Genomic DNA, 72,089 nt, shown 5'->3' on the forward strand with positions numbered 1-72,089 from the left:
TAGCCAACAGTCACATGTGGCTGCCAACTGAGTACTTGAAATGGGGTGAGTTTGGTGAAGGAACTGGCTTTAAATTTTATTTAATTTTAATTCATTTTAATTTAAAGAGTCATGTGTGGCCAGTCGTAACCCTATTGCACGGGACGCTAGAAGAGGAGCTCTTGGAAAGCCATGGGTCCTCCACTCACATTCTCTACCTTATTAAACCTCCATTCTGATTGGATTGTATATCCACCTTTGTTTACTTATTCAATAAATGCTCTTTCTACTTGGAGGTATTAGGTCTGTGTCAGAGACAGCACTTACCCCCTCAAGAGCAACATGGAGCGAGGTAGGACTGCACTGCATGATGGATAGGCCATGCATACAGTGGGGAATGCAAGGTCCTAGAGGAGCACAGGTCGATGTTAGGAATCCTAACTTGAATTTGGTGGGCAGAGAAGTGCTAAATCTTTTTTGTAGAGATTTAATTTATTTTTTTGAGAGAGAGAATGCACACGAGCTCAAGGACGCACAAGAGAGCACAGGCAATGGAGAGAGGTAGAGGGAGAAGGAGGGGCAGAGGGAGAGGAAGAAGCAGACTTCCCACTGAGCAGGGAGCCCGATGCAGGGCTTGATCCTAGGACCCCAGATTCATGACCTGAGCCAAAAGGCAGATGCTTACCGTGGGAGCCACTCCTCCCCTTTAAATATTTTATATATTTATTTGACAGAGAGAGAGAGAGACAGAGCAAGAGAGCAAGAGAGAGAGAGAGAGCAGGGAACAATTCTCAGAAGAGGAAACAGTGTGACCTATTCTGGGGATTCGAAGAAATTCGTTAGAACTAAGAATGCAGTGGCAGGGACTGTGAAAGATGCACCAGGATGAGACCGTGTGGGATGTCAGAACTGTGTTCACCTGACTTTAGACTTTGTCCTGATGACCGAAGAAAACCACTGAAAAATATTAAGCAGAGGTGTAGGTTCCTATCATATCTGCTGTTCAAAACAGACCCACAGGAATTAGCATATGATCCTGCAAGTCCATTTCTGGGCATCTACCCAAAAGAACTGAAAGTAGCACAGGGGCTTGACTAGATACTTGCTCACCCATGTTCACAGCGGCAGTATTCACGAAGGTCAAAAGGTGGAAACCACCCAATCCAATGACAATGGTGGATATCCATTGAATGGATAAATAAAATGTATAGACCTACAGTGGACTATTATTCAGCCTTTGTAAGGAAGGAAATCCTGACACATGCTACTACATGGATGAACCTTGAAGACATCACTAAATGAATAAGTCAGAGACAAGAAGATAAATATATGATTCTATTTATATTAGGTACCTAGAATGGTCAAATTCATAGAGATAGAAAGTAGAATGCTGGGGGAGGAGAGAGGTGGGAGATGCTGTTTAACAGGTATTCGTGAGTAATGAGTACTTCATGAGTTCCAGTTTGAGAAGATGCAAGCGTTCTGGAGCTGGGTGGTAGTCACACTGCTGAGTGTGAATGTATATAATGCCCCTCAATTGCATACTTAAAAATGGTTAAAACGTAAATTTTATGTTATGTTTATTCCCCCATAATAAAAAAATAATAAGTCCTCTAAAACTACACAACTGATCTCCTAACTGAGTTCTCTGTGACCATTCTCAATCCTTTACAGTTTATTTCCTACACAGCAGAGGGAATTTTGAAATGCAAGTGCAGACACATCACTCCCCTGTGGAAAAGCTTTTACTGGCCAGACAGGCCTCTAGTCATTGGTCCCTTGTCACCTCCAGGGCCTCACATCCACTCTACCCCTGTTTCCCTCCACTGTGACTCCACTGGCTTCCTTGCTGCTCTTCAGACCCACCAAGCAGGCCTCTCTTCTAGGGCTTTCTCTACCACCTTTCAAGTATCATCCTTGACCACCCTATCTAAAAACATTCCTACCTTGCTTTTCTTTATAGCACTTCCCCCCTCCATCATTTTAATATATATCCATTTGTTAATTTAATTATCTGCTTCTTCTGTAATGTAAGCTCCACAAAGGCAAGGACTTTATTGTGTACACTACTGAATCCCCAGTGACTGGAACAGGGCCAGTCATGTAGGGGACATTCAATAAATATTTGCTGAGTTAAATAATTATATTTGTGTTGGAATATTGTGGGCATGGGCTTGCAGTGCCAGGACAAAACAGCTGGTAATTGTTTTGGCTCCTGGGGCAATCACATGAGGGGTCAAGATGGCCAGGATGGTGGCAGTGGGGGCACAGAGAGGTTCAGGGACACAGATATTTAGAAGAAAGAATCAAGAGGTTGGATGGAGGGTTCGTTGGGGGAGCAGGTTTGCAAAAGAAGAAAGCTCTGTTTTAAACACTTGCAGTGGGCTATCCCCTTAGAGATATTCCGGGAGAAGTTAAGCATGTTCAGCAGAGAGATCTGAGCTAGAAATGTCATTTCAGCAATTCTTTTTTTTAATATTTTGTTTATTTATTCATAAGAGACACAGAGAGTGAGGTGGAGACATAGACAGAGGGAGAAGCAGGCTCCCCACGAAGAGGCCGATGTGGGACTCAATCCCAGGACTCTGGAATCACAAGCTGAGCCAAAGGCAGACGCTCAACCACTGAGCCATCAGGTGCCTCTCATTTCAGCAATTCCTAAATAAAATCTTGGGGAAACTTTGAGGACTGTTGAACAGTAGTTAGAGGCTATACTTTTTTGAATAATTACGTCAACGTACATGTGCAACGCTGCCAATTTCAGATTCATGTACTTCACTGTCAGCCAAGTTGGTCATATTTTTAAAAGTTCTGAGAAACTATTTTTAAAAAGTAAAATAATGCTACTCTTTTTCCATCTTTTTTTTTGCCACTGCAACTGGGTCAGTTTTCATTGATGATATCCAAACCGTAAGCCATATATTCTATAATCCATCTAACTAAATAATTAATGTTCAGCCTTTATGGGAACATCATTTTCTTTTCCATTTGTGAGAGACCTCCGAATCCAGCTTTATCATCGCACGTATGTGGACATAAAATCCCAAGACATTACTGATGTGTTTAAAGTCACACTGCTGGGCAGTAGCAAATTCAGAACTGGACTGGAACCTCCACTTCTATGTAAGTAGTTTATAATTATGCACAGTTGTTTTGATTTCTGTTTTGGTCTATCCTTGGAAGGACTCCTTTAAAATTGCTCATCATGGAAAGATGAATATCGTATGATTTCACGCATATGTGGAATTTAAGAAACAAAACAAATGAACAAAGAAAAGGAGACCAAAAAAAATAGACTCTTAACTACAGAGAACACACTGATGGTCACCAGCAAGGAGCTGGGTGGGAGGATAAATGAAATAGGTAGAGGGGATTAAGAAAACACTTGTTAGGATGAGCCCTGAGTAATGTCTAGAATTGCTGAATCATTATCTTTGTACGCCTGAAACTAATATAACTTTGTATGTTAATTATACTGGAATAAAATATATGTACATACATAACATACTTAAGTATATACATACATACATGCAGTGAAGAAGGTTCCTCATCATGACTGCACTGAAGTTGACCAAGAACAAAGCTATCTGGATATCTCAAGGCCATGCCCTATCCGCTCAGTGAAGCTATTGTCAGACACAGTTTGCTCTTTTTTTTTACTTTTTAGCACAGTTTACCTCGCTGCTAAACATGTAATGGAACTTCCTGAGAATAAAGATTTGACATTCAAGAGTTCCCATTCCTAAAAAGTATAGCCATTTGTGCCTCGAGGTTTAAGGCCCAAGCTTTGATATCACTCACAAACTCCTCTTGAATGAGTTTCTTATTTCATGGAAAAGCATTATTAGATGGTGTCCCTAAGGACCAAAATTTAACAACCCACTCCTACAATGAAAATTTTACATTAGAGGCAAAATAAAGTATCACCTCAATAGTGATAGTCAACCAGCCAGAGCTGGTAACTTTTCTTACCATCCCAGAAACTAATTGTGGCAGATTCATGGAATGGCTACTCCAAACGCTTCCCAATGTCTTCTTCTTGTCCTCTCTTGCTATATATCCTTCCTTGCAGCTGGAGGTGTTCAACTGACCCAGTTCAGACCCAAGAGACACAAGCAGAAGTCTTCCCAGGCAACTGCTTGAAAGCTGGCCTGTCCCTCTTCCCTGTCTGCTTTCCTACTGATGGGCAGGATGGCATGCCATAGCAATTACCTTGCATTTATGAAGGAAAAGGCCAAGGGAACCATACAGTGTAGGCCCTGTCATTGTCTAACTGCTGAAGTAAACCCACCAACTCCACATTTCTTATTGTGTGAGAAATTTATTCTCTTTTCGTTTAAGCCACTATAGATGTATTTCTGTTTCCCACATCTAAATGCAATTGTAGCCAAAATACCAATGAAATAATTCAAGTAAAAAAAGTTGGGGGATGGAACCTATCAGAATATCTGGGGGTAGGACCCAGTTATATATATATAACTTACACATTTATATATTTTATATATATAATATTTATGGTTGGGCCCAGTTGATAGATAGATAGATAGATAGATAGATAGATAGATAGATAGATAAGTCTTCAGCACCTCCTCTCCCATTTAGGAACTGCTTGTATAAGATTTTCTTAGTTCAGTTGTTATATAGCAACAATCAGCTATGAAAAAAAAAAACCCTCTAATCCATTCATGATAAAAACCTCCAACAAAGTAGGTTTAGAGGGAACATACTTTAACATAATAAAGGCCATATATGAAAACCCACAGTTAACATCATACTCAATGGGGAAAAATCTTTTCCCCCTGGTCAGGGAAGACAAGGATGTGCCCTCTCACTACTTTTACTCAACATAGTTTTGGAAGTCCTAGCCACAGCAATCAGACAAGAAAGAGAAATAACAACTGGGGGGTATTATGCAGAGCAAAATAAATCAATCATAGAAAGACAATTACCATATGGTTTCACTCATATATGGAATATAATAAGCAGTGCAGAGGATCATGGGGGAAGAGAGGGAAAACTGGGAAGAAATCAGAGAGGAAGCCAAGCTATGACAGACTCTTAATTATAAGAAACACACTGAGAGCTGCTGGAGGAGAAGTGGGTCGGGGGATGAGGTAACTGGGTGACAGGCATTAAGGAGGGCACGTGATGTGATGATAGCACTGGGTGTTATACACAAATTATGAATCACTGAACTCTACATTTACTGCAATCCTTATCAAAATATCAATAGGATTCTTCACAGAGTTAGAACAAATAATCTCAACATTTGTATGGAATCACAAAAGACCCTAAATAGCCAAAGTAATCTTGAAGAAGAACAAAGCTGGAAGTATCACAATCCCAGATACTAAGATATAGCAGTAGTCATCAAAACAGTATGGTACTGACACAAAAATTGACTCATTGATCAATAAAAGAGAAAAAAAAAACAAGAAATGAACCCAAATTTATATGGTCAATTAATCTTTGACAAAGCAGGGAAGAATATACAATGGGTAAAAGTCTCTTCAAAAATGGTATTGGGAAAACCAGGCAGCAATATGCAAGAGAATGAAATTGGACCGCTTTCTTATATGATACACAAAAATAAACTCAAAATGGATTGACGACCAAAACATGAGGCCTGAAACCATAAAAATCCTAAAAGAAAACACAGGCAGTAACTTCTTTGACATTAGCCATAGCAACATTTTTCTAGATATGTCTCCTGAGGCAGGGAAATGAAAGCAAAAATAAACTATTGGAACGACATCAAAATAAAAAGTTTGTACACAGTAAAGGAAGCCATCAACAAAACTGAAAGGCAACCTATGGAATGGGAGAAGATATTTGCGAATAGCATATCTGATAAAGGGTTAATATTCACAATATATAAATAAATCATAAAACTCATCGCCCCCAAAACCAAGTAACCCAATTTAAAAATGAGCATTAAATATGAATAGATATTGCTCCAAATAAGACATCCAGATGGCCAACAGACACATGAAAAGATGCCTAACAGCACTCATCATCAGGGAAATGCAAATCAAAACTACAATGAGATCTCTCCTCACACCTGTCAGAATGGCTAAAATCAACAACACAGGAAACAAGTGTTGGCAAGAATGTGGAGAAAAAGGAACCCTCATGCACGGTTGGTGGGAATGCAAACTGGGGCAGCCACTGTGGAGAGCAGTATGGAGGTTCCTCAAAAAGTTAAAAATAGAAATACCCTATGATCCAGTAATCCCACTACTAGGTATTTACCCAAAAAATATGAAAACACTAATTCAAAGAGATACATGCACCCCTATGTGTATGGCAGCATTATCTACAGCAGTCAAACTATGGAAACAGCTCCAGTGTCCAATGATAGATGAATGGACAACAAAGAATGGAATATTATTCAGCCATAAAAAAAGAATGAAATCTTGCCATTGACAACATGAATGGATCTAGAGAGTATAATGCTAAACGAAATAAGTGAGTCAGAGAAAGATAAATACCATATGATCTCGCACATATGTGGAATTTAAGAAACAAAACAAAAGAACAGAGACAAACCAAGGAACAGATTCTTAACTCTAGAGAACAGATTGGTAGTCAGTCAGTCACCAGAGGGGAGGTGGGGGGGGGGGGATGAGTGAAACAGGTGAAGGGGATTAAGAGCACACTTAGTATGATGAGCACTAAGTAATGTATAGAATTTTTGAATCACTCTATTATACACTCGTATCTAATATAACACTATGTTAAGTACACTGGAATTAAAAATAAAGAAGATCGATGTCAAAAAAAAAAAAAAAGGAAAAGAATCCTAAAACGTTGATATACAAAGAAAACTTCCAAACACATGAAAACTTTTCTAATTTGGTGAGCTCCGAATGTTACCAAAAGATTACAGAGAATATCCTAGGAGCATGAAATCCTACAAAGCGTTAGAGACACTCTTGGAGGACTTGTAAAGCTCTATAGGGCTGCACCCCCCGTGACTAAGTGCTGAGCAGATTAGGGGAAATCTGCTTAGTCCGGCCAGACTCAGGCTCGGCTCCTGTCCTCACACGACCCTGGAACAGCCCACTCCCTCGTCTGTGCGGTATGTTAAGGCCTCAGCTGACGAAGCAATTGCAGGCACTGGGCTCTGTTGCTATTAGCGCCTTGGCCACATCACTGTAAACCATCTGCTGGCTTTCCCTGCATCCGTCATTCTGCAGAGATCATGGTTCAGTCTGTGCTTCCACACTGAGGCCAAGCTCCCTGAGCGACAATGTTAGTCAACTCAGAAGTCAAGATCTTGCCAACCATGGGTTGTTTCTTAGAGCCTCTGTGGTTTTCCTCCTGGTCTTACAAATCATAGTGATAGTAGGGCCTCTGAAATCCGGAGCCGTTCCCTCGGTTCCCCAACTTTGCAGGCAACAGGGGGGCAGAAGTCTGAACACTGTTTTGTCATCCTTCTTGAATTTACCACCAGCCCAGGAAACACTGTGAAATGGTTGGAGTTGGCTTTTCCTGGCTCTGTTCGAACACCCCTTAGCACCCTCAGAGCTTCATCTTCTCCCAGCTGCCACGGGGTGACACTCTGCCTGCCTGGAACCACCCTCTGGAATGTCTATACCGCCCCCCCACCACCCCAGCCGATCATCTGCCACACCAGGGAAAGTGACACATCACCAATAAGCTAGGCTACACTTCAGGTTTTCTACTGCCTGGGCACCGGTCCTTTAATAACCAACCCGAACCCAGAGGAATGAGCCGTTGGTGGTACTATTTCAGGCACCAGTGCCCGGCTGCTGGGAGCCAGTCGGTGGCAACCCCAACCCCAAGCGTGCTGACGCCCAGCCTGCCTCTTTTAGGGAGGGAGCCTCTGCGTCCTCGCTCTTGAGAGACACTTTTGATTACTCTGGTGCTCGAAAATAACAAAATAAAAATACGCTCTGTCCATGTTTTATTGGGCCTCTTTCCACTATCTGCTATTTCTTAAATCAAGTCATCTTTCTCATTAATCATGTCAAGTCAGAAAATGATGTCAATGTTCTCTGTGGTAGGAAACCTGGACGCTCACTACACCAGTTGACTTGTAGCACGCCACTGTAACCACACACGGGCCAAACTTTTTGTCAAAACAAGCCAGAAAAGCAGCCCGGTGGGTCACTTTCCTTCAGAGCACTGGCTCTCTCCAGTGGTCACTCAGGGTCATCCAGCTGGTGTCCCAGGGCCTGCATTTTCTCTACCACGGCCTAGTCTGTATTTTTGTTTCATGAATGAATTTGTCTCTCTGGTCTAATACAAATGAAAGAACACCTGGTTCTTTTCTCATTGATCGCCTCATTAGACTCCCCCACCGATTCTGCAAATATTTTTTTCAGTCGTACGTAGAAGCTGGCCGAATGAGCAATCTGTTGCGTATTTGTCCTGTTGCGTTATGAAGAGAAAAGCGTGACAATGACAATAGCAACGTTTTGAGTACTTAAGACTGATGTCATAACTAATTTCAAAAAGTCCTTATAACGACAGTGTCCTCTCATACCTCCTGCTAGACGTTTTGGGTCCTTTAAAAGAGCCTCTAAAATCATGGGCAAGTGTATTCCAAGTAATTTAAGAAAATACACTTTACACCTTTGCAAAAATAGCCCGTTGGGAATTACTGGTGTCAATTTCCAACCCCCAGGGACTGCCTGGTGTGAATTTCACCTGTTGCTTGTTAGTGCCCCGCGGCTTGACTCAGGGCAGCCTAGGCAGTAAACAGGAGACTGGCAGAAATAGAATTAGAAGGGGACCCCTTGTCCCTCGAGTATTTTTTTTTTTTTCTATTTCTCCCTTACTCTCTGTAGAATGGACTTCTGGCCGAAAAATGCTTCCTTTTACAAGAAGCCTAACAAAGAATGGGCAAATGCCCTCCTGTCTGTGATGCAAAGCAAGCCCATGCTGTTCATTCTTATGGGATAGAAACAAACTGACATGAAGACAAAATGCATTACCAGACCCATGAAGTCATGGATGAAAGATTTCATCTTAGAGGCTCTTCTGTCACAAGATGGCAGGTGCACAAAGACTGTGGTCCTGCTGTGTGCCCTTCTCTCCCCCTGTACTCTCCTGGTGAGACTTGGGAGGAGGGCCCTGCTCTTCCAGGTGTGAAACGAGCACGGTGACAACCTCACACATCAGTTGTGCCAGCAAGGACTGGCCCCACAGCCGTGTCCCTATGTCTGTGTCACGTCACTCGCTTGTGCCTGCAAGACTCACTTGGAAATATGGGGTGGGGGGGGGGATTTCTGTTTCTTTCTCTGTCTTTATCACATCCTCTTTTCCTATTCTGCTGCTGACACTGTCTCTCTAGTTCTACTGACTTCCATCTGGCTGCCAATTCCTTCCCACAAAGCCAGATGGAATTACAACCCAACACTGTTTGAATGTGGGTACCTACTTGTCTTATGCATCCTATCTGTACTTTGATAAAATGAGAATCTTTGAACACCATAAAAAGATGATTACCTTTTAGTGTTACATGTTCAAGGGTCAAAAGAAATAGGGAGGGAGAAATCTGATCCAGTTTCCTTTTTAAACTTTATGCTTGCAATCAAACTGATGAGATTACATAGTGACTTTGTTTAAGGAGTAATTTTTGCATTTATTGCCCGCTAATCTGGAAAAAAAAATAGGGAGAATGCTAGAATGCAGCAAATTAGTTCAGGCTTAGCAGGTTCCTGCAATGACTGCTTTGTTAGGCAAATGATATCCCCAGATGCTTTAAGGATCAGGAAAACCTGGAGCTGGAAGGACAAAAATGGACCTGTCAAAAACTGTCAACCCCTGTCAGCAGTTTTCCTTCTACTTCTGAAGGGAACTGGACCCAGTGTTAATTTCATGACACTTTTTTTTTAAAGCTAGGATCAAATCATTGCTGCTCAAAGAATGTTTGAGAAGTAATACAATACATCTAACAATGTAATATTTAGAGGCAGTGTTGCCTGGTAGAAAGAGCAGAGCAGTTAGAGTGTAGACTGATGATGTGGATTCAAATCTTGCTTCTGCTATTCACCAGCCCTATGAACTTGGACAAATTATTAAGCCTCAGTTTCCTCATCTGCAAAAGGGAAACGAGAGGATTTTTTTGAGATTAAAATGACTGTATGTATATAAAAGAGGCATGACGTAAATAGTGGAGTCCCTCACCTGGGGGCTCGGCCGTTGAGCGTCTGCCTTCGGCTCAGGTCGTTATCCCGCAGTCCCTGGATCGAGTCCCACATCAGGCTCCCTGCATGGCGCCTGCTTCTCCCTCTGCCTGTGTCTCTGCCTCTCTCTGTGTGCGTGTCTCTCATGAATAAATAAAATCTTTAAAAAAAAAATAGTGGAGTCCCTGACTTGGGATCAGATCCTAGCATTGCTGTTTACTAGTTATGTGACTTTCAGCAGATTGTGTAACCTCCATGAGCTTAGATGCTATGATACATACCTCATAGAGCTGTTGTAGAATTAAATTAGTACAGGAATCAACAATCTTTTTTTAAAAAAAATTATGATTGTAAATAGTTTAGCCTTTGGAGGCCATATGGTCTTTATCACAACTGCTTTACCTTTGTGGCACAAATATTATTTTTTTATTTTTATTTTTTAAAGATTTTATTTATTTATTCATGAGAGACACAGAGAGAGGCAGAGACACAGGCAGAGGGAGATGCAGGCTCCCTGCGGGGAGCCCGAATGTAGTACTGGATCCCAGGACCCCAGGTTCACGACCTGAGACAAAGACAGATGCTCAACCACTGAGCTATCCAGGCATCCCATGTGGCATAAATGTTTAAATGAATGGGTATATCTGTGCTCCCCTAAAATGTTACAGAAACAAGTGATGAACCAGATTTTATCCATAAGCCATTATGGGTCAATTCCTGATGATAAATGATAAAACTCTAGTAAGAAACACAATCTTTTTAAAAATTTTTAAAGTAATCTCTACACCCAACGTGGGGCTTGAACTCATAACTCCAAGATCAAGAATCTCATGCTCTACCAATTAATTAAGTCAGGAGCCCCAGAAACACAATCTTTTTAATTAAGGTAATTGGCATTAAATGAGAGATAAAGGAAAAGAACTGAAGATTCCAATCTTGTCCTCAACATCTGTGTGTTTATACACAATTACTCCTGTTAGGTATCCATATAAATTCAATGAGCCATAGTCCAGGTCACCTGTTTCTGACAAAATCTTTAAAACACACAAACACATATGTAGTTATAATTTCTAGGGAAGAAAAGAAAAATATAGCAACAACAAAAACAAAAAAGACAAGCTTCCAAAACAATAAGCAAGTCTAAGTATTTTTTTAAGATTGTATTTATTTATTAATGAGAGAACACACAAAGAGATGCAGAGATATAGACAGAGGGAGAAGCAGGCCCTCTTCAGGGACCCAGATTCAGGACTCGATCCCAGATCCTGAACCAAAGATCAGGCACTCAACCACTGAGCCACCCAGGAGTTCCAAGTCTAAATATTCTAGTAATGAAAATTAAATAAAAAGAATTACTGAAAGGGAAAGCAAAATCACAGAAGACAAACTATACACAATGCTGGGATACTCCCCAAATACTCCCCAAAGATGGCAAGGTGAGAAGAAATTATCTGGTACTAACAGGCTATGAGAGATAAAGAAGAGAGTGGGACTATAAAATAAAGAATATGCAGCAATACAGAAAGATCTCAATAAATGTGTAAACACTGAAACAACAAAACAACTCTGGGAATTTGTAAAGAATAGAATTAATGGAGCATTGAGGGTCCACTTAGAAAACAAAAATCACAGCTAAATAGCACAACAATTGATAAGAATGAAAAATAAATGGCAAACCAAAAATAAAGAATAAGAAGATCCAACTAAAGGATAATTTAAAAAACTAGATAAGGCCATAATGGAAACCACTGTGTACCAGACACTGCTGGTTGCTAATTCAATATGTACTCTTGGGAGTCTTGAGGGAACTGTGAGAAAACCACATGCTGAGGATAGAAGGAAAATGGACAGAACCTGGGTACTTGCTGACAACCATGATTGATGACATCATAGAGTTGATAGACCAGCCCAGGACTGCCTGCCTTCATACTTCTTGACACATGAGAAAAATAAACTATATTTGAGTTTCCCAGTAGAGTACATTTTCTTCTATATGCAACTGAATATAATCCCTAACTGATGTTCATATATTGATAAATCTAGGATGCTGTAGACTGTAAGATGCACCATTATTTTGTGCACAACTTACTAAGAAAAAAATGTTGCCAGTTATACTATAACACGATGCCATAACAGCCCTATTAGATATGTGGGTTGGCCATGACACCTCTCTTTCTAGCTTTGAAATTTCTTTCACCTGTTCTGAAGGATTTTCCACTCATTCTAGCTATGCATTCCATTACAGAGGCATGATAAGCTATCCTTTTACACATATGTCAGTGATTAACCAAAATCTACTTGTGAGTATCTCCTTTTCTTAGGTCCCACAGAGCACTTGGTTGTTGCTTTAGAAGGCCATTGTGCATGGTTGTGTGTGGTCTGTGCTTTGCACAAAAATATCTGACCAAGCAGGGCAAAGGAAGGCCCAATGTAGCCCAAACTCTAATATTCTGGCATGTGCCTGCTACCAAAATGAAAGAAAAATCTGTTGCTTAGAGAAGAGCCTTTTCCTGATTGCCATAAAGGTTCAGTGTCTTTGCTGTAGCCTTTGCACTAGGAATATAGTGGACAAAAAGAGAGATGTGGTTCCTGACTTCCTAGTTCTTGAAGTCTTGTGAGGTAGAAGGATAGCAAACAATGATGTGTGGCAACGACGGTGAAGGAGAACATCCAGGCTCTGAGAGCACAAAACAAGAGTGTTTAAAATGGGTTCAACCACAAGCGATCATCAACTTAATACAGACTACTATATGCAGAAGAGGTTATATCCAAACCTAATGGTAACCATAAATCAAAAAATACTAATAAACATGCAAAGAATAAAGAGAAAGAAATCCAAATATACCACTAAAGAAAATCAACAAAACATGAAAGAGACAAAGACAAGAAAGGTTCAGAGAAAATCTCCGGAAACAACCAAAAAACAAGTAATAAAATGGCAATAAATACATATCTACCAATAATTACTGTGAATTTAAATGGAGTAAACACTCCAACCAAAAGACATAGGATGTCAGAATGTATTAAAAAAAAACACAAAACCAATCTATATGTTGCCTACAAGAGTCTCATTTTAGATCTAAAGATACCTGCAGATTCAAAGTGAGGGGATGAAGAAACTTTTCTCATGCAAATAGATGTCAAAAGAAAGCCAGAGTAGCAATACTTACATCAGACAAACTAGACTTTAACACAAAAACTGTAGCAAGATACAAAGAAGGGCACTATATAATAAAAAAGACGACAATCCAAAAAGAAGATAGAAGAATTGTAAATATTTATGCACCCAACCTGGGAGCACCCAAATATATAAAACAATAACAAACATAAAGAGACTAGTTGATAGTCTCTTAATACAATAATAGTAGGGGACTTTGACACCCCACTTACATCAATGGACAGATGATTTAAATACAAGATCAGCAAGGAAAGAGTGGCTTTGAATGACACACTGGACCAGATGGACTTAACAGATATGTTCAGAACATTCCATCCTAAAACAGAAAAATACATATTCTTTTCAAGTGCACATGGAACATTCTCCAGAACAGATCACATACTGGGTCACAAAACAGGCCTCAACAAATACAAGAAGACTGAAGTCATTCAATACACCTTTTCTGACCACACCACTATGACACTATAAATTAACTACAAGAAAAAATCAGGAAAGACCACAAACACATGGAGATTAAATAACACCCTACTAAACAGTGAATGAGTCAATCAGGAAATAAAATAAGAAATTAAAAAGGGGCCTCTTGGGATCCCTGGGTGGCTCAGCAGTTTGGCACCTGCCTTCAGCCCAGGGCATGCTCCTGGAGACCCGGGATTGAGTCCCACATCAGGCTCCCTGCATGGAGCCTGCTTCTCCCTCTGCCCGTGTCTCTGCCTCTCTCTCTCTCTCTCTCTCTCTCTCTCTCTCTTTCTCTGTGTGTCTCTCATGAATAAATAAATAAAATCTTTTTTTAAAAGGTGGGGGCCATCTGGCCGGCTCAATCAGTAGAGCATGTTGCTCTTGATCTTAGGGTTGTGGGTTCAAGCCCCACATGGGCATGAAACCTACTTAAAAAAAAAAAGGAATAAAAAATTCTCAACAAAATACTAGCAAACTAAATCCAGCAATACATTAAAGAAATTATTAATCATTACCAAGTGGGATTTATTTCCGGGTTGCAAGGGTGGTTCAATATTCACAAATCAATCAACATGATATGTGGCATTAATGAAAGAAAGGATAAGACTCATACGATCCTGCCAATAGATGCAGAAAAAGTATTTGACAAAGTATAGCAACCATTCATTGATAAAAACCCTCAACAAAGTAGGTTTAGGGGGAACATACCTCAACATAATAAAGCCTATATGAAAAATTCACAGCTAATATCATCCTCCACAAGGAAAAACTGAGCTTTTTCTCTACAGTCAGGAACAAGACATGGATATCTATTCTCACCACTGTTATTTAACATAGTACTAGGAGTCCAGTCTAGCAAACAGACAACAAAAAGAAAGAAAAGGCATCCATATGGGCAAGGAAGAACTAAAACTTCTACTATTTGCAGATAACATGGTACTCTATACAGAAAACCTCAAAGATTCCAAGAATGGGCAGCCCGGGTGGCTCAGAGGTTTAGCACCTGCCTTCAGCCCGGGGCCTGAGACTGGGGAACTAGGATCGAGTCCCGTGTCGGGCTCCCTGCATTTGTCTCTGACTCTCTCTCTGTATCTTTCTGTGTCTCTCATGAATAAATAAAAATAAAATCTTAAAATCTTAAAAAAAAAGATTCCACCAAGAAATGGCTAGAACTGATAAATGAATTAGTATAGTTGTAGGATACAAAATCAATGTAGAGAAATCTGTTACATTTTTATACACCAATAATGAAACAGAAGAAAGAGAGAATCAATTGATTAAAGAATCAATCCCATTTATAATTGCACCAAGAACAGTTAAGATACCTAGGAATGAACTCTAACCAAAAAGGTGAAAGTTCTGTACTCTAAAAACTATAAAATACTTATGAAGGAAGCTCAAGTGATGCAAGGAAATGGAAAGACATTCCATGCTCAAAGAATGGAAGAACAAATATTGTTAAAATATCTACACTACCCAGGATGCTTGAGTGGCTCAGCAGTTGAAGGTCTGCCTTTGGCTCAGGTCATGATCCCAGGGTCCTGGGATAGAGTCCCATATCGGGCTCCCTGCAGAAAGCCTGCTTCTCTCTCTGCCTATATCTCTTCCCCTCTCTCTGTGTCTGTCATAAATAAATAAATAAATAAATAAATAAATAAATAAATAAATAAATAAATAAAATCTTTTAAAAATATATCTATACTATCCAAAGCAATCTACACATTCAATGCAATCTCTACCAACACACCAACAGCATTTTTCACAATCTTACAACTTGTATGGAACAACCAAGACCCCAAATAGCTAAAGCAATCTTGAGAAAGAAAAGCAAAGCTAAAAGCATCACAATTGTGGACTTGAAGGTATATTACGTAGGTGTAGTAATCAAAACAGCATAGTACTGATATAAAAATAGACTCATAGATCAACAGAACAGAAATGAACCCACGTTTATATGGTCAACTAATTTTCAACAAAGCAGGAAAGAATATCCAATGGAAAAAATGCAGTCTCCTCAACAAATGGTGTTGGGAAAACTGGACAGCAATATGCAGAAGAATGAAACTGGACTACTTTCTTTCACCATACACAAAAATAAACTCAAAATAAGGACTTAAATGTTAGACCTGAAACCATACAAATCCTAGAAGAGAGCACAGACAGTATTGTCTCCAACATCAGCCATAGCAACATTTTTCAAGTGAAGTCTCCCGGAAGGGAAATAAAAAGCAAAGATAACTATTAGGACTACATCAAAAAAGCTTGTGCACAGTGAAAGAAACAATCAACCAAACCAAAAGGCAGCCAACAGAATGGGAGAAGATATTTGCAAATTGCATATCTGAAAAAGGGTTAGTATCCAAAACATATAAAGGACTGATAAAATTCAACACCCAAAGACAAACAATCCAATTTAAAAATGGGCAGAAGATCTGAATAGATACTTTTCCAAAGAAGACACCCAGATGACCAACAGCTCAAAATTACTCATCATCAGGGAAATACAAATCAAGGCCACAATGAAATATCACTTCACACCTGTCAGAATGACTAAAATCAACAACACAAGAAACAACAGGTATTGGCAAAGATGTGGAGAATGGAGAATCCTCTTGCACTATGGGTGGGAATGCAAACTAGTGCAGCTACTCTGGAAAATAGTATGGAGGTTCCTCAGAAAGTTAAACATAGAACTACCCTACAATCCAGAAATTGCCCCACTAGGAATTTGCCAGTAGTGTAAAAGATACAAAAATACTAATTCAAAGGGATACATGCACCACAATGTTTATAACATTATTTACAAAAGCCAAATTATGGAAGCAGCCCAAGTGTCCATCAACAGACGAATGGATAAAGAAGATGTGGTATACACATGCAATGTAAAGTTATCCAGCCATAAAAGAGAATGAAATCTTGCCAATTTGGATGAAACTAGAGAGTATAATACTAAGTGAAATAAGTCAGTCCAAGAAGACAAATATCACATGATCTCACTCATATGTGGAATTGAAGAAACAAAACAAATGAACAAAGGGAAAAAAAGACAGAGAGAGACAAATCAAGAAACAGACTCTTAACTCTAGAAAACAAACTGATGGTTGCCAGAGGGGAAGATGAGGGGGTAGGAGATGGCTAAAGTAGGTGATGGGGATGAAGGAGGGCACTTGAGATGTATGGAAGTGTTGAATCACCATACTGTGCACCTGAAACTAATATTACACTGTATGTTAACTAATCTGAATTTTGATAAAAACTTTAAAGCATAATTTTTTCAAAAGTGTGCCGAGCACAAGGGTGAGCAGGTGAAGTGTCGGGAGAAGCTGAAATCTGAATACTGAGTGGGAGGGAGTCAGCTGGGTGAAGAGCACAGGGTGTTGAGGGAGATTAAGTCATGAAAAAAAAAGACATGTTAACAGGCAGAGGCCAAGGGGAGTGGGGCCACTGGGTCCTGATAAGGGTTGTAGGCTCCATCCTGAGGCAAGTGGATAGCTCACAAAGAGCTTTCAGTCAGAGAAAGCACAAACAGATGTGTGTTTCAGAAGACACTGTGGCTACTGTGTGGGGACTGGATGGGCACCATTAGTCAGGAATCCATTGTACAACCCAGGTACGACGTGCCATGGTGTGGATAGGATTAGCAGCTGAGGGGAATGGAGAAAAGTGAATGTGTCTGAGAAATACTTAGAAAGTACAGTTGAGACAGTAATGTTAGGCTGTCTTTGGGGGAGAAAGGGCAGAGTGATAGTCTGACAAGAGAAGTGGGTAGAGTAGTAGTATGATTGAGGGACAAGATGTTTCCATGTCACACGTGTTGAGAGACCCATGGTGCTCAGGGGAGACAGAGCTTCCCACTTCTCCTCAGCTGCCCACCTCCCACCATGCTCCCACTTGTCTCCCTTCCTTGTTCCCTTTACTCCTGAGCCCAACACCTCCCAGCTTGGTCTTCCTTCAGAGGGAGCACATAAAATTTTTTTAAAAAACACATAAAAAACAAGAAGGATTAATATTGTAAGACTCTCCAGAGAAGACATTGAACAATTTAACATCAGAGTCTAAGGCATCTGCTTCCGATGGATTATGTCCCCTGGGCTGGAGGTTCTCCAGAGTGATAGTTGGTATTCCTCTTATAAAGGCTGATCAAAGTCCATCTCCAGTGGGATCTGTCTGAGAGGATGGCCAGAAAATCACTAAAAGATAGATTCTAACTTCTTTCCTTAGAACCACCAGGGGTCCCATTTACCCTGGTAGATACGTTACAACATATTAGGTCATATAATGAATTAGGTGCATGATTTTTACATTGTGTTTAGCGGTGGAACTATTTTGTCTAAGGAATCCTTTGGTCTAGAAACAGAACCTGAGATGGAGATTCTTGTGCAAATGATCTGTGGAAGAAATGCTCTTCGCGCAGAGACATGGGGGAAGCAGGATAGGACAAGATGGAAACAGTGAATAAGGATGTGGTCTCAGCTGGGCTCTAGCTTCAGCCTCATTCCCCCAGGGAGCCCAGGAGCCAATCTACACTTCAGAGTCCATGACCTGCCAGGCAAGGGGCCAGCCTTTTGTATCCCATCAGTTGGCCATTGGCCTCGGGCTGCTGAGTAGGGTTGTAATCTCCAAGAAGCCCCATGCTGAGGGCAATTCTTTGGACAAGGGGCAGCTGGGGGTCAGAAGCAGCCTATGCTTACAGCAGCTGGGGGATGGGTGCACCAGGCTTGGTAAAGGGATTCTAGACAAAGAACCGATCCATGTCTTTCCAAACAAAATCTTACCCAGAAGCCTGATAGATGTAAAGGAAAACACACACACACACACACACACACACACACACACAGCTGAGAGATGGCACCTTCACAGAAAACTTTTTGACTTCTTATCATCCCCAGGAGAGAAAGTTCACCAATTTGCATGAGAAACTTATAGAAGTAAATAAAAAACACTGTGTTAAAAAATTAATATTAAAAAATGTTATAAAAGTAACCAAATGAGATAAGATCATCACCATCATTACCATCATCATCTCAAGAAGATATAGCGTTCCAAGCACACTTTTTAAAACCCTATGACTGAAAGAAGAAAGAATAGTAAAAATAAAAATACATTGTACAAGGAGATGCAAAAAAAAAAAAAAAAGAGTATGACACTCAGTTTTTGGACCATTGTATTTGGAATACTTAATAAAGATTTGTTGAATTGAACAGAATTGAGCTGAGTAGTCCCCAAAACATCATAAACCAAATATTTCACTTCTTAAATTCATATATTGTAGTCCCAATGCCCAGGACCTCAGAATGGGACCTGAATTGGAGACAAGGGTCTTTACAGAAGTAATGGAGTTAAAATGGGGATTGAGATGAGCCCTAATCCAAGCTGACTGGTGTCCTTATAAAGAGGAGGAATTTGAACACAGAAACACACACACAGAATGAAGACAATAGGGAGAGACACAAGGAAGACAGATACCTACAAGCCAGAGAGAGAGGCATGAAACAGGTTCTCCACATAGCTCTCAGAAGAAACCAACCCCGCCAGCACTTTCACCACTTGACTTAGCCTCCAGAGCTGTGAGGTAATATATTTCTGTTGTTTAAGCCACACAGCCTGTGGTGTTTTGTTATGGCAGCCCTGAGCAAACCAATATGTATACCAAGGAACGTGCTTGGGGCAAACATCCTGGAAGGGGTCAACATGGTTTGCCTGTTTGATTTTTTTTTTTTTTTGCCTTTTTTTTTGCCTGTTTGATTTTAAGAAGAATAAGAGTAGTTCTCTCACTGTCTGATTTCAAAGTGAAATGAAGAAAGTCATTAGATAATAATAAAAGGTGCAATAAACAACAAAAGCTTGAGAACACCAGAACACCACGCAAGGAAAAAATAGGCAGGAATTAGAATTGTAATTTGAAATATCAACGTTCCACATGACAAATTGGTAGGAACCGGATTTAATGAAGAAAAGTATGGAGTTGATTAGTACAATAAATTAGGTGGAATTAACAGACATGTAGAATCAAAGAAGTAGTTAATACATTTTTTCCAGTGTAATGGGTCATCTCAAATATCGATCAAAGAAGGCACAAAAAATTCTTTACATGAAGAAAAAAAAGAGAGATTTCTACATACTAAATTCCCAAACTAAAAAGAAGTACAATTTGAAATAAAGAGCAATAGCAGAATTGATTAACATTTTAAAATATTTCCATAATTATGTAAATAATGTGCAAGTAAATGCATAAGAATAATCATAGTTGTCTTTGGTTTCTAGGACTGAGCCATAATTTTGCTTATTTTATAAATTTTCTAGATTATCTGCTTTTTATTTTATTTTATTTTATTGATTATCTGCTTTTTAAAGAGGAAGAAAGCATCAAGAGAAACTAAAGAAATAGAGAATAAACGAAGCATAAATAAAGTAGAAGAAAGCTGTAAAATCAATAACAGCAGGTCTGTCGGCAATGTTTATTTTATCTTATTTTAATTAATTAATTAAGCAGGCTCCACACCCAGTGAACAGCCTGACTCAGGGCTTGAACTCATAACCCTGAGATCAAGATCTGAGCTGAGATGTAGAGTTGAACTCTCTGTCGACTGAGCCACCCAGGTGCCCCTGTTGACAGTTTTTAAAAAGTATTAGTCATCGAAATAAGAGGAAAACCCAAACCATTCGTATTCAGAACAAGAAGAAAGCGATTACAACTTGAACCAAAGTGTTTCTGTTTTGTTGAAATGGAAAAATATTATTTTCAGTTACATGTTAAAACACTTGATAACCAAGATGAAATGGGTGAGTTTTCAAAAACATGAGATATATAAGCAAAGAGAAGTGACATAAATACAGGCCTCATTCCCACTGGTACAGTCTCCTGAAGAACATCTCACGAGGCTTCCAGGGAACCTCTAAGAAGTGGTCCACAGACACCAATTATCCCTGTTATTCCGCCTTGAGTGGAAAGATCAGCAAGAGGAGATGATTTATTATAATAGACTTATTATGGCTGAGGGGAAAAGAGCCAATTTGAAATAAAGAGCAATAGCAGAATTGATTAAAATTTTAAACTGGTCTCTTAAATAATAACCTACATCAGAGATGAAATCTACTACATAATTCCAATATACTTTAAACAATATATTCATACTGTATAAAAGACATACATGATGAACAATATGTAAAGTTGTATATTCAATTATTTACATAATTATGTAAATAACGCACAAGTAAATGCATAAAAATAATCATAGTTGTCTTTCCTTTCTGTGACTGAGCCATAATTTTTCTTATTTTGTGAATTTTCTAAATTATCTGCTTTTTAAAAAGGAAGAAAGCATCAAGAGAAACTAAAGAAATAGAGACTAAGTACAAAAAAATAGGCAAAACTATTACAACATAATGAAATAAAAGAGCAGAAGGAGAAAAGGCACCTGGCTCTGCAGATCTTTAAATAAGAAAGAATTCTATCACATGTTGTTTCAAAAAACTGGTAAAGACAATACATTTCTGAACTGACTTTATAAGTGAAACGTGCATTTGTTTCTCTAGCCAAAGGCCAGTATCAAAGGAAAAAAATTGTAATTATCAGCCCAAATGCAAAGGAAGAAAGGGAGAAAGGGAGGGAGGAAACCAGAGGGAAGTAGGAAGTGAGGAAGCAAAAGTAGGAAGGAAGAAAAAATGAGATCACTCCAAGCATCTAAAAATAAATTATCACTGATGATTTTCAGGAGAGCAAGTTTAAGGTAACACATAAAACAACATCAAGGTGTTTCAGTATATTCACAGGAAAGAATAAGGATCCCATAATGATATGAATAGATAGAAATAAAGCATTTGATTCAACACAAAATATTTTCTTGATTAAAAGGAATTTTTCTGAATTCGATAGAGGTACAGATTTAAAGCTGATAGTAACTATCACACCTAGTGCAGAACATCAGAAAAGTTTAGCTCAAAAGTAGGAACATGTCAAATTTCCCTGTCATTAATCGTAATTCTATACTAGAAAGTCTGTTCGTTGTTATTTTTTTAAAGATTTATTTATTTATTTGAGAGACAGTGACAGAGAGCACAAGCACAGTGGGGGAGGGGCAGTGGGCGAGGAAGAGAGAGAGAATCTTTAGCAGACTCCCTGCTGAGCCTGGACCCGGTGCTGAGCCTGGTGCCTGAGGTGGGACTTGATCCCATGACCCTGAGATCCTGACCTGAGCAGAAACCAAGAGTCAGACGCTTAACCAAATGAGCCACTCAGGCATCTCTGCCATTATTTCAAATAAAATTAAAAAAAGATGCAAATATCGAAAAAGGGAAAAGTAATATATCACTTTATACAAAATGTGAGTTTCATGAAGAAGCAGTTTATAAGGAAGATCCACACATTTTAACGAAATTGCCATGAATTAGTGACATAACTTAAAAACAACCAATGAAGTAGATATAGCAAAGGTTTGTTCTAGAGACCAGAAAACAATGACTGGCAATACTAGGAATTATATGAATTATCACCTCAGTTTTTAGTGAAAGAAAGGCTATTTTAAAAACTTAAAGTGAGAGTTCTCTAACCGTGGAGGTTTGGTAGTCCCTATTTTCAATCGAAGATAAGGTATCAAAAGAGATGAACAAGTAGCCTGAAAAAATACAGCAGAACAATACATACAAAAATCCACAGGCTTACCGTTCATTATGAAAATCAAAATTTAAATTAAATAATTCTACAAGCCACCTTTTAAATTAGCTAAAAATCCAGGGGCACCTATGTGGCTCAGTCGGTTAAGCGTCTGCCGTTAGCTCAGGTCATGATCTCAAGCCCCGGCTCGGGCTCCCCTGCTCCATGGGGAACCTGCTTCTCCCTCTGCTCCTCCTCCTGCTCCCTCTCTCTCCCTCTCTCTCCTCTCTCTCTCAAATAAATAAAATCTTTAGAAAAAAAAATACAACGCGTCAGAACTGTAGGCAGACAGGTGTACTAACAAGAGCTGGTAAGCTACAACGTGGTACATCTTTCCAGAAAGCAATCTGCCAATATTTAAAAGCATTATGACATTGTTCTGCACGTTGACAAAATAGTCATAACTTGGAGATACTGTCTCCTCAAATCTTCAAATTTAATTTAATTTAATTTATTTGAAAGCAAAACCTCCGAACTTTAAAAAATAAGAACTTATATAAGATAGTTCAAGGTACCCGGGTGGCTCAGTCCATTAAGCACCTGATTCTTGATTTTGGCTCAGGTCACGATCTCAGGGTTGTGGGATCCAGCCCTGAGTCCGGCTCTGCACCCATCAGGGAGGCTCCTTGAGATGCTGCCTCCCCCTCTGTCCCTCTCCGCACTTGTGTGCTCTCACTCTCTCTCAAATAAATAAATGTTTGGGTTTTTTTTTTTTTAAAGATGTTTATGGCCGCACTTTAATAGCAAGATATTCCAAACAGCCTGAATGCATGACAATAGGGAGATGTTTAAGCAGATGCTGGTACATGCCAAGTGGAGCGCCTCCTTTCTCTCGGAGCTCTTCTCTCTAAGAGAATGACAGCACCGCCCACACAACAGAGAAACCTAAGACTGCTTTCTTAACCTTATTCCAGCCTCCCCCCCATCCAGAGCCTCCTAACTGGTCTCTGCTTCCAGTGCCTTCCTCCTCCAACTCCTTTTCCTCAGTGGTGCTAGGATGCTAGTTCTGAAACCTGAATCTACGTCTCCCTCTGCAATTACCCATAAATGTAAAATCCAAACAGCATGGCATCCAGAGTCCACTGAGATCTGACCCTACCTACCCGTGTATTTCTTCCCTCACACACACCCAATGCTCTAACCATTTGGAAGATTTTCAGTTGAAGTCCATCGTGCTGTGGACAGCCCTATGTCTTGGCCTACAATGCCCCACCCTCCTGTCCTCCCAACCAACACTCCTCATCGTTTAACCTGAACTCAAGCTTCACTGCCCCATGAGCCTTTCCTGACATAGCAGGAAATGCATGCACTTCAGCTCAGATACACAAAAATACATGACCACACTTTACCTTCTCTGTATTCTGTATTCCTGCTAATGACAGGAGCAGTAGACTAGGAGCACCTCAACTTGCCAATCAAAGGTAGTGCAGTCTCTTTAGGTTTAAAGCTGTGGCCTTCAGGAAGCTAGGGAAGGTTCCAGCGCATCAGACAATTTCTTTCCTTTAGAGGAACTGATGCAACCCCCAACACTTCACAAGATGGCACTGGGATGTGAGGGAATACAGCTCTGTCCTGCAGTGAGGTGACACACGTCCGGCTCCTCCCTGGCTGTGCGGAGATGTCACTTGCCTTACTAAGCTTCTGTAGGTACTGAACTGGTAGCTGCTGAGATACGGCTTGTCCAACTTGGGATTTTGGGATGCAGTGATGACACCAACTGCAGAAATCCATGACCTCTGGCATTGCCCCTGTGTTCCGAAGCCCAGGGGACCCTTCCAGTCCCATTAGCAGCCCTGATCTGAGGCATGTGGAGCCTCTGGACCTCTCAGTGCTGTGTGAAGGCTATGGACCCCTGCTAACTGCCTCACCCTCATAAATTTAGACCCATCCTCTGCCAGTGTTATTCTATTGTTCTTTTTAAAAAATTATTTATTTATTCATGAGACACACACACACACACACACGCACACAGAGGAACAGACACAGAGAGAGAAGCAGGCTCCATGCAGGGAGCCTGACGTGGGACTCGATCCTGGGTCTTCAGGATCACACCCCAGGCTGAAGGCGGTGCCAAACAGATGAGCCACCTGGGCTGCCCTTATTCTGTTGTTCTTGCATCATAGTAGATGTGACCATGTGATGAATTGCCCCCAAATAACACCCGAAGAAACAAGGAATCTGCCCCAATATTTGTGGTTGCCTCAACCCTACCTGGCTGGTCCTATACCCTCTGCCAACCCTGAAGAGAGAGTCCACTACTCAGGGCTGGGCTCTCATCCTTCTCATTGCTTTCTCTTAGCACTGGAATAGGTTTCTAATCACGCTTCCTGACTTACAGGAGTTACTGACACCAGTGCTTCTCAAAAGCTGATGTGAATATAAATCACCTGAGGATGCTATGAAAATACAGATTCCAAGTCAATAGCCCTGGAGCAGGGCCCAAGACTCAGCATTTCTAAGAAGCTCCCAGGGAACGTGGCCAGGCTGGCCAACCACTCTGGAGAAGCGAATCTGATCAATCTCTGGATTGTCTGTGCTGCCCCCACTCTGCTTCCCTGGGAAGATAATAGCAGACAAGGCTCCCGGGAAAGGACATAGAGCAGTGGGAGGAGATGTCAGGAGCTCAGTCCCACTGACCACCACCACTTTTCCGTCTCCCACTTGAACCTCACTGCTTCTTCGAGACTCATCTGCTCTACAAATTTCAGCCATTACTTCTGTATTTGATTATATGTGTTTCTCCCTAACTATACTATAATTTTCTTGAAAGTGTAGAGTAGAATTCCCAAACTGGTGGTGACAGGCTGCATATGGCCCCACAGATGTTTTGTTTTACCATCACAGTGTTTTTAAAATATATGAGTCGGTTGCCAAATGCAAAGCGCTGATTCTCAACCCCGACTGCACGTTACGATCGCCTGGAAAACTTTCCAAAAACGTCAGTGTCTGAGTCCGACCCCCTTAGTGATTCTGCTTTCATTTGTCTGAGGAGGGTCCTAGACATCAGAATTTATTTTTAATAAACTTTGAATTCTAGGACAGTGATAGAGTTACAGAATTATTGTAGATAGTACTGAGTATTTTCCTGCACCTGCGTAGCCGGTTTTCCTTCTTAACACCTTACATTACTATGATACGGTTGTTAAAATTAGTGAACCTGTATTGACGCAATATTATTTTTGATTAAGATTTGATTTATTTATTCATGAGAGACACAGAGAGGCAGAGACACAGGCAGAGGGAGAAGCAGGTTCCCTGTGGGGAACCTGATGTGGGACTTGATCCCAGGACCCTGAGATCACGACCAGGGCCGAAGGCAGATGCTCAACCACTGAGCCACGCAGGTGTCCCTTGACACAATGTTTTACTTATTTCAGACTTACCTCATTTTTTTCTGTCCCGGATTTCATCCAGGTGGCCACATTACATTCAGTTGTCACGTCTCCTTAGATGGCCATTGGTCATCACAGTCGCTCAGACTTACCTTGGTCTTGGTAATCTTGATAGTTCTGATGAACACTGGTCAGGTATTTATAGAATGTCCCTCGCTCCAGATTTGTTTGATGTTTTTCTCATGATTAGACTAGTGTGTGTGTGTGTGTTTTTATAAGATTTCTAGATTATTCTGAAGTCCAACTAGCATTTTAAAACCTCTTTGATTCTGAGAATGTGAAGAGTTCGCTTGGAAGTTCAAATTCTGGCTTTTCTTGACAGGTGGGGAGATGTGAAAACATGAAGACTGCAGTCCTTCCAGGAAACAAACGAGTGGCAATGAGAAGTGGCTGCCAGCACCTCTGAGGTCTCCACAAATCACTTCACTACCGACCCTCATGTCACCCCCAGTGTAGACCTTAACTTCATCTTTTATGCCTAGCACCTAGCATGTTGCTGACACAGAGCGTGCACTTGATAATGTTGATTAAGTAAATAGGTGGATGAATGAGTGCCTGAAGGAAAGGACACGCAGTTACTGAAAATGGCAAATTCGTGTATGACATCATCAGGTTCAATTATTGGGGCAAATATTGCCAGTTGATTTATTCAACGTTTGTTCTAACCTACTTTCTATCTTATAGGAAGCTGGGCTTCCTCATGGGACACGAGTCCTGACAAACTTGCTTTCCCAAACTTGGAAGGAAGAAGGAAGCCACATAAGGAGGAAGCCATGCACAGGGAGAGGGCTTTTTTTTTTTTTTTTTTCTTTCCTGGCAAGCCCAGTAGTGGAGACATTTGGTTATTCTGAGACCAGCAGCATCCTGAGTGGTGCAGAGGCAGCACGGTGTGGGGGCCTGGAAGCAGCAGCTAACTAAGCAGGCCGGTCCTGTGGTGTGGTTCTGGGAGCTGGCCCCTATGCAGAGCCTCCTCAAGCTTTTTCTTCCCCCCAAGACTTTCTCCATAAATTTACACGATGAATTCCATTATCTTCATTTGTTCATTTTGATACAATAATTGGTCAGAGACTGCTAATTGCCTAGCCAGTATTCATGCTGCTCTTCACTAGCTTCTATATTTGGGAAGCATAAATATGGCATGCTTTAAAAAACATATGCTCCATCTCCATGTTCCCCTGCAGGATGAATGGCCAAGGAGTGGAAATGGAAGACGTCGTGCAGGGCTTCTGGGAAAGCTCTTTAAAGGGGTCTGCTCAGCTGGCAAGTACTCATTCATCCTCTGTCCATGCTCCGACTTGGATGTGATGTTTTTAGCACTGACAGCCTCTTGCGAAGATGGAAGCCACATGCGAGGGATGGCAGAGAAGAAAGCCAGACGGAGGCTGGATATTGGTGCCGCTGTGGTGTCATCTTGTCAACCCTTGACCACCTGCCTCCAGCCTTCTCATTATTTGAGAGACAAACAAAATCATCTTGCCTAAGCTACTATTATTTGAGGGTCCCAGTCCCTAAGAGTTTAAAGCTGTTCCTTATAATATAAATATAATGTAATCGAATATTCAGCTGGAAAATAGATGTTTTGAGTGTTTTTAGTTCTCGGGAACGGGGTACTAGAAAGACAACTTAGCCTTTTCACGTGCCCAGGCTAATCTGTTTTGAGCCACCGAAGTATCTTCCTCCACCTTCGGAGCAGTTCAAGATCTCCAGATGCTTATCTGGACAGCCAAGCTAGGAGGGTGGATAGCCCTATAACCCAGCAAGGGGATTCCTTTCGTGTTTTTCCAAATCTGGACAGAGAGCCCTAGGGAGACACTGAGAAAGGGAAGGTACTCAGGCTTCTGGATTCATTTGCTTACACAGTGCTTCCTCAATATTCATGGTGTGTCTCCCTGACGCCATGGAATGGCCTGGGCATTGAGAGCAAGCAATGAATGAGAGATCGGGACCCTGTCCTCAAGCAGTGTGCACTCTACGGGACCCCTTCCAAGAAGCTGAGCTGTGGTGCAGGATGGGCTGAGCAGAGGTGACGGCACAGATGGAAGCAGAGAAGAAATCTGCCACCTGACCTCAGCCAGTGAAGGCTCTGCAGCCTGGAGGAGACCCCCTCTTGCAAGGAAAGGGGTCTCTCTCAGAGCAGCGATCGTGCTATGGTCTGCCCTCCCCACCGTGATCCCACATGGCTCATGGGTTTTCCCATTATCCTGGAGGTTACAAGGAAGAACTTAACACCGAAATGGAAGGGGGTAAGCCAGGGTACCCCAAGCTTGGAGAAGGGAGAGTAGAGTCTGGTTAGATATTTACAAAATCTTTTTTTTTTTTTTAAGAGACAGGATTCAAATAGAACACACACACTGATCATAAACATTTATCTCATCATGAGCATGGAGCATGGGGAGCAGAGTGTGAGGCACTGGGTCCCATCCACTCTTCACGGAGACCGTGGGAGTGAGCTACGATGATCTTGCTTTTATGAGTGAGATCAATGTTCACGGCACTTAATTATCTTGACTGGGCACGGTACGAAATCAAAAGAGGTCCATCTGACTCTAAGGTCACGTTCTTTCCACTTCACTACTCTGCCCCCTTGGTGCCAGCCGGCCACCGCAGACAGTGGTCGCATCCTAGAGAACACTGCCAGTCTTTATCAAGCAAATCTTGCCAATTCACACCGGAGGAGGGCACAACAGCTGTATGAACCCAGGAATTTGGTGGTTTTCAGGAGTATCTCCAAGATCACCGTGTAGCCCTCCAGAAGAAATATTTGGCCACGCTGTAAGTTGCACTTTTTTGCTGGTGGTGGTGATCTACGTGACCTGTTCTTGCTGTGGAGGGGGCTTAATGCCAATCACTGCCTCCCTATGGAAAGAAAAGATTTTTCTCTTGTCATTTTCACCAGCTCAGGCTTTGACTTGACCAGAAGGTTTATGGCAATATCCACCAGTTAATGGAAATGCACAGACTAGAGGAAATTGGAGACGAAAAGGAGTTGCCAGAAATTCTTTCCAGACCACTGGGTCCTCCTAGAACTAATTAGCTTGAGGCATGTAGGAAGGGAGAATGTACATCTCATGGCCAGTAGGAGTGTGGGCTGATCACCATCCCCCTCCCCAGGCCGCGGGAACTTACTCCCTGGGCAGAATCAGCTTCCTCCCGTGCTCTGCCCCCACACTGGGAATGTCTCTCTAGATTTGCCCTTACCACAGGCCCGAAGCCTCAGTATCAGGAATGATTATCTTTCCATTTCTGCCTCTATATCAAAATTCTTTCAGTGTTTGTGGCAAAGGGCATACACACTAATTCAAACTGGCTTAGGCCAAGATAGAGTTAAAAAAACAAAAAAACAACAAAACAAAATTGGCTCATAAAATTGGAAAGTTCAAGGCTAGTGCCAGACTGATTTGGCCCAGTTCCAGAGGCTCTAATAATATCTTCAGAATTCCATTTTTTCCTCCATCCTAGCTCTGCCTCCCGCGATGCGGGTTCGGGGCTATGCGGTAGGTCCTGGCAATTCCAGCTCACTTCATTCTTGCTGTTAGTAATCCCAGGAGAAAGATGCCTTCCTAGCGCTTCCCTCTTGAATTCTGGCTTTCTTCGGATTGGAAGAACCTGAGGAACTCAGCCATCTCTAAACCAATCACCAGCAAGGGGACTCTGTGGCAACTGGCCCTGAGGCACCTGCTCCATCCCTGGAGCTGGGGCATGGAGACTCTCTAAAGCATGTGGGCAGGGGGTAGGAACATGGGAGTGGTTCCCTAAAAAAGAAATTCATGGAGTTATCACCAGAAGAAAAAATGGGTTGGATAGTAAGTGACCAGACTGACACTCAATGCCCAACACAGCACTTGGCACATCTAGGAGCTCAGAAGTTTTTATTCAATTTATTGTTGAAGGAGGACGTGCTGCCTGGTGCAGACCTACCCTTGAAGCAGGGCCCCTGCCTCAGGCACCCGGTGGTTTGGGTAAGTGATGCCCATCTTGGATTTCTTTTCTCTTGGCTCCTCTTATCAGAGTTCTGATTCCAGCCCTGGAAGCTGCACTTGAGGCTGGATAGTTTCCTTCTGTTCTCCAATCCTGACCAGCCTAGGCTCTTTCCGCTGAGGTGGAGCTCTTTAGAAGGTAACACCCATGACCTCCTGGCCCGGTCCACAGAACTCGACTGGACCTGAGCTGTCCTGGGTGAGACACAAATTGGACCAGGTGCCTTGCTACACCAGGGTGGAGGACAGGAAGAAAAGAATGCCAGAACTGAAACTTGATCTTCTAGATGCCCCATTCCATCTTCTTCCCAAGCAGTTCATGGCCTCTTTGCCACAGTGTACCTGGCTGATAGCCTGAGAGTAGGACCAGTGGTTTTTCAAGATGGCAGTAATTTCTGTTTCCACAAGTTACAGCTGCACTGATCAAGTCTGATCTCAGAGTATTGTACTAACTGACCAGGCAATATTGTGCCCTGGAAACAGGAAGTCAGTCGCTAAGCCCTGTGTAGTATCTGTGAGAAGACACACTTGTTTCCAGGCTGTTCTGGTTTTGGAGGCCATGTTCCACCACCCTCAAAAAAACTTGCAGCTGACCGAATCTTCTTATATTATAAAACTCATATGCCACGTTAGCATAACAGGATGCCAGCAATCCTCTTTGTTTTCCTACAATAATTAATTTTCCTATCTTCCTAATCGATGCACTCATTAAAAATTTTACAATGTACATAACAACGATCAATCTTTATATCATAAAGTGTGTGCTCCACAAAATCAAAGATCCAATTTTCTATTTTTACCACCCATACTTAAAAAATAAATAAACCTGAAATTTGAGGTACTAAATGTAGACATGTATTCTTACGCAGGCATCATCCACTAACCTTAGCGTAAGGAATAAACTTCTGATTTGTCACGCATTCCAAATAAAAGCCTAACAAAGAGAATGGGAAAGTAATTACCCAGGATAGGGAGATTGAAAGAGGGCCTGATGATTTGTCTTAGAATATGACTTTCACACACTGGTCAGAGGAAATTGAAAGTGAAGTATAGCATTGCTGCTAATAACAGAAGCATTCCATATCTGTGCAGCGTCTTTCATCAGAGCATGTTGTAACCCTTATCTTGGTAATCTTTATAACCACAAGGGGAGAGGAGTAGGCGGTCAATGACTCCATTTTACAGATAAAGAAATTGAGGCACAGAATAATTGGGTTTCTCAAAGTCACATACACCAGAGGACGCTGGGAATCAAGTCTGCTTTCTATTCTCAGTCAGTCCAGAATTTTTCCTACTCATATTTTTAGAAACTGAGACCCACCCAACTCGGTTATTAACCTTTATTCTACACACTGCTCTTCTTTGTGTCTTCTCTGAACTCCTGTTCTCTTTTTCTTCCTGGATGTCAGTTCTCTTCCTGACACCGGAATTTTTTCTTCTAATCCTTGGTTGTCTCTCAATATACATCGATTTCCCGTGTGTGTTCCCGAAGCTCATGAGTGCATTTATTTCACTAGCTAAAAGACATGAGCCAAAATTCTTGTGACACACATTGAAATTCAGTGAAGTTGATAAATGGGGCACAAAATGTTGCAAAATGAAAATATAAAGGTTTATGGGTGCCCAAGGTACAGGTTTGATGCTATTCAGCACTGATTTCCAGGAGGCATGTGTCTGTCCTTCCCTGATGTAAGTCTAAATTTGATAAATGTTTTATTATTATTCTTTTTTAGCCAGTGTTAAATAACTCTTCGTTTCCTAGGAGTGTAACTTCCCTTAGGGGTTATAATGAAATGTCTTTGCAATGCCTTGTCATGGTGAAGCAAGAGAAAAGTTGAATCTTTAGGGCTTGGATATGCTTTTGACAGGCAGTAAGTAAAAGGTTCACAACGATTCCTATGGCTTGCACTAAATACTGAACTCTTTCCTGATCATTTGTTCTTTAAACATATCACAGCTTGTAAAGGGGACGCATTTATTTAGCATTAATTACCTCCTAGGATGCAAGGGCTTCTACCCACTTCTAGAAGCTGTTTCCCTTATCAAAAATGTATCATTAAAACCAAGTCCAGAGAATAAATAGTCAATATTTGATGAAGCCTTTGATAGGAGGGTAGAACGTGTTGGTTAAGAGATTGAGCTTTTTAGAGATGTGGATTCAGAACTCAGCTCCGCTGCCTTGAGAAAATCATTTGGTTTCCTGTGCCTGTCTCTTCACAGTGCTGGTGATACCTGCTTCCTAGCGTCCAGGTGGAGCCAAAACATGATGAGGATGTAAAGTACTTATTATATACTCGATGAATAACCACTATTTGAAGGTATGTTTAAAAATAAATAAGGCTGGGGAGCCTGGGTGGCTCAGTCAGTTGAGCGTCTGCCTTCGGCTCAAGTCATGATCCCAGGGTCCTAGGATGGAGCTCCATGTCTGGCTCCAGGCTCAGTAGGGGTTCTGCTTCCTCTGCTCCTCCCCCTATGCCTTCTCTCTCTCTCTCTGTCTCTCTTTCTCAATTAAATAAAGTCTTAAAAGGGGGGGTGTGTCTTGGGCACCTGGCTGGCTCAGTTGGTAGAGCATGCAATTTTTGACCTGGGGGTTGTAAGTTCGAGCCCCACATTGGGTGTAGAAATTACTTTTTAAAAAAATCTTAAAATATAAATAAATAAGGCTATTAATTGTCCCTGAGCGTGTGTGAGTATTCAAGGCAATTTGTCACCAATGATTGGTGATAAGTTGACCTCGGCAAAATGTTTATTTTACATACATTGCTACATATCAGGCACCAAGCAGCAAGTCACCAGGTGTCCGTTTATAATTTGAATGAGTACAGACAGTCTGGGTCTCTGGTCTGCATGTGGTAGAGCTTTATGTTTCTGTAAGAAAGGAGAGAATTGATTTCCTATCTTTACAAAGAGGAGGGAGACAGATTCCTTCTACCTCCTCCAGGGTCACAGAAAGGGAGTGGTGTATCTTTGAAGATTAGAGAACTGCACTGGTTACCTTTTCTTAAATAGAAAATCTTTGTAGATGGAATGGAATTGAACTTAACTATTTTTGCAACTGATCTAATCTGAAGCTCCAGGCTAAGGCACACAGAAAAACACACACACACACACACACACACACACACACACACACACACAAACAAAACCTCTCACTAAAAACTGAAGTAGAACTGAAGCTTCTTAGGTGTCCTCTGACACCACCGTGACTGTAAGAGGCTGAGCCATAAGGGCTTAGACATTATCTAAACTCAGTTTCTCCTCCATCTCCTCCTCTGTCTGGTGTATTCGACAAATGCGCACAGAAACCCTGTGGCCCATCTGTACTTCTTTACATCCAGCAAGGCAGCTGGAATTACTAGCAGCCGCCACTAGCCTGTCTTTACTCTGAGCCTCCCAGGCTTCCCTTCTCGTTTATTCTACTACAAGGGTATAGAGCCCCACAGATCCTAGAGATCGAAGATCTGTGTGTTGCAGGTGCTCACACTAGGGAAGGAGCTTATTAGCAATTCCACTTCCTGTGTGAATGGGGCCAACGGCTGAGGTGTTCTATGGGTGGAAGTGAGCTGCAATCAGACCCATGACCAATCCTAAGTCACTGACCCCCACCAGCCGGCCTCCCTGTGGACAAGCAGCACCACGCCCCACCCCACCCCCTTCACACAGCCTTCACCACCACTAGGAAGCAAGTCAACAGGACGCCTTCATGTTGGGGAGAAGTGGGCACTCCTCCTAGAGAAAGATTCTCAGGCTATCGTCATTGGGAAACAGCAATGCACAATGTATATTAGGAGTAAGGTAAGAAGCATGAGGATGTGCAGCCTATTCAGGAAGCAGGAATCAAAGTAAAAAATATGAGGTAATGTTGGTGAGCTATGATCTTAGTACTTTTTTTAAACCACAAAATGTATTTGTGCGTAAATCAAGGCCAAAAAAGTCAACTAGTATCTATTAAGCAACAACTTTGATCACGATAGTGAGTTGGATGTGGTTGGCAGTACATTAGAAGTATCTAAATTACGCCCATCATTTAAGCCCTGACTTAAGTACCATGGCTTCTAAAAGCCTAACAACACAAGAAGAATCTCTCCCTCCTCTGATTTTTCATTCTATTTATTGTCCACCAAAAGATTTCACGTTTTTTAAGGCCATAAAACTCTTTGTTGAGGACAAAAATCCAGCAGTAGCCAACACGGAAACCAGATCTAAGCAGACGGACTCTGGTCGAAGTGGGGATGTGGTCACCTGGTCTTCCCTCTGTTGACAGCCTCAGAAACACTGGGGTATTTATTATAGGGCACCGTTTGAAAAGTACTTGCCTGTGTCAGTTACTTGGCAATGAATTGACATACATTGTCTTTTTTTTTTTCTTCTGATTCTTGTATGTTCATTACTAGATTACAGATTTCTAAAGGGGAAAGATTCAAATGAGAGGCAAGAGAAACAACAAAGGCTGGGAGGCAGGACATGGCAGCTCTGGGCCTGGCAGTGCCACTCATCAGACCCTGTGCGTCAGCCCATTCAGTGTGCTGAGCCCACAAAGCCACACTAGACCATATGTGAGACGTGTGACATGGTTCCCAGGTTCTCATGAGAGTCCTGGTTTGTACTTGCCGTAGACCAGGTGACAAGTTTCAGGATGTGGTCATTCTCAAAAGTCTCCCAATTTGGATGATCAATCAAATCATATGACCTCTTTATATATAAGGCCACTTTTCTTTTTTCATCCTTTTTTTTTGTCCATTGCAGCACTTTATATTCTTTTTTCTTTCTTTCTCTCTTTTTTTATTCACTGCAGCGCTTTACTTCCCCCACACAGTGATGCGTTATTGGGGCCTCATGTTCTCACATGACAGGAGAAAACCAAAATTTGTTGTCATATCTGAAGGAATTGGAAATTGTCTAAAGAAACCTTACACAAATGAAAAGGATGAATAAATTTAAAGTTGTAAATGCAAACTGTTTTCCAGCTCAAGGCAATTAACAACTCACAGTGTCCTGGCAGGAAAACATCTAGTAAGAAAGGACAGTGGGTCCCAAGGCTTGGACCTTCCCAATCCAATCAGATTGGCAGGACAGAAGTGACAAGTGGTTCAAGGTTCTTGCTAGTCTCTGGAGAAATTCTGGAATAGGCAGCTCTGACACATGAACAGCCTGCATGGATCAAGAACCTCATGGCCTTGCAGATTCTCAAACCAATGGATTTCTCTTCCATACACGTGTTCTACACTTCAGCCATGAATTGACTGAGTTGCCTATACTAAGAGTTTAAATCAAAGGTACAAAAAAAAATGTTTTTTAAATAAATCAAAGGCATGTGCAGGGTGTTGAACCAAGGGGACAGTCAACTTGGATACAAGGTCAAGATCGGCAGCAAGTTCTATGATCCAGAGCTCCTATCAGATACAAACTTCAAGGGCACATTTCTTTTCAAAGGCGTATTCCGGTTATAGGCCTCTTTTTGATTCATGATGCTAGGATTCTGCTTCCCCCTACCCACTCACTCCACCCTGGGATCCAGCATAGGGCTAAAGACACAATAGGACTCAATGTCTATTAAATTAGTTCAGGATAAGACATGGTTATTACCTAAAGGAGCTCAAAACCTAATTGAGGAGATGATGTACATGTATGAAGCCTCTAGAAATCATACAAGTCAGTGTGTGGAAGGGGTAAACTGTAAGATAAATGAGAAGAGCCACTGGCAGGTCCCATGCACTCCATGCTGCGGGCAGGCACCCTTCCTAGCAATTCGATTTTAAACACCAGAGCCAGGGAAAGAGGCCAGAAAAGGAAGGGCCGCGACCAGACACCAGACAGACCAGTGCATGGGACACATGATTGGAGCAACAGGGGTGACAAGGTGGTGAGTGTCAGGGAGGCAGAGGCTGGGCCTGGGTGGGGTCTGGCCAGTTGGCCACGCTCCACTGGGGGGTGTCATTGGGCAGCGGTCCAGGTGGGCAGTTGGTGTCAGCGAGGTCTGTATGTGGAGGACCGACAGCAGTGAGGGCAGCGTGGTAGGGGAAAGCCAGGTGCTGGGCCCTGGAAGCCCATGCAGTCTCTAGCTCTAGGGAAAGGGAGTCTGGAGGTGAGAACAGGGCCCAGCAGTTTAGGCAGGGACTGCCTGAAAGGCAGGGGAAAGTGGATGCTATGATTTGGGCCGATTTGGTTACTAGGCATGCGAGGATCTCAGAGGTGGGTGAGCACTGGAAGAATGACCTGAAAATTGGCAGCAACCATGCAAGAGGGATTAATTTGGTTTTGGGCATGGCCCCAAGGAGAGGAGCCAGCTGTCCAAACCACAAACTAGGGTCTGACATGAGTTGGTGCCAGTGTTCAAATCTGCCAGCAAGAGCCCAATCCCTGCTTCCTCTGATAGGTAGAAGGCGGGCAAACCACAAGGGCAAAATCCAACAAGTTATGGTAGGTCCTGGGGCATGGCGCATCTTCCCCAGCGCGGTTACGGGAAGTGGGTTGAAAGCAGGGTCTGTAAAATGTTTAACAAATCCAAAATTGGGCCATAAAACAGGAGTTTGACTGAGAACAGGTTTTGAGTTAAAGGGCCCAATGGGAGATAATGAAATTAGGAAGAGGGGTGAAGAGTCAGGGAACACAGGACACTTCTCATAGGAATTTGATAACAAAGCGTGAGCCACGATGGTGGCGTTACCTATAGCAATCCCACCGACAAACGTGTGCTTGAGCCGTTTACAAAGGAATCGAGGGGATCCCTGGGTGGCGCAGTGGTTTGGCGCCTGCCTTTGGCCCAGGGCGCGATCCTGGAGACCCGGGATCGAGTCCCACGTCGGGCTCCCGGTGCATGGAGCCTGCTTCTCCCTCTGCCTGTGTCTCTGCCTCTCTCTCTCTCTCTCTCTGTGACTATCATAAATAAATAAAGAAAAAAATATTAAAAAAAAAAAAAAAAAAGGAATCGATTGGTGCAGCCACTCTGGAAAACTGTGTGGAGGTTCCTCAAGAAGTTAAAAATAAAGCTACCCTATGACCCAGCAATTGCACTACTGGGATTTACCCCAAAGATACAGATGCAGTGAAACACAGGAACACCTGCATCCCAATGTTTATAGCAACAATGTCCACAATAGCCAAACTGTGGAAGGAGCCTCAGTGTCCATCGAAAGATGATGGATAAAGAAGACGTGGTCTATGTATACAATGGAATATTACTCAGCCATCAGAAAAGATGAATACCTACTATTTGTTTTGATGTGGATGGGATTGGATATTATACTGAGTGAAATAAGTCAATTGGAGAAAGACAATGATTTTATGGTCTCACTCATATGTGGAATATAAGAAATAGTGAAAGGGACCATAAGGAAAGGAGGGGAAACTGAGTGGGGAAAAAATTAGAGAAGAAGACAAACCATGAGAGACTCCTAACTCTGAGAAACAAAGGGTTACAGAAGGGGAGGTGAGTAGGGGATGGGGTAACTGGGTGACGGGCATTAAGGAGGGCACATGATATGATGAACACTGGGTGGTATATGTTGGAAAACTGAATTTAAATAATAAATAAATACATAAATAATAAATAAATACATAAATAATAAATAAATACATAAATTTATTTTTCCCACAAATAAAAGAGGATCTGATGGCACAAGGCAATAACCATCTCCAGGCAGAGATCAGGAGGTGGTTAATGGTTCACAAGACTCCATCTAGCAGCCGGAGGGAACAGGTGCGGCCCTGGGGGACAGGACATAGGCAAGTCCCGGAACAGAAGTCAGGTGGGCTTTAGTCCCAGGAATGAAAGTCAGGATCCGGGACAGGAGCATAGCCACATAGGGCACACACATGTAAGGTGCCCAGGAAAACTTGAGTGTGTTGAACTTGCCCCAGCCCTACCAAATATCAGCCGGGGCAGCAAGACAGTGCAGTGGTGGAATTGGGTCTGTGCTCTGGACTCAGAGTAATTGTTATTGTTGGGTTTTTAAAAGATTTTATTTATTTATTTGACAGGGAGAGAAAGAGCACATAAGCAGGTGGAGTGACAGGCAGAGGGAGTGGGAGAAACAGAATCCCCGCAGAGCAGGGAACTCAACTCGGGCTGGATCCCAGGACCCTAGGAGATCATGACCTGAGCTTAAGGCAGACACTTCCCGACTGAGACACCCAGGTGCCCCTAATTGGAGTTTTAATCTTGATCCACCATTTGCTGGCTGTGAGATCGTCAGCTAGTTAATTAATATTTCTGAGTTGTGGTTGCCTCATCTTTAAGATGGGGATAACAACATGTACTTGGCATGGTTGTGTGTAGATTAGGTGATGTAATGTGTGAAGCACCAAGCTCCCTCGGTGCCCACCGCCATTATAGATGCTCCATAAACAGAACTATTACTACCATTAAGACTAAATCCAAACCACACCTATAGGGAGGGAGGCAAATAGGACTTTTACTACGCTGCCAGCCTGGCCCAAATTACCAAAGGGAAACAGATGGTGCTCAGCCTGCAGGTTTAAAGCTGGATGGTGCTGACACAGGCAGGGACTAGGATTGGCCTTGGTCCCATGGAAAAAGCAAGGGCTCAATTTCTAAAAACAGGAGTTCAGGTTCAGAGAAGGACCAACTGTGAGGTGCTAACTTACTGGCCCTCATTTCCAGCTCAAGGAACACTGAGCCTACAGGGAGGGTCCTAATATCCCCTTGCAGAAAGAAGAAAGGAACATGGGATTAGGCAACCAAGCAGCTCATTACACTGAGAACCAGTCGATACTGTTATCCGAAAAATATCCTCCTCTCCTTAGATTTAGGATCAATGGTACCTGAAATTCCACCATTATATATTCGCTTCTTTGCATTAAATATCCTTCTCCCCTGGCGTAACTGTTTAAATGTAAGCATCATGGGACATGGAACACATTGGGTCACTCATAATTCAGGTACCCAGGTTTCCACCTGCTGAGAGCCTACAACTCCCCCAGAGGACTCACGTGGGTGTTGACCGTCCCCAGACATGGGGCAGCCAGCACGAGGGAAGGAGAGGGAGCATTTTTAGGACTATGAAGCCCTGGGAAAGAATCAGGAAAAGGTAGAAGCTGACACAGTGTTTGTTCTCTTCTTTCTGCTGACATCAGGCTTTCCCGGGAGCTAGTTTGTATACCCAGTTCTTTTTGTGGATCTGAAGATCCTAAGTAGCATGAGGACTGCAGGCATCTAGTCATGGGGAAGATAGTCTTACAAAGGTAGGGAGTGGGACACTGTATGGACAATTTCCTCTCTCTGGGGCCGCAACCCCCTGAGATTTTCTTCCTTTGGTCTCTGGCCTTCTCCCAAAGAAGCTAACACCTGTAAGCCATGGCTTGAAATCTGCTAAGGCAGCTTCAAGGTTAGGCACCACCTAGTATATTGGAAATGTATGTGTGCGGCTGGCTTGCAACATGTTTGACCTGTGGTGTGCAATACCTGGCAACCCCTCGCTACGTGTGGTTCCCGAGTCCTTGAAACGTGGCCTGACCGAATTGAGATGTGCTGTCATGACGTGTACAATACACACCGGATTTGAAAGCCTCATGATGAAAAGGAAAAAGAATGTAAAATGTCCCTCGATATTTTGTACATTGATTACCTGTTGGAATGATAATTCTTGGGATATGTTGGCTTACTAAAATATATTATTAACATTAATTCTACTTTTTAAAACTTTTTTAATGGAACTGCTAGACATTTTAGACTCTATACATGATTCACATTATATTCCTATGGGACAGCACTGTTATATGCAAATCGATAAGTCAGTTTTGTTCTAGGGGTGCCAGCTCCTAAGGGTCTGGCCACCCCCACTGTGATTTGTCAGTTGAGTGGGGAACTGACCTTTGACTGGTCACAGAGGGGTCAGCTTCTGTGGTGAGAGGGAGGGTGATGGTTGTAGGCAAAGATAACTGAACATTCCCTTTCTCCCCTGTTGAATCCATCAGGGAAGTGCTGTCTCTCTTCTTCTCAGACACTTATCCTCACTTAGGGAGTTGGGAAGCTCTCCTAGTTCTTCCCCCATCACCACCTTATGGTTCCTCCCTGTGATAAGAAATAGAAACATTTCTTTTTAGATTTTATTTATTTATTTGCAAGAGAGAGACCGTGAGCATGAGCAGAGGAAGGGGAAGGAGAGGAAGAAGCAGACTCCCTGCTGAGCAGGGAGCCCGATGTGGGGCTCGATCCCAGGACCCTGAAATCATGACCTGAAGCCAAAGGCAGATGCTTAACTAACTGAGCCACTCAGGTGCCCTGAAAAGCAAAAGTTCTTAACTCCCTATTTTTCCACCAGCTGGCTCCATTAAAGCATCCTGTGCTTCTCTATTGTAGTGAGCTCAGAAATCCATGTTAAGACCCTCTCATCTAGATCAAAAAATCTGTTCTGGCACCTCTTCCAAAACTCGAAAGTTAGTCCTTTATTAGATTAGTAAGGACACAAGCTTCACCTCATCTGTGTATTCGTTCAACGCACATTCATGTGGCATCTACTGCATGCCCAACATTGAAGAGAAGAGCTAACAAAACAGAGCCAACAACGTGGCTCTGTCTACACATTGGACGAGCCCATGGCTCTTTCCTTCTTGAAAAACTTACTTCACGTGGCCTAGACATGGCTTTATCTTACTTCTTCCCATTTTTTCGTCCATTCCCTCTTCCTCTTAACTAGCTCCTACGAGTCCTGGTCTTTGAATACGGGCATTCCCTCAGTCTTCAGACCTCATCTTTTTAATTGTCACAAAGTCCTCAAGTTATTGCTCTGTTCCAAGTACAACCAGTACACTGAAAACGTCTCATCTCCATGACCTGGGCTGGTCCCAACCTCTTTCTTGCACCCCAGACTCATAAATCCATCTCTCTTTTCAACATTTCCAGTTGGATGTCTCATAGGCATCTCAAAATGTCACATATCCAAATCTAAATTCTAGTTTCTCTGCCAAAATCTGCTCCAACTTGGAATACTGAGAATGCATCCTTCCGGTTGTTCGGGTTTAAAAGAAAAAAAAAATTGAATCGTCCTCGACTCCTCTTCCTGTCACATCCCACTTCTAATCTGTCAGCAAGTCCTATTAGTTCTTCTTCGAAATACACCCACATCCTGCCCACTCTTTCCATCCCAGCCTCTATTCCCTTGGGTCAAGCCACTATCATTGCACGTGGGGGATTTTTGCAATAGTTTCCTAGAGGGTCTTCCTGCTGTTATCCTTCCCTTCCCATATAGTCTATTCTCAAGTCCAAAGCCAGAGTGATCCTTGAGAAATGGAGGATGTTGCATTTTATTCCACTGCTCAGAACCCTGCAACAACTTCCATGTCTCTCTGAGAGAAATCCAAAGTATTTGCTGCATCTACTGGGCCAACCACACTCTCTCCTCACTGTCACTAGTGTAGTCACACGGCCTCCTCACTATCCTTGAGCATAGGAGCCAAACTGCTCCCATTTCAGAGGCTTTGAATTTGCTCTTGTCTCTATGCAGAAAACTCTCCTTCCAGATATCTGCATGGCCTGCTCCCTTTACTCCCTTCAGGTCTCTGTTCCAATGTTACCTCCCCTGGCCACCTCTTAAAAATCAGTACCCTGGGGGTGCCTGGGTGGCTCAGTCGGTTAAGCATCCGACTCTGGTTTCTGCTCAGGTCATGATCTCAGGGTCATGAGATCAAGCCCCCCGTGGGTCTCTGGGCTCAGCAGAGCCTGCTTGAGATTCTCTTTCTCTTTCTTCTTCCTCTCCTTTTTCCCTTCCCCTGCTCATGCTCTCTCTAATATATAAACAAAATCTTTAAAAAAAAATTTTTTTTTAAAGCAGCACTCTGCATTGAACCTTTGTATTCCCTTATCCTGCTCGATTTTTCTTCCTGGTGCTTGTCACCACCTGGTATATTGTACATTCACATGCATGTTTATTGCCTGCCTCCCACTGGAACATGAGCCCTCTGACACCAGGGATGGCGCCTTTTTGTTCACTGCTGTCTCCCAGCATCTGGGACAGCCCCTGATACATTGCAAGTGCTCAATCAACACTTGTTGAGTACATGATGGTGAAGAAGTGGTTTTCCCTTGTGAAAACTCTGAAGCAGGCACTAAACATGCACAAGAATAAATACACTCCATTACAAACGGTGATGAGTGCAGGGAGGAAGTTAACTGGTCCAGTGATGGAGAACCTACTTTAAATAGGGTGGTCAGAGGGGATCTTCTAGAAACAATGGCATTTGGGGTAGGATTAGAAGGATGAGACGGGGCTGGCCCCACATGTGGTGGGAAGACCATTTGGAAGGAAAACAAACAAACAAACCCAGCACATTCAAAGATCCTTCAGCAGGAATGAGTTAAACATCTTCAAAGAACTGAAAGGGGGACAGTGGGCAATGAGAAAAATAGGAATTGATGTTGAAGAGGCATCCAGAAGCTAAATCATAAAGGAACAGGTGGTAGAGATTGGATTTTATTCACAGTTTTGTCTAAGGCTCCAGGTCAGTAACATGTTGTGAGGAATCTGAGGTGGTATCCAGGGATGGCATTTAGGTATCTGGACCATCATTAATTTAAGCTTCTGCATAAAGCTCCTTAGTTAGGAAGGGAGTGGTGTTTACATGGAGAGAGCAGACCAGTCCTCCTACAAGAAGGCTTCCAAGATGTCATTTCTGGTGCAGGAAGCAACAACATTCTCCCTCTATCGGAAGCAGCCCCCAACTACTCCAGCTCTTGTGTTATTTTGTCCCTCTTTAATTATGTAGCCTATATGAGTGCCTACTATGATAAAATATATATGACATTTCCAGTCCACTTGGCCTACGCCCTGTTCTCTTCCCTACATCCTCACAGCTGCACCTGGGCCTTTGCTCATGCTGTTTCCCTGGAAAGAAATACCTGGTGCCTCATCCACATTGCCAAAACCCAGCTCCAGTCCTAAAATAACCATGAGGTCAGATATATAAGCCAGGATCATGATTTCAAATTTACTTTGTTTATTATTGCAGCAGGCTGAATAATGCCTTCCCCAACCCCACAAAAAATATCTGTATCTATATCTATATCTATATCATCTATATATCTATATCCATATCTAATCTATATCTATATCTAATCTATATCTATATCTATATCCATATCTAATTTATATCTATATCTAATCTATATCTATATCTATATATCTATATCCATATCTAATCTATATCTATATCTAATCTATATCTAATCTATATCTATATCTATATCTATATCTATATCTATATCTATCTATATCTCCACACTAATTTCTGGAACCTGTGACCATTACTGTATGTGGCAAAAAAGGAAATAAAGTCTTTGCAGATGTGACTAAATTAAGGATCTTGACACGGGGGATTATCCTGGATTATCTGGAGGGGTCCTAAATGCAACCACATGTATCTTTATGAGAGAGAAGCAAGGAGTGAAAACACACAGAAGTGGGGGAGGCCGTGGGACTGTGGAGCCAGAGATGGGAGCCATGTAGCTCCTCGTCAAAGGACAGCAGCCATCAGAAGCAGGGGAGGCCAGAACAGATTCTCCTCTACAGCCTCCGGAGAGAAGGTGGTCCTGTTGACACCTGGCCCAGTGACACTGATTTCGGATTTCTGGGTCTCCAGAACTATGAAGGAATAAATTTCTGTTGCTGTAAGCTACCAAGTTTATGGCAATTTGCTACAACAGCCACAGCAAATTAATACAATTATCTTGCTCTTTACCTGGGCATCTTGTCCCTCGGGTCATCCTTGCTTCCCGGCCAGCTCTCGCTGTGAATTGCTAGGTACTTCCTGTCCTCTCATGTTTCTTTATGTCAGACCCACTCATATGGGTTGCGTACTATTTCATGGGTTTGTGGAGGTGTTTTCTTCCTCCTGCCCCCCTTCATCTTAAAGCCATATGATCAAGCCAGCCAGTCGCCAGGCACATATCCAAGGTGACCGTCTCGGTGAGCCTGGGCTAGCTGGGAGGCTAGCTCAGTAACCTGTAGGAGAGGTGGTGAGGTGTGGATGAGTGGGTGGCTGGAGCTAGTTAGCTTGCTTTGTTTTTTTTAATGTTGACAACATCAGGTGCCTGGAATTGTGATCTGTAGAGGCAAAAAAACAAAAGCTCTGGGCATCACTGTACCTGGGGCTTTGGGAACCTAAAATTTAAGGAAGACATGATAAGACCTAATGGCTGATGGCTCTAGGGGAATTAAGAACATAGAACACCAGGTTTTAAACGTAAATCACTGGAGGAAATAAATAGTGGCGCTATGTACCAAAGTACATATTAGAAGCAAAATATTAGGAAGCAATGAAAGGTTTTTAAAAAATATTTTTATTTATTTATTTATTTATTTTAAAGAAAGAGACTGCAAGCTGGAGGAAGGACAGAGTGAGAGGGGAGAGAGAGAATCTCAAGCAGACCCCCCAGCTGAGCCAGGAGCCCAATGGGGGCCTCAGTCTCACAGCCCTGAGATCATGAGCTGAGTCAAAATTGAGAGTCGGTAGCTCAACCCACCAAGGTGCCAGATGCCCTGCAATGAAAGTTTTGGGGAGAAAATTACGAATTCTTTATTTGAAATGTTGAGTCTCAGGTAGCTGGAAATGACCACTAGGAAGCTCATCCTCCACGGAAAGTCCTATCTTCAACTCTGATGCTTCCAGAATCCTCCGGTTATGCAGGCAAGCATGGGGAGGGGCAGAGGGGAAGGGAAGGAGAGACTCCCAAGCAGGCTCCATGCCCAGCATGGAGCCCGATGTGGGCTGGACCTCACCAGCCTGAGATCATGACCTGAGCCAAAACCAAGTGTCAGGCCCTTAACCGACTGAATCACCCAGGCGCTCCTCTGGTTGTGCTTTTATCGTAGCCCTGATTATCCTATATCATGGATATGGGCTTACTTTTCTGGCTTGCTAACAGTCTGTGAGCCCTTCAGGGAAGAGATCATGTCTTATATCTCTAGTACCAGATAGACTATCTGGCACCTAGTAGATGCTCAATAAACAAATTTTGAATGAATTCCTTGAATGGAACGGAACTCAGATAAGAGGTTCAGGCTGGGGATGACAAGCCACTTTCAGAGGTAAGAGTTGAAGCCATGATAAATAGCACAATGGAGGGGGAGTGGCCATTTGATCTGTTATCAATCGGATGCCACAAGTAGAGGAGGTAGTTCTAATGAAGCATGCTTTTAAACTTTGACCTAACATTCAGGCGTCAGGGATCATAACGATCAAATAAGGAGTCTGGGATATTGTCATCCACCCAGGGCTTTCTGAATATGAAAAGTAATTTTTTTATTTGCCAGCCGGCTCAAGGTTCACTCACCCTTATCATGGTTGTCATGTAACATTATAATGAGCATCCGTCAGAGGCATAAAGATACTCTGCATGTGACGTGCCTGACTTCTGGATACTGGTAATTATATTTTATGCCATATCCAAAATCTGGTCTATAGGGAATATACTTTTTTGTTGGATGTCGTTACTCCTAAAAAGTGGCCAAAGGTATGGAACATTCTTGAAAAGGCATTTCAAGCACTTCTGTAGAAGGCTGCCTCTTAAATTGCCAGCCAGATCCTCGTTTCACTTCCTGCAGGCACCAGGATATGGGGGTCAAGTTCTTCTGAATGCCAAAAGAGATAGATAATAATCCTGGCTGGTTTTGACACTGCTCTTACCTTCATAGCCTAGACCTATAATTGAATTTCTCCAGGAATTTTATGATATATTGATTGAACCTAATTAAGTCAAGGACCTGCTCTCTATTATCTGCCTTAGCAGCCTCAACACAGAACTATTCAATTCAAACAACATTTACTAAGCTCCTAAGCACAAAGCCATGTGCGGAGCCTCTGCTAGACACAAAGATAAATAAGACACAGCCCCTGTCAACCACTAGCCCGGCAGGCCCCAGTGCTGGAACCGTTAGGGTTTATAGACTGATACTCTCACACAGGAAATCTAAGCTAAATACTGTAAAAGAAATGTAGAGAGCCATCACAGCCGTCATCGCTAATTATTGGGTTGAAATGGTAAAGATCCAAAGTATTTGTTTGAAATAGTAATGGCTCTATAGATTTTTAAGCACTTGTTCTTAAAACAGAGCATAAAGAACACTGACTCACCTGGTGTTAGTTAGGTACCTTGGTTACTTCCTTCATGATTAACCCTGACACGTCCTTCCAGTAACCATCATTCTCGTTCCTCCACTTCTGGATTCTTTGTGTGAACATACGGTGTGGATCATCTCCTTGGGAGATGCACAAACATTTTTAGGATGGCCCTGAGTTTTTGTGTCTTTACTCGCATATTTCCTGCTTCACCTTCTTACCTGATTTCCAGTCCCAATGGTTCTAGTATCCTGTCGACCCAGACATGTTCAGCTGCTAAGTTTCAGCATTCTTGCGTGTGACTCTGCCCCGGAGGACTCTCCCTAGCACCTTGGCAAAGGCAATGTGCTGAATTAACACCCTGCACAATTTTGTTCCATTCCTTCTTCCTGACAGGGTCTATTGTTCTTACGTGTCCCCACCCCAAGCCTATAAGCCAGGCATCCAAGAACTGAATGAAACCAAATTTTCAAACAGACATCACTGTACCCTAATTTTTGAGAGAAAATTACATTTAAGGAAAATCATAGCCATTTTACTAGAATATCGTTTTACATAATTCTGTCAAAAAACTCCACGGTAAATGGTACTTGATTTTATACATATTTCTATGTGCATGTGTGTGTGTGTGTATCCTAATGCCTATATACGTATATATGTATATTTATATATATACATATATATGTGTATATATATACACACACACACACATATATACATATATATTCGATGTGTGTATGTAAACTTGTAATTTTAAACTTCATGGTTATTTTCAGAAACTGCACCACAATTAGAGCCAACTCCAAGTAGGCAGTAAGTGGTTTGATTGCATCACACAGGTTTCCAGACTTAAATGGTACGTGTGGTTAATTTAAAAAGAGATTACCATGCTTTCCTTCCACATATTAGCCTGAACAAGTCACTTATGCTAAATCTGAGATACTTTTACAAATGGGAATATCTGCCCTTCTGAATTTTCAAAGTGGTTATGAGGAACAAATAGGATGATGTTGGTAAAACCGCTTTATATAAAACAAGGGAGTTAGGATTATTATTCAAAAGTATCTTCTAGGCCTTTGGGTCCTTCCTTTGTTATCTATAAGCCGCCAGGTACCTTAGCTATTGTGGGTATTGAAGATAGACTTCTTTGTGTCTTTCTATTAATACTACTCATAGTCTTGAACCCAAATCACCTAAGTCCAGAAGCTGCTCTACTCGTGCAATTCTAGAACCTTACCTGTCATTCCTTCAATCATATTAAATGTTCCCCTGTGCCAGGCAAAGCAATAGACCTGGGAGATGCTAAGACAAATAATTCATAGTCTGCATATAAAGAGCTTGGAATATAGCCGAAAGAAACAAATAAATAAATGCAGTAAAAAAAAATTTTTTTTTTTATAAATGCAGTAAAAATTTTATAGGCGCTATCTAGAAGCCTGTATGGAGAACAAAGAGCAGAGAGGAGGGAGTGGTTGAACCTAGCGTGGGTGGGAGCCCGACAGACTTTGCTGATTGTCTACCTAACAATCATCCCTTCCCCTTCCCCCACCCCAGTTTCCACTAAATAGACTTGAAAGTCAAATGCTCCCTTTCTCACCCTCCCTACCAACTAAGCACACACGTGACCTACACGGGTGCAATGAGATAAAAATCTAACATTGCTGGGTGGTTTCTGGGAAAGCATTGCTTTCTTAACATAAGGGTTTGTGGTAGTTCCTATTTTTCAAAGGTGGCCATCACAATATCTCCCACTGGGTGTGCTCTTCTTTCAATGTGATTGTAAAACTCCTCCCATTAACAGGTAGAGTCAATATCCTCTTTTCTTGATCCTGGAGTGAGGTGGGTTTGTTTGTTTGTTTGTTTGTTTGTTTGTTTAAGTCTCCCTCAACACAGTGAAAGTGCCATGCATTTCCACCTATTCTTTCAGTGGACTTGCTTCTGGAAGCCAGCAGCCATGCTGTGTGGAAGCCCAACCAGCCTATGCCAAGAGACCACATGGCAAGACTGGGTGTAGATGTTCCGGATGGCAGCACAGTGGAGGTTCGGCCAAGAGTCAACACCAACTATGAGGCCTAGGTGATTATATATATATATATAGACGTGTGATTGCAATGTCAGTGATTGCAGCCCCATGATTGAATTGAGATTTCAAGTCTTCCTTGCTGAGACCCTAGACATCATGGAGTAGGACAACCTTTCCCCATTGTGCTCTGTATGAGTAGGACAACCTTTCCCCATTGAGCTCTGTACAAACTCTGCACCACAGGATCCGTGAGCATAATAAAATGGTTGTTTTATGCCACTTCGCTTTAGGGTGGTTTGTTTTACATCTGGACTGAGGATATGGCTGGCATTACTCTTTGTCTCTTCTTTCAGCCTCTACGAGCTGAGCAGGGTGGGAGTAGGAGAGATATTACAATCATGTGGTGAAAGTGTGATGTTGATCTTGAAATTGTTGGTCTGTTAAACCAACACTGGCAACTGTCTATCTCCAGGCCTCCTGGAATGTGAGAAACAATACACTCCTGTTGCTCTGTGCCACTGAATGCCAGGTTATCTGTTCCCTGTAGTTAGAAGCACCTCTTACTCATACATGTGATCCCCACTGGTAAGATTTGGTGGATTCGTGGGAGATAAAACTTTATTTTAATATACTGATGGCTGTCTAATTAGGATAAAAATAGAGATAGCAATCATAGCCTGGTCTTCTGAGAAGTTTGGCTGTGAAGAAAATGAGGGAAATGAATTGGTAGCTAAGGAGATCGTGTGGGCAAATTTTATAGTCCATGAGGAAATATCTAGTAAAGCCAAGAGATTAAAGCAGGAAAGTGAATAACATCAGCAATTATTATTACAGTCAAACCCTGCTTTGGCCCTCTCCATCTTCAGCCAATCTCAAAGACTCTCCCAGGCATTTTTATTATTTTTATTATTTTTTTAAGATTTTATTTATTTATTCATAAGAGACACACAGAGCGAGGCAGAGACATAGGCAGAGGGAGAAGCAGACTCCCTACAGGGAGCCTGATGTGGGACTAGATCCCAGGAGCCTGGGATCATGACCTGAGCCAAAGGGAGACACTCAACAACTGAGCCACCCAGGTATCCCTCTACCAGGAATTATTAAAATAGAGCTGGCTTCATGGTGTACAACCTATAGTTACATGAGGGCCTCATGCTTAGAGGGACTCCATGTTTGATTTAATGCTCTACTCTGTCTTGAAATTCTTAATAAACAGGGGCCTCATTTTCATTTTGCACTGATTCCTGAAAATAACTTAGATAGTCCTGCCTAAAAAGTTTTCACTCTCATTACCAACTCATGGGTGATACTAAGAAACAACTTGGGCTTGTATCACCCATGGATCTTTAAGGGCATTGGTTCTGTTTTTAAGTAACATGGCACATGTTGTCATATGGACACATCCTCAGATGACCATCAAGACAGTGACTTTCCATTTGGAGAATTTTTTAGCCCTGGGGAATGATTGCAAACCCAGAGAGACTCCTGAATATCCTTACTAATAAAGTTGTGCTGTTCAGGTCCATGGGTCCCCTGCCCAGCACCTGCACCATGGTGGTCGCATCCATTAGCAGAGCTGTGAATCAATTCCTCAAGAACTATAGCACATGTCACCCAGATTACTGGGCAGATTAGTGGCCAGCGGCTGACAAATACTTTCCATATGACCCACTAAAATATTCCTTCCACAGTAATTATGGATTCTCCTGTTTATCCTCCCATCTACCCCAGAACTACAATTATACCTATAGAATAAGCTCCAGGTCAATCCCTGGGATGTACTTCATGGAACAAAGGCTTGGTATGAAATGTCTAAAAAATGCAGCCAGTTAGGGGCACCTGGGTGTCTCCGTGGTTGAACGTCTGCCTTTGGCTTAGGTTGTGATCCCGGGGTCCTGGGAGAGAGTCCCACATTGGGCTCCCCACAGGGAGCCTGTTTCTCCCTCTGCCTGTGTCTCTGCCTCTCTGTGTCTCTTATGAATAAATACATAAAAATAAATTAAATCTTAAGAAAAAAATGCAGCCAATCAAAGGAGATCCTCCATAGACAGAATTACCTTGGTTGCATCCTCTTTGTTAATTTTTAATCTGAGTACAGTTGACACACAACTTCACATGAGTTTCTGGCATATAATATAGTGATTCAACAACTCTCTACATGATGCTGTGCTCGCCACAGGTGTAGCTCCCATCTGTCACCATGCAATGCTATTACAGTATCATTGACTGAATTCCCTATGCTATGCCTTTCTTGTGACTTACTCCATAACTGGAAGCCTGAATCTCCCACTTCCTTTCACCCATTTACCCATCCCCCACCAACCTCCCCTCTGGCAACCATCAGTTTGGTCTCTGTATTTATGGGTCTGTTTCTGCTTTTTGTTAGTTTTGTTTTTTAGATTCCACATATAAGTGCAAGCGCATGGCATTTGTCTTTCTCTGCCTGACTTATTTCATTTAGCATAATGCCCACTAGGTCCATCCATGTTGTTATAAATGGCAAGATCTCATTCTTTTTAATGGCCTTTTTATATTCCATTATAGATGTGTGATATGTATATATCACAACTTTATCCATTCATCTATCAATGGACACTTGGTTTATTTCCATACCTTGACGAATGCAAATAATGTTGCAATAAACATAGGGGTGTATCTGTCTTTTTGAATTAGTGTTTTTGTTTTCTTTGGGTAAATACTCAGTAGTACATATGATATTTCTATTTTTAATTTTTTGAGAAACTTCCACACTGTTTTTCATGGTGGTGGTACCAGTTTGCATTCCTACCAACACTGCACAAGTGTTCCTACCATACTCTTTGTATTTTATCTCTCTAGCTTCCCAGAAGACTTTAGGATGTCTCCCTGGGGACTTAGATACCTAAAATTAGTCAGGCAAGTGATTTGATAAACTTTCACTGGTGTGGGTTAACAAAACACCATTCTCTCTTTCCTTTCTATGTTGAGATTACCAGAACCTGGGAGTTCCCCCATTGCTTCTCATAGATACCCCCTGAAGCAGAGCAAAAGGGACAACAGAATGTCCTGTGAAGCTGCCATTTTCAAGCTATCTGGGATGTGCCATGGCTATAAATCAAGAATTCCATAGGTAGAGTTCATTCCTTTTCTAGATGGAGTCATGGTGACCAGGTTTCCAACCAGCTGAGTTTCAGTTCTACCAAAAGTAAAAACCAGGAATGGGAGTGGGAGGACTCACTAAGGTAGTGAGAGGGCCTGGAATGGATGCCCATGAGGGTGTCATGGTCCCACCACCCCAGAAATAAAGCAGTAGACCACCACACCATAAGGGATAAGGTCCCTTATCCTCTCCACCACTGGATGGTTGGGAAAGTGTGGACATGCACCACATGACCTGACTCTAACTGGCTCAGGGGCTGCAGGGGAAGGCACATGGTCATTTCTAGCAGATAGGGATGCATGTTGCTGAGAGATGGAGACAGTGAAGGTGGGAACTTATCTCCTTCCCCTTACCTGTACCTGTGCTAAGAGCAAAGGACAAGATGGATTTATGTTACCACTTTTATTAGCAGGGCTCAGCAAACATTTTTTAAAAAATAAATCTGAGCATTTGTTTTTCACTACAAATGGAGAAGTACTAGCAGAAACCAAAAAGCAGAAAATGGAATTTTACACACCCAGAGGAAAGCTGGTAAAAAAAAACAAAAACAAAAACAAAAACCCTGGGTGTTTGATATATATCTTCAGGACCCATTTCTATGTCCATAATAAAAAAAACCCCATGGTTCAATGCTCACATAGCATAGCAGCCTGAAATAATTTCAGCCCAATTACCTGGAAGAGGCATATGGTCCACAGGCATACTTTGCAAAATCCCACCCATTGTCCCACATGCAACAGTTCACCTCTCCTTTCTCAAAACCCTTCAGGAAATAACCTCCTCGTTCTAACCAATGTGCCTCGTATCTTTCTCCCCCTTTTACTTTCCTCTCAGCTCTCAAGACAGAAGCCCAGGAAAGCTCATCTGGCAAGGCAGGTCCTTCCACAGAGAATGAAGGAGAGAGAGAAAAAACCTGCAGGAACCAGTTTGAATTCTTTGCAGGTGGAGAGAAGGACAAGCTGAGTTGTTTATACTGGCAATCATTTTTCTTGTCTTACATATGCAGTGAAAAAGAAATAGATGTTTTTCTACCTCAATAAATATTCTTGTAGGTAATAATTTTGAATGGTATTCCATTGTAAATTCAAATAAATTATTATAAATAAACTACAGTTTCTTTAACCAACCCACTAGTAGTTGCTTTGCAACTTTCACATAAAGTCTGTGATGAATTTCACTGTTGTGTAAATCTTTACACATACCCTCAATTATTGACTTAGGATTAATCTCCAAAAGTCTGATGCATTAATTAGGGTATTTTTGGCCACATGTGTGACATGCTGGGACTTAATTAACATGTGTGTATTTATATCTGGGATAAAGTCAGAGCTCGTGTGGTGGTTTTGCTCCATGATTTGAAGGGCCCAGGCTCTTGCAGCTTTGCCATTCCTAGATGTTGCTCTTATCCCTGGGATCTGTATTCCATATGGCAGGACAAAGAAAAAGGGGTGAGGGAACAAGAGACCTCACTTTGTCCTTTTACGGCTCAACCTGGAGGTCACCACATCACTTCTGCTCTCATCCCATTGGCCAGAATTTATTCATGAGCTCATTCTCAGCTGCAGGTGAAGTTGGGAATATAATCTTTATTCTGAATAGCCCAGCTAAAAATTCTATTACCATGGAAGAAGGGATTAATGAGCATATATTACTTTTAAGGCTTTAAATTTTTTTAAAATTTTTTTAATTTTTAAGGCTTTGATATATGCCACCTTTTTGGTCTGCAGAAAGACTGTAGCAATTTATATTACCCTTCCCAACACAGGATATTTAAAATATTTCGCCAAATTAATAACACAAGAAAATGATTGTTGTGCTGTTTTATTTTGCATTTTCTTTTCTTTTTTTTTAAGATTTTATTTATTTATTCATGAGAAACAGGGAGAGAGAGGGGCAGAGACACAGGCAGAGGGAGAAGCAGGCTCCATGCAGGGAGCCCGAAGCGGGACCCCATCCCGGGTCTCCAGGATCACGCCCTTAGCCGAATGCAGCGCTAAATTGCTGAGCCACCTGGGCTGCCCTTGCATTTTCTTAATTTCTGGTGATGTCTGCACCACTTTTTTGTCTGTTGGAAGACTGGGACCCCCAGTCCTAACTCAGACTGGACAGCCTGGTTCAGGCTGGTTCAGGGCCACAGAGCCTCCTGTCCGGTCTGGGAGATATCCGCTGTATCTATCAGGAAAGGCTAGGTTATGCTGAGGTAAGAAACACTCCCAAATTTCAGTGGCTGATTAATAACAAAGTTTTTTTCATGTTTACATAATTGTCTATTTTGGGTCAGTGTCAGGGGCTCCATTCCAAATAACCCTTTGCATGGAACCCAGCCTAGTAAAGCCTCAACATCTAGAATATGGCCAGTCACTGACATAGAAAATCACGCATTTGTTCATAAAGGTTTTTTCTCAGAAATGACATATGTTACTTCCACACACATCTCATTGGCCAAAGCAAGTCACATGGCTGCTCTTCACTTCCAAGAGGGAGGGAAATGCAATGGTGCCATGTGCTCTAAAGGAGGAGAACCAGAAATATCGAGGAGTAACCTTAATGACTACCAGACTCCCATTCTCGTGGAAGTAAAGGGTGTGGAGTGGACTTCAGATTTGGGGAGTCTCCAGAGTTATCCTGGTTGATTTCCTAAGGCGTCTAGGTATGTCTCCCACGGTCCTTATGAACCTGTAGGCTTAAAACAAAATCTTGCCTTACTTGATTTGGGTCTGGGTCCCCAGCAACTGGTGCATCTCTTGGTACATGGCAATTGTTCAACAAATATTTATTGAATGGGGAATGAGAAAGGGACTACCATCCCTGGAAAGCTCTTATATAAAAAGTTCTAGACAGCGTAGGACCAAAATGCTAGGAAGGGTGGCCCGTTGCTTGGGGCAGTCCAAGTCACTACATTAAAAGAGCCAGAAAAAACATGTTCATATAGTATAAGTAGGAGATGTGGATGAAATGGTGAGTGGCTAGCCAAAATGACCCACCATTCAGACCATCACACACCCATGCTTGTGTGAGTTTGACCTCACACATTCCCAGAGGGTCTGAGTTCACTCGTGTATCAGCTTAAGTTCCAATTATCACATAACACTATGTGTCTTCATAAACATGTACACACATACACTCAGCACTAGTTGATTATAAATGTTTTGTTCATTTTTTTTAGATATTATTTATCCATTTGACAGAGAAATACAGAGAGCCACAGAGCACAAAGCAGGGGGAATGGGAGAGGGAGAAGGAGTAGGAAAAGCAAGCTCCCAGCCAAGCAGAGAGCCAAATGTGGGGCTTGATCCAGGCCCCCGAGATCATGAAGGGAGCTGAAGGTAGAATCTTAACCAACTGAGCCCCCTAGGCACCCCTGTCTTGTTCATTCTTAAAAGAAGCCTGCTAATAATCACAACGGCTTAAAAGAAGCAAGAATAAAAAGCTAAAAAGTTTCCATAACTCAACTCTTCATGGGCAAGAGGAAAAAATGAATTCATTCTTTATATTTTATCCTGTGAATCTTTTAAACCAAACAAGTAATACACATTGTGTTAGTAACTATATTTTCATTGGAAACCCCCACATCAATTCAGAACAAAGATGAAACCAAAGACAAATGAACAGGGATGCCTGGCTGGCTGAGTAGGTACAGCATGTGCCTCTTGATCTTGGAGTCATGAGTTTGAGCCCCATGCTGGATATAGAAATTACTTAACGTAAAAAATTTAAAAAATGAACAGAAATTGCATAAGCCTAAAATTAACTCCTAAAGCCTCAAGAAAGATAGACACCAAAGAAGTTCCACAGATTCTTCTTTTTTTGACATTGCCAGCAGATAATACAACTCCAGAACCCATCCTTTGTATATGTACTGAAATTCAGATTCCAGGAGGGCATCTGACTGGCCAAGCCCAGAGGATATATATTCACCGTTAGGCTGGAGGGGGCGGGGAGGCAGGGAGGTGGGAAGGAAGGAATTCTTAGCTCCCAGAACATCCAGAGTCAAATGGATCAAAGGCAGGGCAGTTACTCAAAGGAACAGACACTGATTAGAACAAAAGTAATGGATGTTTACATGTGTTTATATTTTTAAAGTAGAAAATAAGTGCACACAAAAAATGAACATCACCTGTATTCCCACTATAGTTCATATTTTGCCTTCCAGACATTTCTCTAATCATATATTTTTTTCTTGCAAAAACTGAGCCATACTGTATATTCTGCATTGCAATTTGTCTCCCCCCCCCACTTAAAATACCTTGTGAAAAGTCCACATAAATAGCAGCAGTATTTTTTTTAATATTTTGTTTATTTATTCATGAGAGACACAGACAGAGAGAGGCAGAGACACAGGCAAAGGGAGAAGGAGGCTCCATGCAAGAAGCCCGACGTGGGACTCGATCCCGGGTCTCCAGGATCACGCCCTGGGCCAAAGGCAATGCTAAACCGCTGAGCCACCTGAGCTGCCCAAATAGCAGCAGTATTAAAATATAATTTTTAATTCAGAGTAAGGAGATTCAAATTAATTGTAATCAAAGATAGTGACCAACAGACTAGTCAATGTTAGAATAAGAATTTTGGAGTTATGATTTCTAGACCTACTGTCCTACCAATGAACAACTACTACCAGGATATCTGAATTTTTATCTTTTTTAGATCTGTCTACCTACATATACACCTACCCATCAGCTAGTTAGCTACCTATTTTACCAGTTATGATGGATTAAGTTATATAGTCCAATAACAAATAATCTTGAGACCTCAGTGATTTCATAAATCCATTTCTCCATCCTGCTTCATGTCCAGTGCAGGCTGGGGAGACTGCTCATCTAAGCACTTGGGAACCAAGGTGATAAAAGCTTCATTTCAACCCAGTAGGGGCACAGAATGTGGCAAAGTACATTCCAGTTCCTGAAGCTTCACCCAGAAGTGCTACATCTTGTTACTTCCACTCACCAGTCATCAGCCAATGTAAGTCTCACAGCCAAACTATCACCAAAGTAGCAATCCTGCCATGCACCCTTACATCTCCAGAAGAACTAGATTATTTGTGAGTGGCAAGTAGCAAAGATGACACTTCGTTTGAGTGTATAAACAATCTAGGAGTTCGAAATTGGGTTGGAATGGAGAATAAAATCTTTTCCGATTTGCAAATCCTTTAAGAGGATCAAATGGTTTAACCATATTAGTCAGAGTTTGCATCATAAACCATTTCCCTTCCTATCCTAAACTATATTTTTGTCTCTCCCCCAGTCCTCTGTTCATATATCACACAAACCAGAAAGTAAGAACACCAACAGCTGGTTCTGGTAACACACAGAAGATGATTTTGTGATATGCTAAAACGCCCAGTGGTATTAGTTCTAGGTGATCGAAAACAAAATATGAGTAGTTTTGATAACTTAAACCATTTTAAAAACTATCCTGAGGAATTTAATATTAAAAACGAGAGCACTATTATCAGTGAGTCAGACCAGGAGACTATTATGAAAATAATACCAGTAATAATATATAGCCTTGGAGCCAGTTTATTTCAAGTGTTGCCTACTGAATGTATTAATTGATTAAATATTTGAGATCTTTGTAAAAAAGTCATGTATTATATAGATTATGGAAAAACTATACCTGGAGTTACACTGCGTGGTGGGACTCAGGTCTCTCCATTTGTTACATTTATTGATGGCTCCCAAGGGGCTGCCATGGGGAAGGAAAGATGGCATAGGGCATCATCAGAGGTTCACCTCAGCCAAGGACAAGCTGGGTACCATTGGAACCACATACAATCATCTCAGCTGGAGGCTGAGATGGGAGCAAAGGTAGCCAACAACTGGAAGCTACAGATTTCAGGCAGGTTCCAGGGAAGCCCTCCAATGAGACTAGACACAAATGCTTGCTTACACCCAATCTCATCAACTCACTGGTAATGGTGCAGCAGGCATGCAGCAAGTGAAAAGAGGTGACCGAATTCAGGGCTGGTAGAGGTAGAAAGCCCCTGGAAAGGGGAGCTGGGCCGGCAGTTGCCAGAAAGACTTACTGAAGATCCAAAGTTCATTGCAGAGAAAACTTCTAGCTGGAGTTTAGCTTCCTGGTCCTGACTTCTGCTCGCTGAACAGATAGGGAGGGTGCAAATGTCTTGTGTAGAACACACACTTTCTTGCCAGATCTTAACTACTCTGAGCAGAGAGTTTTCTCATTCCTAAAAATGGAGGGCACAGGGTGTTGGAAGAGGTATAGACCAGGCTAATCTGAATTCAGAAAAACACAGCCAATCCTGCTACAATTCAGTTAGTCCATCCCACTTTTGGAGTCGAGAAGGTGTATGCTTGGTGACATAAATGCAAGTTAAATCAAGTCAGCACATATTTTTTCAGTTTAATATAACAAGCGTAATGATTAAGAGTCACTATTATTTTTTAATGCATCCAATAAATTAGAATTTCTTTTTGTAATTACAAAAGCAGTACATGCAAATTGCAGAAATTTTTGGAAAAGCAGAAAATTATAAAGAAAAAATTTAAAGTGCCCATAATCTCACTGCTGGGAGATAGTTGCTATTAATATTTAATATGTTTCCCTCTGGTCTTTGTCCAATTTTTGGCAATTTAGATTTTTAAAAAACATTTTAGATTAAATGTTATATACAGAGTGAATCCTACATTTATCATTTTCAATTAAAATAACACTTCCCTGTGTACTAAAAAGCTGTCCCTATTTAAAGGCTTTAAACAACCTTTGTGGTTTGCCAACATTTGTTTACTCTTTTTCTATTGTGAGTCATTAAGTTTATTTCTATTTCATTAATGTAAATTGTACTGAAATATTATATATATACATACATATATCTACACACAAGCCTTTGTTCACATTTTAAATCATTTCATTAAGATAAATTCCTCTAAGTGAAATCACCAAATGAATCAGAAAATATAAACATTGAGGCAGTTTTGAAACAAGATCCCTCAAATCCTCTGACACCCCTCCCATAGAGAGCTGGGGTCAATCTCCTCTCTCCTTGGATCTGGGTGGGCTCTTGACAACTTGAACCCACAGACTGGGCAGAAGTGAGGCTGTGTGACCTTTGAACTTTGACGGCTGGAGCACGCACACTTGAAGCCCCGAGCCACCACATAACCAACCAGACATCCAAGGCCACCATACCAAGAGGAGGCCAACCCATGTGGGGGCCCAGTAAGGCACTACTCTTTGCATCACACCAGTTCAGGCATCAAGCTTGTGAATAACCTAACCTATCATCAGAAGATTGCAACCCCAGGTCGCTGAGTCACCCCCATGCAGCCTTCAAGTCTTACCTGCTGAGGCCCCACACACCATAGAACAGACTATCCATCCCTACTGTTTGAATTCCTGATGTACAGAATCTGTGAGCTTAATAAAATGGTATGGGTTTTTGGTTTTGTTCTTGTTTTTTTTTTTTAATTTAAAAAATGGTGTTTTAAACCAAAATTACTGGGTAATTTTTCATGCAGCAATAGTAACTAGAAAAAACATGTTTAGGGTTCTTGATATATCCTGTCAGACTGTTTTCCAGGCAGCTTGTAGCAATCTGGCTTCCCACCTAGATTCACTGGCAGCTCCCAGCTCCCTGCACTTTATCCAGGCTGGTACATTTCAGAGTTCACCTCTCATTTTGTTTGTGAATTTTTACTATGGAAAATGAATATGCACAAAAATGAGAAAATAGTATATGAATAAAAAAGAAAACAGTGTATGAACAAAACATCCATGTGCCCGTCACCCACTTTATAATTCCCACATTTATTTCATCTCTTCCCCTTCCTCCTCCTATCTCTATCAGCAGAGCTATTATATTTCGATATCACTCTTCCTCAATAAAAGTATATTTGTTCCTCTTAGTCAATGAAAACCAGGACTTGCTGGAAATAGTGAGGTCAGACAATCAACAACAACGAATAGAAGAGGAGATCATAGCTACTCCGATCCCAAATGGTTATGAGCTAGGCAGCATTTTATTTTTAAAAATTTATTTATTTAAGTAATCTCTACACCTAACATGGGCTCAAACTCACGACCCAGAGATGAAGAGTTGCATGTTCTTTTGACTAAGCCAGCCAGGTGTTTCATTTTCTTTCTTTGCTTACTTCTTTTTTTTTTCTTAAAGTAAATTCTTTGCTCAATGTGGGGCTTGAACTCATGACCCCAAGATCAAGAGTCAGATGCTCTACCCACTGAGTCAGTCAGGCGCCAGAGCTAGGCACTATTTTAAACACATCACCCATAATCACTCATTTAAGCTTCACAGAACTCTAATAGGGAAGGAGAGTGAATTACCATCATCCCATTTTACAGATGAGGAAATCAAGGCATAGGGAATGAAGTGACTTGTCAAGTTTGCATAACTAGCTAGCTACAAAGTGGTAGAGACAAAAGTTGAACCTGAGCAGTGTTTCTCCAAAGTCTATGGTGTCATTACTCTACTACATCCCTGCTCTTTTGGGAAACTAACTTCTGTGGCTGGTTATAGCAAATCAGTTTGTATAGCACACTGAAATGATTCTCTGCTCCACCATTACCCCAATTACTGGGGAGAGATTTGAAAGCTGGAGATAATATATGGTGCCATTTGACCAGATGGTTCATGTAGAAGTGTGACTGGCTTATGTGTGGAGCCCCGTAAAGAAAAAGCCAGGCCAGAAAAGAGGCAAATATAGTGTAGCCTAACAAGATCAGGGTTTCTACTGCATATGGAATAGGTCTCATTCATATTAAAAGGGAAAAATACAACTTCTGGCCTACTATGGAGCAATGAAACTGCCTCATAGCTAATTCCAAAGGAAATAATGTAAAAAGTAAAAGCAAATCCTCCAGAAATTCATCAGCAGTAGTCAAATGAGGAAAGAAGCACATTCCAATGATAGCATCAAAAAGGTGATCCAGGAAGGACACTCGACTTGGGAGCTAACTGGCCCTGCCATGTTGGTAGGGCTTCCAACCCCCTCGCCCCCAGCTCCTTCTCTCAGAGGTCACAAAATGTTAAGCATTGTCATCAACCCTCCAATCTGCAAAGAGCCGACCTGTGCGGTTCCCTTTATCTTTTCTGATCACAGGGGATGAAAATCGCTGCTGGGGAGAGATTGGGTGAAACATTCCACTGGAATGGCAGGGATGTGAAAGCTCCAGGGGCTGCCCTCTTAATGACAGAAGGGGACCCGAAGCCTGTGGAAGTGGAATACACCAGGTGATATGAACTCTCTGAAATAGAAATGAGCACAGCGCTCAGGGTTTCTATTGAAGAGTGCACGCAGCTGCCCACTGAGCCCCCCTACCATGCCCACAGGGCACAAAAAACAGGAAACACCAAGCCCGCCAATTATAGCACTTTGGGGAAAACAAACTGGTCTCAGATAAGGTGGGAAGGCAGTCACGAAGTCACCCACACTCCATCAGAGCAAACAGGGGGTTTGACAGAGCTGCCCGAACTTGAGCAAGATGAAAAGAATCAGCCCTGGCAAGGAGGCCCCGGTGCCTGCGGGGCTGGGGGTGGAGTAGGGGTGGAAAGAACAGTCTAACAAAAGACAAACACACCGCAGCCTGCGTGAACACTTAACTCAAGGAAAAGAAAGAATTGCCCTTAGCAGAGGCTCCAGGACAAGACAGAGCCATCCAGTGATCAGGGCCCTCGGGAGAAGGGATCCAAGAGAAGAGAGCCAGTGAGAGGATACCCATGTGAGCCATCCTCTTAAGGCCCACCTGGGGAAGTCTGAGACCAGATTCCTTTGTGCGATTCAAGCAAGTGGGCCAGCTCCAGCCTCAGGACCCTTGTTGAACCCTTCCGAGAGAAGACAGCTATTTGAGTACCACTGTGCTAGGGGCCAAGTTTTTTAAATGTATTAAGTCATTTAATCCTTACAGCAGCCCTATGAGATAGTCACAATTATCATCCCATTTTACAGATAAGGAAACTTTGCACAAGGGCACACAGCCAGCAAGGTGGTCTGGATCCAGAATCTTGCTCCTATTATACAACTTGCTATCTTGTACTCAAAAGTGAGAGAGAGAGAGAGAGAGAGAGAGAGAGAACACGTTTTACTGCTCTAGAGCTGGAGAAGCCCATTTTGTTTACCAGGTAGATAGGAGACTAATTACAAACTGTCCACCCTGGGAGAGGAACTCTTTGATTTTGCTCTCCACTCCCCTCCCCCAGAGAGTAGCTGGGGAGGAACAAGGGGCCTGCCATCTGGTTGCATTTTCTTTTGCTAACAAACCTTACTTTACATGTAAATAACCAGTTGAAATTAATCTGATTTCTATTAAGTGTTCAGATCTTTCTCGTAGGTAAGTGGAAATCCCTTTACCAACAGGTTTAGCTTCCCAGGCTGTAGACTACACCCATATATAAAACACCCACACAGGCACACAGGGCTTGCAGCAGTGTCTTAACACAGACATAATTATGACTCACAAATAAGCATGGCTGGAGCATAAAGCACTCAACCAGAAGTTACATAAGCATGGATGTCATCCATTTTCTATTAGGGCATACAAACATGACGCATAGTGGACTGGAGATTAAATTAACAGGAGGCAGAATAGGCCATTTATTGTAATGAATTCCTGGAGGGACATATCTGTCTTGTAGTCACTAGTTTACTGTAGGCAGTGTAATATTCCACCAATTAACAATCAGCTCAATAATAATCCCCAATATTGCTTCCAGAGAGCCATCTGGCTTACAAACCAGTGATTTAAAAGCTTTCTATCTGGACTCAGTGTCTTGTGTTCTAGAGCTTGTTACCCTAAAATAATTCCCACATGTGAAGGATGATGGATTTTGAAAGCTCCAAGAAAGTGCCTGAATTGTTCCAAACTCCCCAAATTATGAATAGGAAAGACAGGCGAAGGCAGGATGCTCAGCTCAGGAGCAGGACGGAAACATGAAACATCTACAGCATGCAGGGCAGCAAAAGCATTTGGCCCTAACGTCACACTCTCCCTCTCATTTAGCCCCTTCTATTTGATTTGCTCCTTGATCCTTCTCTAAATTTGTAACGTATGCATGTGTGGAAAACTTGTGAGAATACCTCCAATGATCTATTACTTATAAATGTTTATTGATTATCATCATCATCACTGCTTCATCTACAGCATACCCACCTGCTGGTACATGTAAAGGTGTTAATTGTGAAGATAAGAAGCCGGAGAGTCCAAGTGTCCTGTATGGAGGATAGTAGCTGAAAGCTATATTGGCACAGATAGAACTCCCTCCCTGAGGCATGGAGGTTTGATGGGGCAAATGATCTCACATCCTGGGAGCCTCTGGGGCCATCCCTGAGGCAGTCATGAGAGGTTAGCTTGAATTTAGAACAGTCAGCAAGAACTACGACTATTTAGAACCATGAGGAGTCTGGAAGTACTTCATGTTTAGAGGACAGAGAATGGAGGGACAACGGGAAGAAAGAGGCAGAGTGACAAGACAAGGAAGACCAGGGAAAACAATTTCATGAAAGCTGTGAGGGAAGGGGAGAGTTAAAAGTATCTAAACATCAAGCTTCTTGAAACTTATATTCCTTTAGAAAGAAGGTCCCCCACACCCCCTCCTTCTCTCTGGCCATCAGTCCCCGCTTGTCTTAGTGACCAGGACTCCCACATCTGTTCCTGCAGTTTAGACTCTTGTTTTTTTTCAACTACTTGCTAAATACTTTCACTTGGATGTCCCATGGACCCAACCGAACCCATCCTTCTTCCCTTTATTCATCCATGCACAGCAGGACTTGCTATCATCTGACAATTAACATGACCTTTGTGTCATCTTTGATAACTCCTTGCCCCCTAATCTTGATTTCCAATCCCTGAGACTTGCCATTCCGTCTCCTCAGCATTCATCACATTCATCAAACTTTTTCCAGTCTGGAAGTTCCTGCCACATCATCTTTCCTCTACCATCACTGTGGTTTTCTGTCATTGATCTCCCCATCTCTGGTCCTGCCTCCCTCAAATCCATGCTTCCCACAGCCTCATAGTCACCTGATTGCCAAGACCACCATTTCACCATCTTGTTGAAAACCATCCATTTCACCATCTTCTTGAAAACCATCTGCTGCCCTCAGCCAGGGACACTATCGAAACAACCTAAGTGCCCATGGGTGAATAAATGCATAAAGAAGATGTGGTATCTATGTACAAAAGTATTACTCTATCATAAAAAAAGAAGGAAATCTTGCCATTTGCAACAACATGGATAGATCTAGAGGGTATTATGGTAAGTAAAATGTCAGACAGAGAAAGATAAATACCATAATCTCACTCATATATGGAATCCAAAAAACAAAAACAAGCTCATTGATATGGAGAATAGATTAGTGGTTGCCAGAAAGGGGGAGGGGGCAGCCAAATGGTGAAGCAGGTCAAAAGGTAGAAACTTCTAATTATAACATAAATAAGTCATGGGGATGACAATGTGGTGCCTATACTTACTGCACTGCATTTTCAAAAGTTGCTGAGAGAGTAGATCATAAAAGTTCTATCACAAGAAAAAAAAATTCAGGACACCGGGGTGGCTCAGTGGTTGAGCATCTGCTTTCGGCTCAAGGCATGATCCTAGAGTCCCGGGATCGAGTCCTACCTCAGGCTCCCTGCATGGAGCCTGCTTCTCCCTCTGCCTATGTCTCTTCCTCTCTCTCTGTGTCTCTCTCATGAATGAATCAATTTTTAAAAAGAAAGAAAGAAAAGAAAAAAATTGTAGCTATGTAGGGTGATGGATGTTAACTAGACTTAAGTGGCAATCACTTCACAATATATACAAATATCGAATAATTATGTTGTACCCCTGACACTAATATGTCAGCTATATCTCAATGAAAAAAAAATCATCCATTTGCTGCCCATCATCCATTGGATAAAATTTATATGGGCCTTCTGTCATCCAGCCCCTGCCTCCCTCTTCAATATGGTCTTAATGCTCCCTTCCCAAAACCCAACAATGAACTTCATTAGGTTCCAATCACACCATTTTATTTCTCTGTATTTCTGCTCCTGCCCCCTCCCTAAACCCAGCCTTGCCCAACTATCTCACAACCATACTCTAGGACCCATCTCCACTTTGCTTTCTCCAAAAAACTTATCTGATCCTTCCAGACTAGTTTCCCTCCTCAGTACCTTATACATTATAGGGTTTTTTTATTTTTAGGTCATGCAGGCAAAATACTCCGAATAGTGCCTGGTATATAGTAATCACATCACTGAACGCTATATAGCCACTCCATCACATTCCATATTGTGTTATAAGCACCTGTTTTTATTTCTGTTAGATACTCATCTCCTTGAAGACTCACAGGATACCTCTTGTTTGCCCATCCAGGTCCACTGTACCCTCCTCCTTCCTGCTCTGCTCCAGGAAGCCAATGTATAGACTGCATCAACTGGCTTCCTCTTCCACTGGCTTCCAGTTGGTTGGGAAAGGGCACTGCAGAGTAAGGTAGGTGAAGTCAAGGTATGTATTCCTCAGCTCCCTCCTTGCCAGATGGCCATCAGTTGACTGTGTCCTGGATTGAAGACCACGCTGTCAGGAAGCCTCTCTACATAGCTGGCTGGTACTTCTTCACTTCCTACATTCCCGAAGCTATGCCTCCCACCCTCCCTCCACTTCAGGCCAAAGGATGGTAATTCCCAATATTACTAGCCTTAGGGGACTACACTATCCCATGTGGTTTCCCTAACCTCTGTCTACATTCTCAAATGACCCAATATGAAATGCCATCTATCTTCTGCTGGGATTCTAACTGCTACAAGGACAGCTTCTTATCTATCTCTGAAGCCTCACATCCAACACAGCACTTGGCATACAGTCGGTGCTCAATAATGGTTGAACGAATGAATGTGTCATCTTGCTGCTGTTTGCCAAGTTACGCCCAGCTATGTCTGAGACAACAGATAGTGAATGGTGGTAATGAGTGAACCCATTGAAAATAGGCTCAAGGAGAAATAGCAGGAGGTACTTCCAAAAACACAGGTGGGGGAATAAGTCTCAACAGAGTGACTCATAATTGTTTAGGACTAGAGAAAAGAAGTGAGGGTCTGAATCCTCCTGGTAAATTTAGAAGGGAAGTTCACCTCTGGAATGTGAAGAAGGTTGGAGCAATTGATGTGAAAGACAAGATGTGGAAGATACAGAAAAAAGAGGGAAAGAGTTGATGCTAGTATTTTTTTTTAATTGTTTATGCATCTGCACATATTTATAGTATGTCAGGACAGCAATTCTCTGGCTTGGATGCAGGAACAGAATTCAAATAAACATTGTACTGAGCAGTCCCAAGTGTCAGGCATTGTAGTAGGACCTGGAGTCATAGGGATGAATGAGACACAGTTTCTATTCTTGAGAGAGAGGGAGACAAACACATAAACAGACTTTAAGACCACCTGGTAAGGACTATAGTCTGTGGAGAGTGTAGACAGACTCAGGATAGGTTATCCAACCCAGCCTGGAGGAGATAACGTGAAAAAATCCAGAAAGACTTCCTGAGAAAGTGAGCTCTGAGAGGCATCCTGAAAGCGTCAGTCAGGCGAAGAAGGGTGGCCTAGATTTGGGCATAAGTACAGTGAGCAGAGGAGAAGACCAAAGAGGTGAGAGCACAGGACCCACACGCCCGATACCAGGCCTGAGAGCCAAACACTGTGGCCTGAATGGGAAACTGTTGTGTTTTATCATTAGTTTTAATTACAAAAGATACCTCTTTTTTTTGAGAGAGAGAGAGAGCAAGAGAGCGAACCCACGAAGGGGCAAGGGCAGAGGGAGAGAGAGAATCTTAAGCAGGCTCCAGGCCCAGTGCACAGCCTGACAGACCCCTATCCCTCAACCCTGAGATCATGACCTGGGCTAAAATCAAAAGCTGGATGCTTAACTGACCAACCACCCAAATGCCCCCCAAAGATATCATTAACATATGTCTATAAACAGTCTAAAGAAACCAAAAGAAGTTTTCAGAGAGAAAGCAGTCTGCTTTCACTTCACTACCCGTCCCCCTCCATTTCTCACAGGAAAATCCCACTAGTAGCCAGGCAGGTTTCCTGGATTTTCTTCTATGGGTGGTGGTGAAATAATATTTTGGTATATTAATCAGTGTGGTTTTGTCCTCAATATTTGTTGTTGTTATTTCTGATGGCCTTTTTCTTTTTTTTTTAACTCTTGAGTTTTTTTGCCTCCTTTGGTCATACTCCCCAAACACATACACCATTAAAGCAGGATAATGAGGCAAGAGCATTGCAGGAATCAAAAGGATACATGGTAAAAGCTGTAAATTCCAAAAACCTGAAATAAAAGTATCCTCAATTCCCAAATCTTGATGTGATGTATTCAAAACAAAGCCCTGAAATATCTGCAGCATAGAACAGTAGTTTGGAAATAGAACACACACAGAGGCCAACTTCTTTGCTACCACAGACTAGCTAGGAAGTGGAGTGATAGAAGGAACAGGATGTGACAAGGGGTCTGTGTGAGTCAGGATGAGGGCAGGACCTGAAGCAACCACATCCATACAAGAGGAGACTCCACCCTCCTCCTTGGGAGCAGCAGAGAGCTACCGGGAGCCAAGGCAATGACTGCAGAGGATCCAGCAACCAACCATTTGAGTATACAGAGCCAACAAACACTTTAGTTGTTCTTCTGGCTGTCCTCTGGCAAGGGCTTTCTATAAACAGCAGCCAGCTGGACAGCCATCAACTGTCCAGCAGATATGGTGGCTGTTCATGCCTTAGAACTTTGCCCTTTCCAAAGGTTCAGGCCATTTATAGACCTCCAAGATGGAGCCAGGATACCTAAGAGGTGGAGATGTGGTAAAGCAAGTACCCACATCCATACTGGTCAGCCGGGGGAGAGCCAGCCCAAGAGCTCCTTACTCCCTGGCAGGGGCAACCACAGCCCAGTAGGCATTTGTACACAGGTGCAGATGACTCTGTAACACACATTGGTCATCCTATGTAGACTATTCCATGATTTAATAGTTTTAACTTTCAGCACCGGGAACAGTTCGGGCAAAGTAAGTCCTCTGTAACTATTTGATGAGTAAATAGATAATATATGGGTGATCTTTCCTTGGAGAATGTACAGACTTCCATTACTCTTTTTAACTGGCTGCACAGCACCCTATGATGTGATACAATCTACTCAACTATTTCCCCACCTAAGAATACTTCTGCAAGTGTACTGCTGTAGGTTAGATACAAAGTACAACTGCAGAGCCAAAGTACATACACATTTTGAAAGATACTGCCAAACTGTCCTCCAATAAGGATATACTGATTTACAGGCAGCAAAGGTAAATGATATAATAGCAAATGTTGACTTAGAGTTTATTGTACCTAAGGCAACTTCCCAAATATTCTGCGTGGGCTGCTTAGTTTATTCCTTAAAGCAGCCCTTTAAGACAGGTACTTTTGCCTTCTTTTTACATTTTCTTTAGAAACGGAAGCATAGACAAGTCAAACAACTTGACCAAAGTCGTGGATTAGTAAACTGGACTCCAGAGCGTGTGTCCTCCCCTACAGTAAGGGTGTCTGTTTTCCTACACCTTAAGTAATAATAGGAGATTACGCATTTCTGTCCATCTGTTAGGAGATAATGTGAGCGAACATACTGTATGAGCTCAAAAAGGGACACAAAGGATAAAAATTAGAAAGTTGATTCCATGCAGCTATTTCTCCAGTAGACCCAATTTTTAATATTTTTGTGACAAAACAAAAAGTTCTAATGTCCTTGCTGACAGAGTGAGAGATATCAGTTAGGGATCTGAGTGGTAGACAGCAGAATCCACACAAGCTACTTTCAACAGAGATGGATTTATTGTTTGTTATCTGGGTTTATAGAACTTCCAAGAGGGCCAGAATGAAGTTTGGCAGCCACATGGCCAGGAACAATACCACCAGGAGAAATACCCAACCACACTAGGATCCCAATGGACACCAAGGAACCTGATGGCTGCCATTGAGAGCATGGGACAGCAGACAGTTGTGTCAGTGGCTCTTGAAAAATCACACAGGACACTAGATCCTGAGGAGCTGCCAGTTCCTCTTATCCACACCACCTTCTATGTTTCCAGTAGAACCTACTTGCAAAAGAGCCTGAGATGGATTTTTAGCTTGCTAGACTCTGAGATATAATCCAGAAGGGTTTGGAGTAAGTCCTACACAAATGGCAGCTTCCATTACAAGCATACACACTTAGTCTCCCTAATGATTCAATAAAGTTTTGTCCTCTGTGAAAAGGGTGTGTGTGTATAATGTGATCTAAAAATATCTTTATTTTTCCTGAATTTTCCCACTTGCAATTTGTCCTAAATACGAGGGCAGTCTGAAAACCAGTGGCTCCAGCTGTAAAGAGAACCAAGAACAGAATTGGACCAGTAAAGATTTAGCATTCTCAGGGCAAGATCATTGATTACCTGTTCAGGCACCTGGGTGGCTCAGTTGGTTAAGTGTCTGCATTCAGCTCAGGTCATGATCTTGGGGTCCTGAGATCAAGCTCACATGGGGCTTTCTGCTCAGTGGGGATCCTGCTTCTCCCTCTCCTTCTATCCCTGCTCATGTGCTCACTCTCTCTATCTCAAATGAATAAAATCTTTTTAAAAATTGACCACCTGTTAATATAGATATAACAGTTAATATAGATATAAAAATAGATCACCTGTTAGTATAGATATAATATCAGTGCATCATTCCCCCAGACTTGACTTCTCTGCTCCTGAGAAGTGCACCCCCCACCACTCCTCCCGTCTGCATGCATGGCTACTATATAGGACCTTTCTTATTCATTTATTCTCCTTATGATTCTTCCACTTCATTTCCCCAACCCAATGTGACTGATCGAGGTATGGGCACCTGACCCAAATTAAGACATTGGGCTCCTTTACTGGTAGTTTTGAATTTGTGTCTCAGTCTGTGAAGCCCAGAAGATATGAACCTGAAAAGCTGTTGGTAGCCTAGTGTCTTGCATGTAGTGGAAGCCAGTCTGCAGTGACAGAAATGCAGCCAACCCAAAGGAGGGAAGATAGTCGGAGTGAGTCCAGTAGGATTTGAGCTTTTGGTTTAAGTCATTCCTGAGACTCAACTGCATTACAATCTTCTTGTGACTTCCCATATCTGATCAAGTTTAAGATACCATCACTTAAAAGATGCACCACTTTGTTAGTAGGTATGTTATGTAAATACACTTGCAGTGAAACCATAATGTGCTATCAAGTGTGTTAGACTGATTTTATTGCAGGGATATTTTTAAAAATTGTAATGCAAGTCTTAGAACCAATGAAATAGTTATTCAACCCCTCCTTGGAGTCTAAGCAAATTTAAGGTGGCTTCCTTGAGCGTCGATCAATATAATATCAGTGAAGACAATGGAAAGATAGGTTCTGACCTGGGAACAGGATAATGTGGCAAAGACATGGCACTAAGTATTTCTTTCTTCTTCTTCGTCTTCTTCTTCTTCGTCTTCTTCTTTAAGAGGGAGAGATAGACAGAGGGAGAGGAAGAGAGAATCTCAAGCAAGCTCCATGTCCAGCACAGAACCTGACATGGGGCTTGATCTCAGGATCCTGAGATCATGACCTGATCTGAAATCAAGAATTGGATGCTTAATGGACCCAGGAGCCCTTGCAGTAAGTATTTCTTAAGGGAAAAATCATTTTATTCAAGAATTTTAAAGAGCATAAATTACCCTGAAAGTAATTGTGATTGCCAGTGTCTTCATATGCTCCTCCAGTGTTACTTAGGAGCACTGTAGTGACCCATCATGAGGTGAATGACTGGCAGTAATAGTAGTTTCAAGCAAGTCAACTGAGGTGCTTTCCTATAATTATTATTCACAAATAGAAATTTTGAATATTGGCTAATGTACATGAGCATATTCTCAAGCCAGAAGTTAGAAAGTCCCCAGAATCCACCCTCCTAATATAATTAAATTGTTTTCTAACTAGTGAATGAATGATTCAAACTGAAGAAAGCTTTGAAACTCCACAAAGAAGCAAACTTTTCTTTGGTGAAACTATTTGAAAACTCAGATTTATCTTGGCAGTACACGTAAAGGGCCCTATCTGAAGGCTATGGAAATTTACAAACTATTTACAAATGGTTGTCCCACCAAAAAGAATTTTTGGAGCTAAATGACAATTCATTCTTATAGACTGAACTGTCCTGTAGCCCACTTTTACTTTAAATTTGGCTGGTGGTATTGCTTCTGCCGTAGTGTGAGCTGTGAACTTCCACAGTCTGCCAGATGGCAGTGGGAAGCCCATTAGATATGCATCACACATCCTGATCAAAACTGAAAGAAATTATGCTCAGATTGAGGAGAGATGCTCGAGAGTAAGGCAATGATTAGAATTTTCTGTATTTTTACAGAAGATTTCACATAATCATTGTCCATAAATAAACTCATTCTTATGATCCTGCAGACCCAGATCTGGGATAACTTCCAAAGGAGCTCCTCTCGTGGTTGGGTCAAAACGTGCACGTTCCCATGATATTCATTAGAGAACGCCATAGAGCTGATGCCCTTTCAAGGTTATCTCAAAAAGTCTGAGAATCAGAGTGTAAGCTAATACATTAAATGCTGTGTCTTTCAGAGGCGGTCTGTTCTTTAATATGTACTGGAGAGGAAATAGAGGAATTCAGTTACAAAGGAAGCTTATTAGGATCTTTGAGAGAACAGGCTTGATGAAAATAAATGGGAAATGCAGTATATAAATATTGCCGATAGGAAAAGTCTAAGTAGTAGTTTGAAAGGGGCCGTGGGACCCAAAGTGTATAAAATAACATTATCTGATTGTAAAGTTTATCATCTTTGAAATAAAATATAAGATTGTGTTTGCTGCTGAACAAAATCATGAGATCGTATCATAATCATACATTACCAGCTATCTGTGGAATAGAAGACATTTATATTAGGGCTGATTCTAATGCACTGTTGTGAGAAAAGATCTTCCTTTTTATTGCTTAAGGAGAGCCAATCACTGTAAATATGTCCATGGAAGCCAGTTCCCACTCTGCTTTGAATTGTCTTTTTGGCAAGGAGTAAACGAATACATTTTTCTAGTTCTCAGTTTCCCCATCTATAAAATAAAGGGGGGAAATGCTTGTCTTTCCTCACTCACTGGGATGCTGTGAAGAATAAAAGAAAGAGACATTTCAAAGGGAGAAAGCTCTATCTTGGATGAGGGGAAGAAAACAAATCTTTCTGCCCTATCCCCAAATTTTCTGAGAATACTGGACTACACCAATAGACACTCACTGAGCATCTGTTATGACCCTAACAACCCTTAGAAATCCAAAATTGGGGATCCCTGGGAGGCGCAGCGGTTTGGCACCTGCCTTTGGCCCAGGGCGCGATCCTGGTAGACCCTGGGATCAAATCCCACATCGGGCTCCCGGGGCATGGAGCCTGCTTCTCCCTCTGCCTGTGTCTCTGCGCCTCTCTCTCTCTCTCTCTGTGACTATCATAAATAAATAAAAATTAAAAAAAATAAGAAATCCAAAATTGGCTCTGAGGGAATCTTGGAAGACCACAAACATGCAGCTGTGGTAGTAGAAGCAGGGAACATAGTGCTGGCACCTAAGATGAAAATGGCCCTCGAGTTGTAAGGGATATAGGGTGTAGACTCCCTGCTCTCATAGAGCATCCAGTCCGGTGCCCTTGAGTTATGCTTTCCAACCTGCCTCTGCATCTCCCAAAACACCCAGATCTGCCTCTCTCCAGGTATAAAGAATTGGAGCATCTGGAATAAAGAAGGCAGACTTGGATGACATCACCGGACTTCCCATTTGAACTTGCATTCAAGTGTGGCTCTGCCATTATTTATGTTCAGCAAGATGTTGTTTGAAGAGAGAATTTAACATCTAGAACAACAAAACAAAACAACCCTTTGATTTAAAAAACCATGGGTCTAACGGGTTTCCTCATAAGCAGGAAATTGTTTCCAGAGTTTCTTCCGTTCCTTCAACAAATATTTATTGTATGCCAGTCATGGCGCTAGGGTCTTGGAAGGGTCTACACCCATTTCCAGCATGGGGGGAGAAGGGGCTCACTCCAACAAGGCTGCCCCCTCCCCAC

At 42.1% G+C, this 72,089-nt stretch overlaps 1 long non-coding RNA gene across 1 annotated transcript; it reads left to right on the forward strand.

Annotated features, from left to right (window-relative positions):
- The first annotated feature begins 38,598 nt into the window (after window positions 1–38,598).
- On the forward strand, window positions 38,599–52,039 carry LOC111093975. The gene is made up of 3 exons (XR_005384177.1): window positions 38,599–38,845; window positions 47,797–47,945; window positions 51,866–52,039. It is a non-coding gene; the product is annotated as an uncharacterized LOC111093975 (long non-coding RNA).
- The last annotated feature ends 20,050 nt before the right edge of the window (window positions 52,040–72,089 follow it).

This window comes from Canis lupus, chromosome 35, assembly GCF_011100685.1.
Source record: "Canis lupus familiaris isolate Mischka breed German Shepherd chromosome 35, alternate assembly UU_Cfam_GSD_1.0, whole genome shotgun sequence".
Taxonomy (NCBI): domain Eukaryota; kingdom Metazoa; phylum Chordata; class Mammalia; order Carnivora; family Canidae; genus Canis; species Canis lupus.